At 42.1% G+C, this 72,089-nt stretch overlaps 1 long non-coding RNA gene across 1 annotated transcript; it reads right to left on the bottom strand.

The window, feature by feature from the left end:
• Window positions 1–29,442: 29,442 nt before the first annotated feature.
• LOC120511226 lies at window positions 29,443–48,711 on the bottom strand. Its single transcript, XR_005629686.1, has 3 exons — window positions 48,575–48,711; window positions 31,496–31,828; window positions 29,443–29,559 (listed from the first exon to the last, which is right to left on the bottom strand). It is a non-coding gene; the product is annotated as an uncharacterized LOC120511226 (long non-coding RNA).
• Window positions 48,712–72,089: the final 23,378 nt, after the last annotated feature.

Genomic DNA, 72,089 nt, shown 5'->3' with positions numbered 1-72,089 from the left:
GGCAGTCTAGCTGGAAATGAGAAATAGAGGAGAAAAAGTAGCTGGAACATGTAGGGAACACTACCCTTCTCATCTTATCATGTTAAACAAATAATTTTTACCTTTTATTTCTTGCCAATTTCCATTTACAAGCACAAAACCTAAATTAACCACCCTAACTACTCAATGGCCTCCTTCACAGCAGCTGTGCCAGTTCTGTGTCACCATTCTCTGCACATCTGATTTGCCTGCTGCAGCCAGAAATGTTACATTTTTCTGCTGCTACTGGTCTCTAAGACATTGAGCCCTGCCACACTTTGCCTTAATGATTTCCCAGGACTGAACATGCTCCACTCCACTTATCTGTCATGAAACTGCTTCCCAAACTCTCTTTGAGCATGTTCCTTCTCATAAGTGAGCATTTCTTTATTCTCGTGCTGTAAGACAAGTTGAATAGGAGAACTGGATTTTTTATCTGTTACGATTTCTTCTGCTCAGGTGTGTACAAAAGACAGGCAAAGCATTCACAGAAAATGCAAATCCAGGGGATGCTTGTAAAAGTAGCCAATTTAAGACTTTGTTGCAACCCTGGTGTTTTAAGAATTGGTTTAGCAGCATTCAAAACAGCAGTTTGGTTAATAAATCATTAAAGGTTCATAAAATAATGATAAAAAATGTTAGTGTTAGAAGATCAGAAAGTCATCCCACCGTTTACACGTGGATGTAGCCACAGTCTGGAGGAAAATTTGGGCAGGAAGTCCATTCTCTTGGGGCAGTGGCTGAGGTCAGAATTGTGGGTGGCTGAGTGAACATGGACTTTAATTGTAAAAAACCCCAAAAGCAGTTTGTTCTGCCTCAGACAGGGTCCAAAACAAAGCAGTGGGCATGAGGTACATTAGGGAATAAAAATGGAAATGAGCACAGGTGTACAGCACATGATCCAACAACACTGCAGTGATCCACCAGCTTACACCCCTAAATACAGCAGCAAAATACACAAAATTGGCCTCTCTGCCCCAAACCCCCAGGCCCACTGACCAGCAGAACTCCTGGCCACACTGAGATCACAAGCACAAGTTTAGGTACAGCAAAAGTACCTAAAGCACCTTCAGTCAAAAGTAATCTCTTAAACCCAGAGCTCTGTCAGTGTCTTTTAGCACTGACCAAGAACAAAGTTGCTGTGCTGTTTCTGCCCAGGTCCAAGTGCCTTCAGCACAAGCACACAGTTCAGCAAGTGTTGGGAATTACAGAGACAGCTTTACTCTCTCCAGCTCCACTATCACCCATATTTAGAGTATGGAAGGTAAATTCCTTTATTTGTAAATTCATTAAATTCCCCAGCAAAGGTTCAACATACTCTGCAGACTAAGTTTATAAAGGTATAAAGTAGAATTTCATCTCTATCCAGACAGTAACTTGAACAAAAACTGCAGGAAGCTAATTATCTTTTAAGACCTCTACCTCTGTCACATTTGATTTATGTCATCCAACAGCTGAAAATTACTAGGGAGATGGACAGACAGCAGAGAAGCACAGAACTGTTTCCATAGTGAAGTGCATTAAAATAGAAAGAACGTGACACTGATGTTTCTTTCCAGATATTGCCAGAGGGATTCTTCAGGACACTGCATCCTGAAGCTCTAGCCCCTAGTGAAATCTATTTAAAAAGCAGTGGTAGGATCCTTCATAATTCTTATGCTGGAAAAATTAATTGGACCAAACTCCTCTGCATATTGGGGAGAGAGAAGATGGGAAAAATCTCCCACTGGATGCCTGAAGAATTAATGTAGTTTAATTTACAGCTACAATACCATCTGTGAATGGTCCACATGCATGTATTGTTACAACACAGCTTAACTGTCAAACTGAAGTATTGGGCTGGCTGCATTTGCTTCTTACATATTTGATATCCTGGTGAAGGTAATACCTTCATATTCTGCTTTACTGCTACTTCACAAGACTTTATTAAAAGTTGGACAATAAAATATTGCCTAGAGAAAGACTATTCAGGAAAAGAAGTGTTAGAAGTGCTCGTTTCTGGGTTGCCAAGAGACTTCTGTATACATTCATACCAATCTAATCCATCACTGTCTGTGAGAACAGCGGGCTGCATTTCCAGCTTCCACTTCTGCAAACAAGCAGAAAATGCCATTCACTGCAGCAGCTGTTTGTCCCCAGGGACAACAGCCCAAAAAAAGCCTCCTCAGGGACCCCCCCACATCTACAATAAACACTGGGTCTGCAGTGAGAGCAGCAAACAGCCACAGCCAGGTCTGGGACAGGCAAGCTCACACAGCAGCCACTGGCCATTGGGACAGTGACTGTGCAGCTGAATGGAGCAGGGAGCAGCACCCAAAAATGGCCACAGACCACTCTCGAGGGCCTGCACAGCTGTTTTCCAAACCATTTGGTCCACCACACAGCAACAAAGGTGAGGCTGCTCTTTGCAATGCACTTTACAGAACCGGTAGCAAACGCTTCTCAGTTTTGCAGTCTGTAAACCAGCCTGGAAAAAAACATAAAAATTTAAAATCTTTTCCTTTTCCTACAAAGGCAGTAATTTTGTCTGTAAAAGTAAGACTGTTTGGCCCATGTCTGTTACTTAAAAGTACAAATTCTACTGCTTCTTTATTTGTGTGTAGGAGTTCAGCAAAAGATGAAAAACCTTCATTAAAGGGTCCAGGCAGAAGAGCAGAGCCTCAGAAGACCCCTTTCACAGCAATCAACAGAAAAGCTCTTGGAATGATGAGCTCAGTGGGTGTAATAAGCAGAAACATGTCTATAAAAGGTCACCCTCTGCTTAAGTTTTAATCTTCTAATGTGAAGAATTTTGGTAAATGTGGGAGACATGATGGCCAACGCTAAGGCAGAGACAATCTTTTTAAGCTGCACTTTATCTGAAGTGGGCTTTTTCTACTTTCAATAAAGCAGCACTTTGGCTGGTTCATGAAGCATTGAATATACAAAATATTAGAACTGAAAGCAACAACACTTATTTTTAGCTTTAGTGAATATAGATAATGGGAGAAAGATGGCAGTCTGCCTGCAACACCTCTGTTCTTTCAATCTCAGCCTCTTACAGCAAATAGCCTGCACTCATCCACTGACAAACAGGCACAGACAGACAAGCTGTTGACTTCATTCAGATCCTGAAGCACCACCTGAGTCACCAGGTATTGCTAGCTGAAATTGTTTTATAAATAAAGAGCTTATTGTAAGGAAATGCAGTGCAGAGAGCATACATTCCAGTTCTTTTTTTAACTGTAACCCAGACTTTGTACTGAGAACCAACCTAGTTACCTAGGTAGTTGTCACTGAAGAGCTTGTGTGTTTTTCAGATGTTTTTCAGGTGTAGCCATAGCAGCACTTGCATCTTGGCCAGACTTTCTGCCTCTTGCATCTTCCTGTCCCCAGGACTAGTGCCCACACTGTTGGCTTGGAATCAATCCTGGCCAAAAAGATGTACCAGCCAACATGCACTTGGGTTTTGGGAAACTTGGAGCTTATCACTTTCTCAATTACTAACATTGCTCACTAACACATCAAGGCTTTCTCCAGCTCTTTGAGGAATAGTCAATAAAGGGATGATGACACTGGCAACAACTCAGTGGAAACATCCCACTTGTGCTGAATGGATGCTGTTGCCACAGACACGAGTGCTTGCTGAATAATTAATTTATTGGTATGGCTTGTGTTGGGTAATGCTTCTTTAGAGACTGAAACCTCTTGAACAGGATGGTCAGCTGCTGTTCAGTACTGATGGGTGTCTCTACTGCAAGTATCCTTGCAAAGATGCCTTCAGGCAGATGAGATGAGGCTCCCTGAACCATTCTGGAGAGCTCTTACATCCCACTAGCACACCTACACCTCTACTCCAGCACAGGCACAATCCTCATCACCCCAAATTATGTACAAACCACCTCATAACTCTCTTGACCATGAACAAAGACTGTTCTGCAAGACCACTCCTACAGAGCAGTTTTGTCTGAATATTTAAAGTTACCTCTGTACAGTTTGGTCAACACCTCTGTCTACAGTAGATGCCAAAAGGGAGAAGAGCCTTGAAGAGCTCCTGGATTTTCTGCCCAGGATGTTATCCCAGCATACAAGCAGCAGCTACCAGTTTATGCACAGCAGGAATCCACTGGAAGAGTCCCCAGGGTTGTCCAAAAGCCCTGTCTGCAGAGCTCCTGTGACTGCTTTGCTGAAGACTGCCTGGGAGGTTGGTCAATCACCCTGCCTGTGGGCAGTCCAGCACATCCTTTCTGCACAGATTAGTTCCAGAATTCCCAGGGCACCCACCATCATTAAGCATGCTGGGTATGCAAACAGGCACAACCCTGATATTCAGCTACATCAAAACTGCAGCAGGGTAAACTTCAGTTTCATCCTTATCCCCCAGTTATAATCCACACATAACTCTCCAGAGGTTGCCACCACAGCATCCACTCAGCTCCTTTAACAGCAGCTACTTGGTAATCATTTTGATAGAAGCCAAGTGCCATTCCTAAGGCACTCACACTGACCTCGTGAGGCATCCTCCTGATCCCTGCCACATGTGCATATGGAAATGGGAACACAAGGGACAGGAGCAGATATAAATGGGTTTGAATTTTGCAGCACTCAGGCTGAATGGCTAGAGCAAGGTCAGGTACTCAGCTCCTCCTCACTCTGGCTCATCTTGCCCAAAAATCTTTATAAATCCCTTTGTCACTGCCCAAACCATCTAAGTGCTATACCAGAAACTTAATGGGTTTTCTGAAAAAAAAAAAAAAGTGGGGTTTCTGAACCTCCTGTGGGAGTAATGAGGCTCTCCTTTTATGAAGGGACAAGTCAGTTGAAAGAAGCAATAAGAGAACTAATGCCATTTGCTAAGATGGATTGCTATTATTTGAGCTGTCCATCCACATGTATTTGTCCTGAGTGTATTTTCAGTACTAGAAGCAATGTAGTTACAGATCACAGAACAGCCAAACTGTCAGAAAACATGGACTGACTTATCTTCATCAAAATAAATCACAACAGGTTTTGGGACTCCCATAACTCAGAAGCCAAGGGTGACCTTGAGGGAGAAGTTGATTAAAACTGTCACACCAAGCCCAGTGTTATACTTTATGGTTAATGATGCCAAGTTGCCAGCTGAGACATGCTGTTGTGTCTGCAGTGGACTTTCAGAGCTGAGGTGTTCCTCCTAAATAACAGCTGAGATTGGGAAATTCTGCAGTCTGACCTGCTCCCAGAGTTATAACCACTCAGATGAGGCTGTTAAACCAGTGCTGTTTTACACTTGGACAGGAATGGGAAGAAACCCAATGGGCAAAATTTAAAAAAGGAAACCAAACCCCACAAAAGTCACCACACCCCAATCCAGTTTGCTTTCTCCTCCAACAATTTACTTGACCATGAATACCAGAAAACATATTGAACTGTAGGTACTAAAGAACCAAATCCTCACCAGGGGCAGACATCCACATAACTTTCCCTTCAGCAGAGCACCTCTACATGTGCCCAAGCTTCAGCTCACAGGGGTTTTGTTTCCCCAGGGCTACTGCTGTTTGTGAGGCTTTTGCTATGGGAATACTGATAATTCGTCCATTAAAAAAAAGAAAAAAAAAAAAAGGACATAACAGAGTTTCTATTAGCATGCTCTAAAAATTTTGTAGCAAGTGCTGCTATACGAGGTGTGGGGATCCTGGTCAGACTCCAAAAACTCAAATGGGAAGATCCAACACAGCAGTGCTGGGGACACTCAGACCAGCAACCAGGATTGTGGCAGCCCTGAGGGCTCCAGCCAGGAGCTGCCCTGTGCAGCAGGGCCAGCCAGGACAGGCAGTGTGCCAGCAGGCCAACCCTGTTGGTTTTCCTAGCTTTTACAGAGACAGGGCAACTGAGAGGAATTTAAAAATACTTTGTTCTATTATCAGTCTCAATATCAAGTTTTAAGAATTCTTTACAAATCCATTTCTCACACCCCCTCTGTGCCAGCTGTCCTGGCTTCTCCACAGTCCCAGTGCCCAAGGTCCTCCTCCCTCTGGGGCAGCTTTGCAGCAGGGACTGAAGCTCCAGCCCTTCACTTAGGAGGAGGAGAGACATGTCTATCCCTATACAAGTCAGGGATATCTATGTAAAGGACTTCAACTTGAGCAGTTTCACATTTTTGAAGCACAAGCCTGCTAAAGCAGTGCATCCCCCTGATGAGTTAGGCTGAGTTACTCTCATGAGTTTTCCCTGTGAACACCAAATTCCACCAGACTTTATACCACACAGAAAATACAAGAGATTTGCCTTCTCAAAGGAAAGTACTTTTGCTGAAAGATTTTATCTAAAACAGCTCAGTCATGCTTATGAAAGCCCAGCCTTGAGCCTTGACAGAAGAAGGAACTTTCTTTTCATCACAGAGGAGGCATTAAAAAAAAAAAACCTGGGACAATGGTTTAATATATATATATATACCAGCAGATTCTTACTGAGGAGACATACTGAAGAATGCATGACTGAAAACTGTGTGTGATCCAGAAACTGGAGATGGAAAAATATATTCAACATTTTGGACAGTTTTGTTCTTAATGATTTAGTGGCCATAAGAACAGTCCTTTCTTATGTCCAAAGAGAGTGCACAAAATACAGGACCTTTAGAGGCAAATGGTGAATGAGTCCTTGTCTCAGAAATGCAAGGATGACTAGATTCATCCCACCCAGGTAAGACATCCAATTTCAATCACAATTGCCTGCACTTCCAAAGCAGCCATTCAAATTTTTGGTGATCATTCTTTTCTTCAAAGGCAAATACACTATTTTTAGGCATTTCAGCTTATCATGGGGGAGAATGAATTAAGACTACAACCTCTAACTACCCCGCTGTGATATTACCCTGCTTCTGAAATGTCTAAAATGTTCAGGGAGAAAGAAAAAAGTTAAGAAAAGAGAAAACAAAGAGACACTGGTTAGAGGGAGAGTGACAGACACAACTCCCAGACCACTCTTTCTTTCAATTCAAACAGCAACAACAAGATCAAAACACTGCAATTAGCAATTCCAAATTGTAAGCAATTTTGCTTACAAGCACTGAAGAAATATTCTTATGTCACTACCTCAAGAAAGACATAGGCCAACTTTTGATGAGAGAGCACAGAAATTGTCAAATCCTCAATATATTTTAATGTTCCTTTTCATAATTCATATAGGCAGGGACCCCAGAGCAGAGATTACCTACAGATAATTGAGTTTGTGCAGCCACTTTTGACCTCCTATAATGCTGAAACCTGACATTTACTCAGTGTTTGAGTAGGATGCCAGTGACTGCCACCAGTGACCCATATTTCCTGCCCTTATTGGTGGCAGCAAGTTACCTGACCTTGGCTCCAGAGAAAGACAAAAAACGCTTCAGGGTTCTTCAACTTCCCTTCTCAGATAATTCTGCACAGATGATTCTGGTGCACCTATCATTAGGAGAGCACCCTACATGGATAGAAAAACCCCATTGTATATTAAATAGATTACTAGATATTCTGGTTTTGCACTAGTGTGGAAGTTCCACTCAGTGTTGCATTTCCATGCACATCTTTGAGTTTAGCTGACAGCCCAGTGAAGGTAAATGCTTTCAGAACTGCACTTGGCACTGCCATCCTCTCTGTTATGGGAGCAGAGCAGCAGCAGCCACCTTGCAGTTCCACATTACAGTGTTACTGCCTGGCTGCTGGACAAAACACATTCAAAGTCTGATTTAAAGACTTAACCTCCATTCTCCTGACTAACACCACCAGGTTTCATTCTGTACTTGTTGGCCAACACAAATAACAAGGCTCTGCCTTCCTCACAGAGCCCCACCCATACCTGACCCTCCTGAGCTCCTGGTCCCTAATGATTAGCCTCCCAGTCCAATCCCACATCACTCTTTCATTGCTTTGAATTAGATGACATCTCCTTCAGAAACAGCCCCTGCCACCTCCCATTTCTGATGTACTCAGAAGAGACAATCATCTCAAACATTTTCCCTAATCCAGATTCTTGGGCCTGGTTTAAGCAGCCCTTTCACACTCTCACCTTGAGGCTGAGCTAAGAAGGGAAATGAAGTAACTCAGTGAAGCAGACAAATCAAACTGGGAATCCAAATTTGAGCTTTTTTTGCTCTCAGTATCCACATTATAGAAATTATGAAACATCAAAAGGTATTAGGAAGAGCATTTGTGTTTAGAAAGCTGTCATATATTGGAGTTTCAAGCATTACAGAGACCATAGGCTGCCTTCTTATCTTCAAAGCAGTAATGATGGTAGGTTTGGGGAGCAGAACAAAATTAATAGCTGCTCATTAACTATTCACCTGACATGGTATACAAATACATAATTCTTAACTGCCACCACATTTCCTCCCAAATTTATCTCTCTGCTTCACTGAGCTTTCTACTGCATTTCCTTCAAAGCAGGACAAGCTCTCTGGGAAGATGGGTTTTTATTCTCTGATAAATGTCCTAGGATTTCTTCCATGGTTTTCTACCATGTCTAAAGCATTGCAATGCAAGTAAGTGTGCAATGCTGCAGCACTGCACACCTCTGGTGATGTGTCAGAGTGGGACACTAAGAAACCTGGGCACTCATGATGATTTCAGAGGCTTCAGCCCCACCTGGCCATGTCAGCCATGGCAACCACAGCTCACTCAGGACTGCTGTCTATGGAGGGGCCCTCTCCAATAAAATCTGCATTAGGAAAGGCACAAAATCCTTTAACAGACAGCAACCCTTTCTGTAAAAAACTTCTTCCTAATATCCTACCTCACAGAACCAGAGGACACAGACTCAAGCTGTGCCAAGGGAAATATAGGTTGGATATTAGGAAATAGTTTTTCACTGAAAGAGTGATAAAGTTCTGGAATGTTCTGCCCAGGGAGGTGGTGCAGTCCCCATCCCTGGGTGTGTTTAACAAAGCCTGGATGTGGCACTGGGTGCCAGAGGTTAGTTGAGGTGTTGGGGCTGGGTTGGACTCAATGATCTTGAAGGTCTCTTCCAACCCAGTGATTCTGTGAATTCTGTGAACCCCAAACTCCAATTTGAGCCTCTTCAACCAGGCTGACCATTTTGGAGCTCTCTTCAAAAAGGTACTATTGCAGATGAATTTAAATTCCCTGCTGGGGCTTGTCATCATGCCCTTGATTTCCCCAGCAGAATTCCGAGCTGCAGATCCATTGCAGCTGGAAGTAACCCTGGCCAGAATGATCCATCCAAGAACCAGATGGTTTTGAGCATGTCAGGCTGACACTCAGTTTGTCAAAGCTATTGGATGTCAGCAGTTTCCAACCTCATTGTTTTAAGTTTTAAGAGGTGGGGGGGGGAAGCCCACAGGAAAACAATTTAGAAGTAAGAAGAGGACAGTTAAAGGTAAATTATTTCCTGTACAGGGTAATTTCCATGTAGAATAAGTTTCTGAAGAGGAATATTCAGCAAAGAATGCAACTATGTTTTGGAGATAAGTAGGCAATTTTCTAAAGATGAAGGTGGTAGGTGCATGGAGAAAAGGAAATAAAGCAAAGGGAAAGGACAAACTTCACTCAATAGACTCTTTTCTTTTTATGGGTGTTTTACAGTTCTGGGAACACAGTAACAATAAATGCAGCAGGGCTTTGCCAACAGACACAGCCTGTCCTGGTGCCAGGGGGCAAACCTGCTACAAATGAGCATGTCAGGAAAGTCTACAAATACCAGAGCTTAATGTCCAAAAAGGAGACAGTGGAGTCCTTTATTCAAATAAAAGGAAAAAGTCCACTGGGGCACACGCCCAGGGATTTTCTCTCTTGGGGTTTTGGAGGGCACAACCTCCTTCCATCCCAAACTCCCAGCCACGGTTGCCCCCTCCTTTCCCCACTGCTGAGGCACTAGGAAGGCACAGCCTTCCCAAACTGCCTGCCACATACCCCCCTTGAACCTGCTGTTTTACCTCAAAGTGCAGCCTTGTGCATTCCCCTGTCTCTCTCAGGATCTGAACTGTCTGGGCTCTGCAACAAACCCACTGCCCAAGGTCAGTGGAGACACTGAGATCCATTTCAAACGATGTTAACACCCATCCCTTCACCCTTGAAGTTGTTTGTAAAGACATTAACACACATCTTCCCTCTCAATCCTCAGCTGTGGACACAGCAAGCTGTGAACCAGGTCTGGGATCCATCCAGAGTGTCCAGGAGCAAAAGAAGCAGAGCTGGCTCCAGCACAGGCCTAATGTCCACCTGTGAGGCTGGGGGACTGGCAGTCAGCACCCCAGAGCAGAGGTGCTGGGCTGAGGAGTCCCTGGGGAGGCTCTGTGGGTGCCCTGGGACAGAGAGGGGCTGCTCCTCCCAGTGAGGTGTCCCTGAGCCCCACACCCAGCCGGGCTGCTTGGGGCAGGCAGAGCCTCAGAGCTCAGTTACAGCCCTGACAGCTCATGTCTGTGCACATTCCACGAGGAAAATGGAAAAAGCAAAAGCCAGGAAGGCAGCCAGTGCAGGGAGCAGATGCTGGTGGATCAGGTTGTTCTCAGGATCACCCTGTCTACCACCCTGGATGGAAAGGTGGTGCCAGAGGAGGAACTTCCATGTGGTCCCTGTGAGAAATGCTATTCACTTCCAAAAAATTTAAAACGTTTATTAAAACCTTATCAAAAATACAACAGGAGACTGAATAGAGAAAATATTACAGCACTGGGAGCAGAGGATTTTTTCCCTCCATGTGTTGACCCACACAATGGAGGTTTCACCTTTTAACCCTTTAGCTCCCCTAAAGTTCTGTCCATCAACTCCTTCTTCACTTTCCAGTGGTGGAGATCACTTCCTTAAATCTTTATTGGAGGTCAGGTGCTGCCATAGTAACAATCCTACCCTCCCAAATTCCCCAACTACTCAGGTCACCCCCTGAGAGCAATGCAAGGGGTGGGGAGTAAAATATAACTATAAATCTATACAACTTCTCTTAACATATCTATAATATTTGCCTTTTAATTGTGAGAGTCAACTCATCTCTCATCCCCAGTCCAAGTTGTGTTCAAGGGATAAACAGGTAAAAAGCTTAATCCCAGCAGCTGAGCAACCATCAGTGTGAGATCCAGATCCAGTCCCATTCACTCAGGGAGAAAACTGGAAAATGCAGAACCTGGATCATGTAAGGCAGTATGCTTGCAGAGACAGGTGCTTCAGTTCAGAGAGTTTAAGCATCCTCCTTGTGTCTGCTTGAGAAAACAAGGAATTCTGCAGCAGGAATTCACACACCATGGCACAGCAGCTGGTGTAAACAGCAGGCAGCACCTTGGGGCACCATCCCCATCACCAACAGCACAAGAGTCTGCAAATCTGCAGCATCCTTCCCAAATCTGAGAAAGAATGAAGGTAAGCTCACACTTCTGTGGTTAGAAAGTCCCTCTTGTCTATTTGAAAGATGTCTTCACACCTAACTAGTTGGCTGTCTATGACTCCAGCACCTGAAACTTCCCTGGTCAGACTGAAAATGAAATTTGGATTTCAAACTGCTCTGCTAAACACACGAGAATTATCTGTCATTAGCTACAGATAATTCAACACTCAGAGCCAGAACATCTAGTGCTGAAGGAACAAGTTAATAGGAATCTTCATCTTACAGGGAAGTGAACAATGTTCAGGGTCTGCCAGCCCATGGAAGGGAAAGTTCCCTGTCTGTGCAAGAGAGGGAAAAAGATCATGCTTGAGTACAAGTCCAGCAGGGAAAATGCCAGGAATTACCTGCAGGGCTCAGTCCAATGCAGCACACTCCTGTGGCAGGATTGCTACCCAGGCAAGAAAGGCACCAGCTGGCAGGATAACTGCTCTTCTCAAAGGTTCATAAAAGGAAAAAAAAAAATAAATCTTGTTAAATCATTAAGCAGAGATAAAAGAAAGTCAGAGGTAACTTTAGTAGAGATGAATTTAACTCAACTCCAGCAATTTGCATCAGTTAAATACGCAATTGATCCTGTTTACAGACTGCCATGTATCTGGCATTATTAATGAATCATTTTCTGTTCCTTCCACTTAATTGCCCTAACTGTGTTAACAAAATTAGGAGAAGAGCCTAACAAAACATAAATGAATTATTCTGAAAGCAAAACTAGCAGCCCCAGGTACTGTGGCATATTGCTGAGAGAAGGCAGGTGGCCACAGGTGGCTGTGAGCCTCCAGAGGCAAGGACCAGCCATATGCTGAGCTACAGGCCTTGCTTGCACTTTGATGGAATGCTCTGTCTACAAGCTGGCACACCACATTTGTTTTCAGAGCAATTAAAATCTATATAGATCAGAAAACTCCATTTTTATGACAACCCCCGGCAAGATAAGGCTTTACAGGCCTATTGTAAGAGCAGAAGGATTTTGTCCTTTGGGCTAAATCCTTGTTGGTTTTCATTTCATCTTTTGGACTTGTTTTTTCCCCTAGGAAAAAGAGGTGTAAAAATTTAAGTACCACTGCTCAGTGGCATCTAAGGATCTGCACATGGCAGGGACAGGGCTCTGAAAGTGTTATCATTTATTAGTGAAGAAATTAATATCTGATTTTCAAGGCACAGATTGTCCTGTGAGCTGTGCTTGTGCAGCTAACCAGTTTCTAGTGAGCCACTGCCACAGAGTGAACAATTCATTATTTGAAGATGAAATTATTCAGAACTGAATATTGTAGATGAAATTGAATTAATTAATTAAGATGGAGTTAAGCCTCATCTAGGGCACAAAGATACACTGAGATACATTAAAATATCATGTCTGTAAAGTTTACTGATCAACAATAAAATTCTTCATTTGGGAAAGAGCTCAACTTCCAAATTAATCTGCATGACTTGTCAAATACTCCATGGCTCATTTTCTAGGCATTTTAGACATTTTTCTAGAATCCAGGGAAATGGTGTTTCAGTCTCCCCATAGACCTTGTTGTCATTTTTCTGCAGCAGAACAATTTTTTGTTGTACTGCAGTATCTCATCCATACTTACCACTGCAATGTTTTAAAAAACCCATGCCTTCCTGCTTGCAGGTTTATAGTTTACATTGATTCAACAGCCTATTCCCTCTGGGATTTCCCTGCTGCAGGAAAAAACTTTCCTTTTACCCTTTGAAAACTCCAAAAGAACCCACTGAGGCAAAGCCAGGCAGCTCTATTTTATCAGATTCCTCAAAACACACTTATTTACAAACCTCCTGGGTGCTATACCCTGGTGTTAAACACCTCATCCCTTTTCTTTCCAAAGATACACACTGTAAAAGTTAAAGTTGGGCCACAACTCTCAAGAGCCTTGGCAGCTTCCTGCCTTCCTCCCTGCATGGCTGCCCCTCTTTTTTCCTGTTTTTCTACACCTGCCACCCCTGGATTTTTGTTATGCTCACCAATACTTTTAGGGAAAATTATCATTTTAGCTACCCATTGTAAATTGCTCTGCTGAGAAGCAGAGGTGTAACAAGAGCATTTTCCACTGTAACAGAAGGCATGGTCAAGCTGTAGAAATAGCTACAAGGGGGAAAAAAATACAATTAATTTCTTTAAGGTCAGTCTGCACCTCCCCTAAACCAGAAATATTTAGATATAACTGTTTACATAAAGAGCACAAAAGTGTTATGCAAAATCAAAAATGAAATGTGTTGACAATTGGGAAAAGCAACTTGGTTGTTTTTGGAGGAGCCTAGCAAGGAGCAACTGAGGCAGGTTCTGTATCTTTACCAAGTCCCTCTGGCAAACAGGAAAAGAAACATCTCTAACCCTATTCCACTAGAATATTAAGCATTTTCTCATGGTGCGCCTCTAAAAGAAAAGTGCTGTGCCAATTAATTTTTGTCAGAAGTCCCCTTGCTTTTGCATCCAAGGGACATTAAAACACACCAGCCTTCTTTCACACAGCTCAGCCTTCTCCCTTTTCCTTACAGCATCTGAAGCAGAGCTCAGTTCTGTTCCCCAGCAGGGTCTCCCCCTCCTCCCTGCCCTCCACAGCCCTGAATTCCACTTTTGCTCTGCCTACAAACTCCTGCCCTTATCTTGCTTCAGCCCTGGCCTGTCTCCCACTGTGCAAAAACTTTAATCCTAATGCCTCAGCAAGCAGTCCTTGCAGTTACAGCTCACACCCCAGGGCATGTTATGGGCAGGAAAAACCCCCTCTCCCTCTGGCCAGCATTTCCAGGGTACCTCTGGCCTCCTGGCCAGTCCTCAGGGGCACACATTGCCCATTTGACCCCTAATTCTGAGCCCCCTAATTTTTACTGTAGTCACCTAATGACTGACGTCACAGTGTCACTGAGCATTCCCTGCACAGCTTTGGAGGATTGATAAGACAAATATTCCTCTGGCTCACTGAAATGCTGGTGTTAATGCCATGGTCCCTGCAGAGCGCGTCAAGGCCTCACACAGCAGGAGGCAGGGAGGCATTGCCCCTCCTAGGCCTGGCAGTGCACACACACAGAGTGCTAAGCATTTCTGTTTAAAATGCGTCCATCCCCTCCCACTGCCTCTGAAATCAGTTTGGCCTCTAGCAGAAAGCTGGGGCTAAGGGTATTTTCATTTTTTCTATTACAAGGAGTCTTTGAGAAGTACTAGGAGCATTCGCAAAACAGGCAGAGAAAAATCAGAGTAGAGGTCCTGCATTTCATAGAATCACAGAATGAATTAGGTTGGAAAAGACCTCTGAGATCATTGAATCCAACCTATGACCTGTGTCCTGGTTTGGAAAGACAGGTGTCTGCTAAGCAAGGCAGAAGCCTCCCCTGAAATGGAAAAATGTGAACCCCCTCCCTCTGAATTGCTATAAATTTTAAATTAAGGGGCTCTCAGGCAAAAATAAGGGAGCAAGAATAACAGGTCTTTAATAGGGAAGAAAATAAAAGGATAAAATAAACAATGCAGTAAACTAAAACAACACTGAGAGAACCAGAACACAACCTGACACCCTGTTGGTCAGGGTGCTGGCAGCAGTCCCATTGGAATTGTGGCTGCAGTCCTGGAGTGTCAGGTGTGGTTCTGCTGGAGCAGGGATCCTGTAGAAAGGTGTAGTCTTCCTCTGAAGATCAAGTGGAAGAAGAGGCAACTGTTCCTCTGGGAAATCCAGTGGAGAAGCCGTGCTGGTGCTCTAGAATCTCAGATTCTATCCAGGCAGGAATGCTTGGCTCCTCCCTCTGGGCTCATATCTCCCAATGGGATGCTGTAGATCTTATCAGCCATGCAGTGACACTCAATAGACTGTTATCAGCAGCTGTCTCCCCAGTTGTGGAAGAGACCAGGAAAACTGCCCACTGAACAGAAGAGAACTGCCATACAGATGGCAAATAGAATACAATTTGTTTGGCAATCCAGGACAACCTGACACCACACTAGCTAGGCCAGTGCCACATCCAGGCTTTTCCTAAACACCTGCAGGGACAGTGACTCCACCACCTCACTGTGGTCTTCCTGCACCACATGAAGGCACAAAGAGAACAAAGATTCCCCCCTGTATTTCTGACTTTTCAGGAGGACATGGAACTTATGAACAGAATGTTTGGCCCCAGTCTGAACCTTCTATATTCCGTGTTATATGTGAAGTGTATTCTTTCCTACTGGAGCTTCAGTAGCATCACAGATGGAGACAGTGCTCCTCAATTCTGTGCACACAGGAACAGCAAGAACAGACTTCCCCACTTGGGTAAAAAGAGGTGAAATCAGAGCAGTTGAAAAGAATAAGCTCAAAGAATACAGTTGGCAAAGTCAAAGATCAGCAGTATTACTAGCATTTTCTCTTAATTGTGTATTAAAGAGCATTCACATTTATAATATTTTTCTCTTATATGTATTTATTCTAATTCTATGGATCCAGAGCACATAGCCATGTACTATCATTTTACCTGCTCTGAAGATGGATTTGCAACTGCCTTTAAAAAGCAACTTAATCCTACTAAAACACCCTTTAAACCTCTGCTTAAATTTAATTGTAGTGTTTTACAAAAGTTTCTTCCAAGAAGTTTCACTCTACCATAACTGCACACTACTTTTTTAACACTGGTAACCAAATTTGCTTCTTACCTCAATCCTGACAAAAAGACACCTGAACAGGTGGCCAGATTTCAAGAAGCACAGGAAACAAAGTTCCCAGCACTCACTGCTTCTCCAATGCATGCTGTTCCATGCCATCAGCCTCTTGGTAAAGGAGTCTGTACCAATTGAGTAGATGCAGTGACATCAGCTTACAGAACTGACAAAAACTCACTTGTTTCAAGCAAGAAAATTCAGTAAGACATAAAGCAAGTCCAGCTTCTCCATTGCTCTAGTTCTTTTAGCACCTTACTTTTGTAAAACTGAGACTGGAGGCCCTATTTCAGCAAAGCATTTTGGCATGCATTGAAGTTCCTCTAGAACTTCATTATATTAAAATACTTCATTAAATCAGGGCCTCTGATGTTAATGATTACTGCACCACTGAAAGACAGAAAAAATGGTTATTTTTCAGAGTCAGGAAGATATTTGAACACAGATCAACAGAAAAGCAGCCATAGAGAGCAAGATCTCACATTAAAAAGCATTATCACTAGCCTGAAATCAATCTGACAACCTTTAAATCAGACTTCCACTGATCTGCAGACCATAAAGAAATACGCTTTCCTCCATTCAATTCATGTACAGCAATAAAAGACCAGCAGCACAGAGATTTCACTTGGCCTGGTAGTCAACAACACAGCTGAGGTCAAGCACTGACACCAGTGTGTCTGCATTGCCTTTGACTCAAGTTCCATAAACTCATGTAGACACAGCTGCCAAAGGCAGGGATGCTGCTCCCAATTTGGTGAAGGCAGAGCAGTCGGGGAGATGAAAGAAAGCATCACTGCAAACAATGAGCAGAGGAAGAGCCATGGATCAGTGCTGCCATCCTGCTGGGCTGCCTGAGCCCAGCACAGCTCAGGAACTGCACCCAGCAGGATGCAGCAAGAGGCAACCTTCTCCTCTCCTGCCCTGCTCCATCCAGCTTACAGTTAAATTTAACTGAATGCTCAGAGGAACCTTTTTGTATTTGCAGGGAAAGTCCCAACGAAGGCAGGAATGATGCATCTGACTGTTTTCAGAAGGCTAATTTATTACTTTATTATACTATACTATATTAAAGAATACTGTACTCTACTAAAGAATACAGAAAGGATACTTAATGAATGCTAAAAAGATAACAATGAAAACTCATGACTCTCTCCAGAGTCCTGACACAGCCTGGCCCTGATTGGCCAAAGAGTGAAAACAACTCACAGCAGAATCCAATGGAACAATCACCTGTGGGTAAACAATCTCCAAACTCATTCCACACATGAGCACAACACAGGAGAAGCAAATGAGATAAGAATTGTTTTCCTTTTTCTCTGAGGCTTCTCAGCTTCCCAGGAGAAAAATCCTGGGCAAAGGGATTTTTTTCAGAGGATGTGAATGCTACAGAAGCTTAGGAATCTCAGAAGCAATTTTCTATCATTTAACTACATGAAATGTGTGCCATTTGATCCATGCTGTTCATTGTGAGAGTCAGCTTGCATGAAATAACTTGCTTGGGGATGAAACCTGGTCCTGTCCTTCAGCAGTGCTGTCCCTGTCCACAGCTATGGACACTTTCTTAGTCATGTACAGAGCTGCTTTAAATAACAGAATAACATCCACCAGGAAATCATTAAAGCCCTAGTACAGCAAAAATGGATTTGCCTATGGCAGGTCCTCTGCAATATATCATTGCCAGACTAGCTTCCTTGCAAAGGTAGGTAAAACTGGAATTCAGAACAAGGTCTTGCTGGTTAAAATATTCAAAAGCTGTTCTTGACTCGTCCAGATGCAACCCTTCCCCCTGCAGCAAGGCCAGCCATCAGCAATTCCAGCATTAGCCAGCTTCATGTGTCCTGCATAAAAGTCACAGTTCTGTGAGCAATTCACCACCACTGTAAGTGGATTTATCCCAGGAAAGAGGAAAGGCAGTTCAATAGCATGATACAGACATGTCTGGATAATTAATAATAACCAGTTAGTGGGGGAAAATAACTGTAAGCTATGGAGAACATTGTACTTGGGATTCATTTTTACTCTGCTAAAAGTAATGCTGGGGCAATAGATTTTATTTTATATCCAGTAGGAAATACCACTATGATTATTTACTGTAATTTCAAACACAAGCAAACAACTGCCACAGTGATATGTACCATCATCTGAGCAAAATCTCATCATGTTTAATCAGCTGTTTGCTATAAAAGGACATTTGCCTGTTGGATTGCTTTTAATGGGTACTAACAGAATTAAAAAGAAACATATTCTGAAATGGAGAGGACATTAGATGTGCCATTAAACTGGTTCTCTCTCGTGCCTGAGATTTTTGTGAATGCAGTCACATCTGATGTCCTCAAGGGCCCATCCCAGTTTTCTTCCCTGTCAGTGGGAGACTTTGTTTCAAGGACACTGGATCACATTGGAACTGGAGAAGGCTTTGATGATTTTTTCTTTCCTTTGAACATTCAGCACATGGTCACAGTTGGCCCTGCTGTAGGTGGCACCACACACTATTCCATCATTAATTCTCTGCATTTCTTTTATCCTTCACTTTTGGAGCTTTGCAATTTAGGAGCAACGCCAAAAATGTAAAGGGATATTTGCTCTCCCCAGCATAAAATTTATGTACTTTTCATTTTTAAAAAGTCAGATTTAAATTAGACAAAAGTAAAATACCTAAAAATATTTTCAAGGGTTGACTTTGAATATTATCAAACTTGTTAAAAACATTGTGGGAAAGTTGACAGATTTCTCTATGTCAAAAAACGTGTGAGAGATGAAAGAACACTAACATTTAAGGGAAGAACCAACAAGGAAATGTTCAGACATTAAGTAGATGATCCCCCTTTATTTGTTCTGATAGCTCATGCTCTGATTCTCCTGACAAGCCAAATTTATGCATTGACACACAAGTGGTCTAATGACATTTAAAAAAACTTACAGTCTTCCATTATTTTCTGTCCCCATTAAAAAAAAAATAAAATCTCAGTGCTAAAAGTTAAACCAAAGTGAGTGATGAATAGGCACACAAGCCTAATGGTGTGGGGTTTTATTCAGTCATAACCTTCTACACTATTCACAAAATGTGTCTTGCTGGGTTTATTATTAAAATAAAAAGCCCTAAACCCACAACCTAATTTAAACACACCAGAATTTGTGTGAACTAGACAGCACAAGGGCTCTGCAGCCCCTGGCCAAGACTCTGCCCTGCAGCTGCTCTCCCATCCTGGTTCAGGTGATGTTCTTTGCCTCCCTGCCTCAGCACAGTGGAAAAATGAGCATTCACTTCCTTTGAAAAGTGCTGTTCAGAAATCCTGTTAGTTCAGAAATCACCTATTAGTGCTTGCTACAACAGAACTACATGTGTCCCAAAACCACAATGAAAATTGGACTTTCTATACGATTCACTGTCTTCTATGTCTTATTCCCAAAGCTGTGTGTTTTACCCATAAAAAATATCACATGGGTTTTCCCAGAGAATTCTTGCAAAAGAATTTTTTGAAGCACTATAGCATTATATATTCAGCTCCTTTATGTACAGTCCCTACATATGTCTATAGGTATTTAATCCAACTGAAAAGTTGTCAATGCTCCTGTGCTTGTAAGAGTCTCTGCACTGGATCTTTGTTTCACAGGCCACATTTTATTAAAAAACAAGAATTCTTGAGAAAAGTTCACCTGGGACTATCTTCACATGATGAGAACTCTATGAGACGAAACAGCATTTCTTCCATTTATTGCCATGAGAGACTTCCTGTACTGTAGATTTTAGAATGTGTGGGTTTATGTATTTCACATATGCAACCTCACATTCTCATTGCACTCACCCTCACATTACTCCAAGTTATATAAAGAAAGATCCAAGTAATACCAGAGCCCAATGTAGAAAATAATTTCCTTATCTACAGTAATATATAGCCTAACTGACTTTGTATAGCCTTTTGGCAGCAGCACATCTACTGAATTTGTATTTCAGTTCACATGCCACTTTCAAGGCTCCAATATTTCAGCACAATTACAAATTAATGAGATAGGTAGTCTCCATTGCAGAGATAGCAGCAATCTGTAAAAGGGTATTAAGAGAAGGAGTAATTTACTGGCTCATGAAGGTTCCAAGTGTGCAGTCACATTAGCATGACAGTGGGAGGTCAAGAGACTCATTAGCCAGCAGTTACAAGATATGCAACTCAGTATTTCATAGTGGCGGGATGTACAGGCAACACAAACCTCAGGAAGCAATTTTGGGGTGCTCACTTTGGCATCAACTTTGCCCCTGGCCCCCAGCACACCCAGGGGCTGTGGGTACCCACTGTGGGGGGGTCATTGCTGTGTGCCCACAACAGGAAATCCCACCCAGATTTGTTTCTGCTATGTTACCAAAAATCTTGTCCAGTAAGGCTGGAGCAGCAGAGAGCAGGAAACCGGCTGTGCTCCACTCCTGGGGAAGAGATCCACACCCCTGCTCCAGCATCCACCTCACCCTGCTGCTGAGATGCCTTGAGAAGGCTGACCTAGAACAGAGACTAGACAGAGCTAAGGAATAAAGTAGGGATTTATTAAAAGGATCTCCTCAATGGATCCACCTTGGGCAGCACAAGAGCCCAGCCAGGGCTGCACCCAAGATGAACCAAAATGGTCACAAAATGCATGAGTGCTCACAGGGTCTCTCACTGTGATCAGCTCTGCTCCATTTGCAGATTGCAGTTCATTGTCCAATTCCAGCTTTAGCCCATGCAGTGCCACCCTGCTTGTTCTTCTCTCTTCAGTCCACATTGTTTGTGTTGTTGGGCCTGAGATTTGGATCATTTGTCCTTGGTCCCCAGCTAGAGCAGGAATTGTTTTGTCTCCCTGCTCTGTGCACAGAGCTCACCATCCCCTGATGTGAACCCAGACCCACACACTAAAGCAGCACAGAATCTGAAAAATAGAAAAGCTAAACCTGAGGCATCATTTCCCCCCTGGCATAGATGGGTCTTGTTAATACCCAAGCTCACATTTGCAGCTTGAACAACAGAGGAAGCACAGCCTGGGTTTAAAATTTGGGAGTGGGGACAAAGGCAAGGGGAGACAGATGATGGATGGAAAGAGGAAGAAATGTGTGTGGGGCTTGAGGTGAGATAGGGCAGCAAGGAAAATGGGGCAGCAAGCTATCAAATGCTTGTTCTCAATCTGAGGAGAAAGAGGGTGGAAAGCCTTCACCTTGGATAAAACACCAAATGTGTGACAAGGTGTAAAACTGAATAAATTACCAAAAAATGAAGGTGTTACATCCTGACAAAATGAAGTGCGCCTCTCCATTGACTGCAGTGGTACTCTGATGTTTGATACCCACTGAGAGGGTTTTAGCTCAGTTTGAAGACCCTTACTTTAAGGCAATAAAATCTGCAAACAATCTGAAGCTTCTCACTGCAATTCATTCATCTGGGGGAACAAAGACTAAAATAACCTTGCAGAAGACAGTTGTTTTATGAAAGCCCGGGACCAACGATGCCTTTTGGGGCTACCTAAAAACAGAGGCCAGACAAAATTAAGGCAATAAAAAGCAGTTCTATTTATTGAAGGACCTTCAGGTACATTTCAGGCAGATGAAGTCCCCCAGGAGCTACACCCAAAAATGGACCACAGGTCTTGGGTTTTCACACTTTTATAAGTTTGGGCCATTTGTGTATTGGGGGTTAATCTTCCAATTACAGCTTCAGGTAATGAAGGCATTTACCCCAAGTCTGCTCCCCCCAACTCACTTTTATTTTACATTTCTTGGGGCCTGAGGCAGTGAGGTGTCCTTGATTGCCAGGCCTGGAGAGGAATTGTTGTGTCTGCCCACAATGGGAAAGCAGCAGCTCACACTGTGTATGGAGATTAGAGTTATACACTAAAGAACTGCAGGATTACAAATACATGAAAAATATAAAAGCTGAACTCCTAAGGCATCACCAACAGAGCAACCAGGTACCATGTGTTTAAATTAGCATAAGGTTGGGTAGGCATTTCTTGTCTCCCACCCCTCCCTCCTGGTCAGACACCCCACATCCTTTGTCTCTGGAACAAGGGATAAAAGCAAAGACATACACTTGTTTTTGTCTAAATCAAATACGTAGAATGCAATAATTGCCTCTGAATGTGCTGCATGACTGATATCAGCAAACACCTTAATTATTAATTGAATTTCTTTAAACTAACAGTATCAAAGCCTATTAGAGCAATTCTTATCACAACTGCAGCACTCCAAGGCTTCAATGTTATTCCTAATTAAACACATGGGTACCTATATGAGAGGGAAATAACACAAGCTTGACTGTTTTCATAGATTTTAGATGTTCCTTAAATTTTACAAGAAGTCATCTCTCTTAAGCATTGGGTTATTTCTCATTAAAAGCAGATTTGGGGTTTTTTTTAATTGGAAACATCAGATATTGCCTTCCCTTAGAAGCATTTTGGCCTAATTTTGATCTCGCCTTAAAATGGTGACCAGCATAAAAATCAGAGTGAGAGCAGAATTGTGATCAAATCTGGAGTCAAATAAGCAGATCTTCAAAGGTTTCATACAGCTGATACCTGCATTATTCAGGCCTTTTATCAATTCCAGCTTCTGATGCTCCTTCCCCTTGGTCATGCTTTTTGCACATAACACATCATTATGCTGTGGAGTTAATTGCCACAGGATGTTTGGAGGCCAGGAGCAAACACGGGTCAACAGAGAGATTACTAAATAGATTAACATAAACCAGATTCTTTGGGGAATTCGGCCAGGAGTTCAATGCCATCTCTAAGTCAAGGTCCTTTAACTGCAGGTCACTGGAAAAACCTGCATTTCCTTGTAGTCTGGCTCCTTCCACAGACAAATCCCAGCTCCTTCCTCATGTGCAAGGACACTGCTTGAGCAGGGACTGTGCTGCACAGCCCTCTGGTGTGACCCCTCACAGCTGCACCACATTCTTCACCTTTGTGAGGGATCCTAGTGCTGCTTCCTTTCACCAGTGTATGGGGCTGGAGGGACAGATGTTCAACAGCTGCACTCTAGAGGGATGATGTGTACATGGTGGGGTGGGAAAACTAACCAGAGGAAGCTATATTAAAAAAAAAAAAAAGAAGGAAAAAAGGTCTACACAGTAAGAGTGAAAACAAGTAGTTCAGCTCTTTACTGAAGTCCTAGTGAAAAATAGCTAAATAAAATGGAATAAAGGTCAATTTAAAATAGCCATTCACATGTTGGTGGAAGGCAACATCCAGGCCTAGGGCAATTATTTCCTCTGAGCAAAACCCCCAAGTGTACACAGCTCAAATGCAGACCTTCCATGATGTGAGGTATTGCACCAGAGTGGAATTTTTAAAAATATCTTTACACCACTGTTTCCAATCCCCTTTGTTTTGAAAAGAGAGCAAGTCTGTTGTCCATTTGGCTGAAAGGCAAAGACAGCTGGGATTTTGTTCTGCTCCAGATCTCAGCACCATGGCACACAGGACTCTGCCCTGGGGATAGGAGGTTTTGACAACCAACAAAAATGCCATATATTGGCTTCTACTCCATAGTGCCCACTGGGTCTGGAGTAGCTGCTTCATCTGCTCCTCAAAGTTTCATTCATTCTGGCAGCACTGCACAACCTATGGTGTTTGAAAAGGCAAGAAAAGAAAAAATATCTCTTATCAAGGCAGATGCTGCCCAAAAGGTTGGGAGCCTCAACCAGAACAGCTGGCTTAGCATCCTGAATTGGAAAACAACCTCTGCATAAAGAACCTTTAATGAACTAATCAGGCTCTAAAAGCATTCATGGCACATTCCTCTCTCTTCTCATTCCATTATAAAAGAGAAATACTCATCAATTCACATCTATAAACATAGCTTACAAATGTGACAAGTTTTAGTAAATTCAGCCTATAAGGATAAGGAGCATTTCATGCTTCTTTTGCAATGCACAGCCCTTTGTCACCATGATATTTTCCGAAAAATCCTCTTGGCCTAGGATTTTTCTCCTGAGAAGCTGAGAAGCCTCAGAGTGCATTTTGCTGCTTTGGAATGTGGTTGGACATTGTTTCTCTCTCATGTGAATTGTTTTTACTTAATGACCAATCACAGTCCAGTTGTGTTGGACTCTGTGTTGGACTCAGTATGAGTCTTCATTATCATTCTTGTTAAGCCTTCTGATGTACCCATTCTGTATTCTTTAGTATAGTTTTAGTATAGCATTATTTTAATATAATCTAATAATATAATATAATAATATTAACCATAATAAATCAGCCTTCTGAGAACATGGAGTCAGATTCATCTCTTCCCTCATCCTGGGGACCCTCACAAAGACCTCAGCCCTTCACCTTCACCCCCTCTTGCTTCTCTTTTAGGCCAGCACTGGATTCAGTGTTTGAGGAGCCCTTTTACTGGTGTTCTTCACCAGTCCAGTGAATCCTCAAATCACCAGTTACTTGAAGCCAGCAGAACTGTGTCTAATTATTCCAAAGTAGTTGTATGTATTAACCTACATATTAGGATATTCATAAAACAAAAAGGAAACATGGGCTCACCATCATTTCACAAATACTCAGGTGACCACTTGTGAATATCAACAGGAAACACTTCTACTGTTTTCTGGTTTGCATTTTCTTAACTTCATTCTTCATTAGCAGTACACGTTATGTTTTTTAATGACTGCAGTGCTAACAATTAATAAATTCCTCTTTTTAAAAACCATCCTAGGTGACCTATGGATGTCCTCAGCTTTGTATCTAGCCAGCTCAATTGCTGCTCCCAGGTGAGATCCTGCCCCTAGTGTGAAAACAGCCAACACTAGAAATGAGCTTCCCCTAGCCTTTGAACAGAGACATGATGTAAACTTGGGGGGAAAAAATCTGTAAGTGATGTATACACTGCCATGGGTGGATTTCTTATGTTGGTTTCCATTTGTTTCCAGCATTGCACCATTAAAACTGCATTTCCATTTTCAGCTTTCCCATGCAGCTGGACTAGAAAGGGCTCTTTGCTGTCATCCTTACAGGTACAGACCTCAGCCTATGCCAGAATTTACTGAAGCATCTTAAGGGAGTGTTCACAGCTCTACACAGTTACTTTGGATCCCTGCAACCTTTTGTTTAAAACAAGAAGTGGCAAAATAGATCAACCAAAATGGTCTTAATATGTGCACACATGACATATACATACATATGCAGCCACACAAACACAAGTCCATCATAATCCAAACACATCCACCATGCCAGGCATGCCAACACACAGAATAAGCAAATTTTAAGGTTGTGTCTTAATAATCACCCAAATTAAGACAGTGATATAATAATGCAGATCAAGTTTAACTGCAATTCCTTCATTTATAAGCTAGTGATGGGTGGATTTCAAACACTCAGACATATAAAAATACAGTTCCTGGCCAATGCAGGAGTCTCTTCCCCAGCCCTCACATCCTCTCTTTTTTCTCCTCCTCCCATACTTACATACTCTCTCTGGCTTTGTCGTCACATCACCTAAACTTTCTTTCATCTTCTTTGTACTATGTTCCCCTTCTGCCACCTCTTGAGAGAGGGATAGCTCTCAGCTATATGGAAGGGATGCATATAAAACCCCCTTTCTTAAGGGGCTATGCCAAATTATCCCAAATTACACTACAAGGTTGTGCCTTTTACAATGTTAAAAGAAGCAGACCTAGAGGAACTGCACAGGAATTGAATATCCTTCTCCTGGAGAGAACAGTACTACTGGAAGACTCCACTAGGTCCCTCTGTACTTATCCTGAATCAAAACAGACAGATTGATGCTGGCCTGGGCTCCCCACCAAAATAAAACCAAAGGTGACCTGCAGAAGAGCTCAGGCTTTGCCTCCACACACTTGGCTCAGTGGTTCTTTTGAAAGCCAGTGGAATATAAGTGGGCATAAAATCCCAGAGTGCTTCTGGCAACCTCAGTCACACAGGGTGTTAAGCACTGACCCTAAGGCTGGCCAAATACCTCTGAGGTACAAATTGCTTTCTCCCTCAGCTGCTGTCATCTGAAGGCTGAAAAAAGGACGGTGATCTGAAGGACTCCCCTGTGATAAACCCCCTTTCTTCCTCGTATTTATTCATCACTGCACCTGAAATGAGTAAGTCAAACCTCAAACTGAGGCTGCACACACATGAACATTTTAGCAGACTAAAAAGAACCTTTTGCATGCCTTAATATTTTGTGCTATTTAGAGATGCCAGGTAAACCAGGATTCTCTGTCCTACAAACCATCCAAGCCCACACAGACGCTGCCCCAGTCCTGGAAGGCAGCTGTGTCCTGGCTGCTCTCCTGCTCCACACAAAGCCTACACATGCTGCAGCTCCCTCCACTCACAGACCTTGTACAGGCTCGGGGTTTATCGCACTTTTATGGAAATTCCATTCAGTGCTCAATTTACCCTTATTTAAATGCTAATTTTAGTGAAGTGGTTTAACAAAGCAATTATGAAAAAAGGCTCTAATCTTCCACCGACTGAGCAGGGAGAAACTCAGAATGTGGTAGACAGATTAACCATGTAAATGCAACATAAGTGATCTGTTTCCTACTTAATGCACTGGGTGATAAGCTATTTGGTTACAAAGGTGACAGTTCAGCCTCTTTTTCTAAATATATAACACCAAAGAATCAACAAAACACTAACACCTCATGCAGGGTGTTGCATATAATAATTATCCTTAGCAATCTCTCTTGTTTTCTGTGCTTAACACTCACTCTTGTTTTGCTTCTTAATGTATGTTTATCCATTTTATTTGGAACTTCTGACTGTAAGATATAATCAGACACTTTAGAAGGCATTTTACTATAATTGTAGTTAGTCGAGTTAAGTGCCACAATTTAAAATGGTTTCATGCTAATTCCACCTCCCCCCTCCCACCAGAGCTGCAACTGCATCTGACAATGCCAAGCAGTTCAAGAGGTCTCCACCTGCTAGAATCAAAATTCACCAGTTCTACCAGCTCTCCAAAGTCTCTTTGGGTAGAAACTAAACATGAATATCCTACCTGCAACAAGACATCTCTCAGAGAGAAGTGCAACATGGGAGTTTTTAGGCCCAATATCCACTTCCTGCCATTGAAATTTGCAGCATCTGTCTGCTCTGGAGAACAGGTAACATATGGCTGACAGAAATCTGTGAGATAGTGTCAAATACTCCATCTTTCGCTTCTGAATCTGTGAAATTTTATTTAAGTTGAATACACAAAGGATTCAATGTCACTGTCGATTTATGAGTTTCAAATACCAAATTACATTTTATAAAGTTTAGTCATTGCAGTTCTTTTCCTCCAGAAGCCTGTTACCTCTCTTTGAGAGCTTCCTCTCTGACTTTGTCATTGTTTCAATTTTTCCCAGTGCTTTCCTGGTTTTTGCCATCCCTTCCTGAGTGTGTAGCTTAAGGTTGTACAATCTGTAGGGACAGGGTTGGGAGGGAGGACGAAAAAAAGCAAAGGCAGCTGCTCACCACAGACAGGATCCAAGGGCTGAAGAAGAAGGGAAGAGTCCATGAGAAGAAGTAAGGAAAGACTTTTTGCTAGGAAGTTAAGGTATTCACCTTTTGGACTTATTTTTTAATCTGAAGAGGGTCCATTAGTAACAAAGAAAAAGTAAATTATAAGAGAGGATGAGTAATTTCCATGAAATAATCATCACAAGAGCAAATCAACTGATGGCAGTTTCCAAAGCTCAGTTTAGCCTTTCTTGTGTTTGTTGCTGCCCAGGGCACCACGAGATATCTGCACAGCTGAGTGCTGCTGTAGCACAGAAAAGTGAAATTCTTGAGAAGCCAGGGGAATGACTCCTGGTTAAGCTGAAGCAAGCTCCATGTGTAACTGCAGGAACTCTTTAACACTGGAGGGGCAGTGGTATACAAGGAAAACAGCAGGAGTCAAGGAGATATAAGCTTTTATCCTTAGACAAAAAAATAATTCTAAACTGACTAGTGTAACCAGGTATCCTGTACTGATGTCAAGTGGCACAGTCAAGAGGGAATAAATAGATTTCCATCACCCAGCCAGTGCAAATAGTACAGCATTAAACTAGAATGCATCTTTCCACCTTCTCTAAAATGGTGGGACTTTGTGGGGCAGCCCTGTTGCAAAATAGACAAGTGAGTGCAGCTCACTGGACTGGGAGGGTAACCCCTAGGTAGGATAGGTGATGCACTGCCATTCCCAGAATACTGGGAAAAACTGAAACTCCATGATCCAGGACAGATCTCTTGCTACCTAGGGGTTTATCTTAATGGAAAAGATCTGTGATGTGAAGTTCAAAGTCAAAAATATACTCAGTAATGCAAAAATCCATTTTTCTGGTGTTGATTTTCATAGATTTTAAAGCAATAAAATTGAATTGAGAGCTCCAACTGTAACTTATTTTCACCAGGGTCTTTTTCCTACACAGTTTTCATTAAAACGAGGCTGATATTTTTTTGTTTAAAGAGAACATGACAGTTACAGCTATCCCTCTCTGGGTTTCCATGCATCAGAGATTTCATTCAATATCTTGACCTTTTATAATCCTGCCCTTGATTGCAATACTAATATCTAAGCATAAGAAGCAGGAAAAGAGCTGAATTAATACACAAGCCATCAAATCCTAGAATACAGATCTTACTGAAATGCACAAGGCTTTCAATGAATCAGAACAAAAGTTTGGCCAGAAATATAAGAAAAACCATGCTAAATTTTATCTGAGGGAAATACTGAATCACATGAAATTGGAATTCAATTTTCCATCAAAACATCTTTTTCAGAAAAAAGACTTAATTGTTGTTCAGTTTCTAATATAGTCAGTTTGCATTTGAGTTCTCAGTTCAGATCAGGTGACAGCAATTGTGCAAAACCAAAGCACATGAGCAGTTTTCTTGGGTTGAATGCTCAAGTCTCCCAGGTAAACAGCTCAGTTCCTGAAGTCCTGTAATAAACTGAACAAAATTTCACTGACATACCCTGAATGAGTACATACACTCCAATGTAATGAGGTTTAATGCTTTGGAGGGTAAATGAAAATAAAAGGTTGTTGAGGTGAGCTCTGGTGGCAGGGACCTGTATGAGGGGAGAGATCTCAGATAAGAAAAACTGAATTCTCAGCACTACAATATTCAGTGGTATTTGAATCAATGGTTACCCACAAAGAGATTGCACACAATACATGGAATAAATTTAAGTTAGAAATCCATAGCCATTTGATTTAAACTAAGTACTTTGGGAGAGTAAAGCAGCCTCCCCTGACAGAATTTGTTTCATTAAGGTTTTCCTAAACTTTACACAGCACAGTAGGCACAGTAATTTTATTTCCAAATGAGTTAAAACAGCTTCTGATCTGGTAGAGTCACTTAATTATGATCAGAAGGGCAAGAAACTAAAATATATGTAAGTTTGCTGGGCAATTCATGTCATTTCAGCATAATTATTCCACCTCAGGGTCAGCTCAAGTTGCTCCCACAAAATCTAACTTACTCTGAAGGGCTATTTGTCATGGATGCTTGATTTTTAATCACCTCATCAGATCAACTGCTGCTCTGCCTGTCCCTGTGATCATTGGGAAGGTTTCAGGCCCCTTCTGCTGAAGTTAGTTGTTAGCCAGCTCCATACCAGCTGTGAGGCTGAAAACTTCCTAAAAAGCAAAAACATTTAGCAGTGTTTCAGCTCATGCAGGAGAGTTCTTTCAAGTACTTGCAAAAAAACTCCCACCAAATAATATTAAAGAGCAAACACCCGTTTGATGTGCCACCTAAATCCTTTGACACTGAGAGATTTTGGCCTGAGCTCTGCAGCTGCCAGCTGAGGACAACAATTCTGTTGTATTTCCTACAGCACAATTCATGCATTCCCAGTAAGGCTCCAGGGCCAAGGAAATGCTGCAAGGTAAATTCTCATCCAGTCACACCTCTGGAGTAACCACAGACACCACACAAGGGGCAGACTGATAAAAAAAAGCCTTTGAACAAGACTCCTGAAAGTGATTTTGGACATACACCACTGGGCTACACAAGCTTCCAGTGGGAATTGGCTCACTGGGGACTGGACACTGGCACTCTTAGAGCAGTGCCTGCATTCTCAAATGCTTTAAATGGCCATATTTCCAACCCATTTTGAAACAGCAGGGCAGACAGCAACCTAAACCCCATGGTCCCCTTTAGCCATCCTGTCAAGACAACCCAAAGCCCAAGGTGAGGGTGCTGCTCATTCTTAGAATTGCCCTGGATGGGCTGGAGTGTCACTGCTGAAACACTGCACTGAGGTACCAAACCTCAGTAATAACATACAGCTCCATTTCAGCTTTCCAGGTAGATCACCAATTTTAATTACAGTATTTGTATTTAAGCTCTTCACACAACAAATAAATTTCAACCTCTTATTATGTGCTGGGCTACCTCTCAAGAGCTTTGGAAAAAGGAAAAAAAAAATAAAACAAAAAAAAAGGAAGAAAACATCAGCCAGTTGCCTATGTGTTCCCAGAAACAAGAAAACATCTATCAGGCCTTGGCACAAACAATTCTTATTTCTGTTTTATCTATTTATTTTCCTAAAAGCATCACTGAAACAATTTACAAGATTCATAATCCTCAGGAAAAGCAATTTAAGCCCACATCTGCCGAAAAATATTAATTTATAGAAAACAGTAATCTACCTAAAACCTCCCTAGGAAAACACTTCTGCAAATTCATGTCATAAGACTGTGCCTGAAAAGAACTGAAAAAAGTATTATTCAGTTGTTTGTGCTTTGTAGGTGTAAAATTGCATGTGTAAAAGTCGAACATGGGCAGAAAGCCAGCAGAAAACTTTACTGTAGGAACTGTCCCTCAGAGGCAAATCTCATATAGAAAATCATTCACAGGAAAGAGGAATAAAATACAGCCCCATCCCTCAGGTACAGCCTGTGCTTTCACACTGCCTTGCCCTTACAAGCAAAGCACAGCAGAGGAGCCAAACACCAGGATTGTTCAGCAAGCCCAAGAGTTTGGAGCATTGTCACTAATTCTGTTTGCTCCAGGGACAAAAGCTCCATTTGCTTTATTTCCTCTGCCCTGAGCCCCAGGGATAGAGTGCCCAAGGATCACCACAGCTCCACAGTGCTCATGTGTGGCATTCACATTCTCTGAACAGAGAGAGTTTCCTGGAGAAGCACAGAGAGAAGAGAAAACAATTCTTATCTCTACTTGCTGCTCCTGTTGTTTTTGCACATGTTGAATGTGCTATGGAGATTGTTTACCTGAAGTGATTTGTCAATTGGATTCTGCTGAGGATTGTTTTGTTTCCTTGGCCTGTTGGGTCAAAGCTGTGTCCTGGCTGTCTCAGACAGTCATGGGTTGTTCTTTAGTATTTTTTTGTATGGTATTCTTTGGTATCCCTTTAGTATGTATCTTTTGATTAGTACAGTATCTCTTTAATATAGTACAGTATAATGTCATATAATATAGTTTAATAAAGCAATTGTTCAGCATTCTGAATCAGTGGAGTCAGATGCCAATCACTCCCTACGTCAGGGGCACCCTGCATTCAATATTCATGCAATCCCACAGCAATCCCAGGGATCCCAAACAACATACCTTCCTTCCTTCCAAGCTCTTTAGCACAGAGAGAACTGCATCCAGCCTACAGGTTGACACATCAGGAACTCTGAAATATTTTCAAATGCCATTGTTGCACCTGGATGTCTGTGGCTCTGTTTCTGTTGTTCAGACACTCCCTGCTGAGCTGAAGGGGGTTTGCTGGTGTCAGCTCAGCTCCATGTGCCCTGTGAGCAGCAAAGTGAGGCAGCTCCCTCAGCTCCAGTGCTACATTGCTCTTGGACTCACTTCCATCCTCATACCTCCCCTCAGGAGTACTCCAACCCTCTTCACAAAGATTTTGTGGACTTGTGAAAAACGAGGTTTGCTCTCCTGTAAAAATTTAAGTATAATAAAGGACAATAACTAAAAAAGACAAAGCAAAGATGTACCAAGGTGCTTGGCATTCAGCATTCAGCCAAGAGCACACCTGCTATTTCAGACTCCCTTTAAATACCTGTCCTATTGCATATTCATAAACAATTATGCATATTTAAACTTTTCCCCATACTAGTCTACATGTTCCAAGAACTGTTTAGCATGGCTCCTCCTCTGTTCTACCTTTTTAGAGCATGCACATTTCCTGGCTGTGGTTTTAGTCCATTCTTACCACCTCCAGTTTGGGCTTTGGTCCATTTTTTTTACAGATGGTGGGTGCTGATAATTGGCATAGCAGTAGCAGGGGTCTCCCATCCTATGTTCATTGGATGTCATCCCAACCAAGCAGGCATTTTAATACAAGCATATTTATATCAGCTATTTCACTACTGTGTCTAAGTTCAATTAAACACAGAATATTTTAAAAAAACCAACCTATATCTTTATAACAAAGTAACTTTAACACTACACATATAGCATTTATTTTAATAGTTGCAAAAAGCCAATTGTATAATATGTATTTGTAACAGCCTGCACTTGGCTTGGAGAAAACCTGAAATTCTCCTTTGGATTTCCACTTTGTTCAGGTGAAAATACACCTGACCAGAGATGTTCCACCCCTGGAGCCCTCTTGTCCCCCTTGGTGCCAGGATCACTCAGTGACTCCTCCTGGGCAGCCAGGGCTCCAGAAGAACACACAACAAAAGCACACATGCATGGTCAAAGGCATCCCACACCCTTCCTCCTCCATCAGCTGTCATCAGCATCCTCCTCCTTTGTATGCTTTTGGATGTGATAAGAAAAAATCCACCCTTGGATAATCCTGACCTTAAAGACAGCTGTACTTCCAAAACTTACTTGAGATGGAGACTACTGCATGGCAATGATTTATCTCAGCCCCTCTGCAGAATATTTTCACATCCTTTTTCATTTCAGATGTTACAAAGGCCTTAGTCTGTCTCAGTGGTGGGGAGGAGAATAAATCTGCATGTGTTAAGGGCACAGGGAGCAGGAACAGGCATTTTCCAGGCTGTATTCACTGCTTTCACTCCAGATTCACACATGGAACTCACTTTCTTTAGCAGAACCCCTGGGTTCTTGACATTGCTCCAAAGACAATCACAGGAGCTATTTTAGCTGAATGGGTCTTGCAGGTGTGTGTGCTCTGGAATAATGAGTACAAAGTTATGGTGCAAAAGGGGGACAGGACAAGACCAGATTCTTCAGTTATACTTGCAGTCCTGTTGGGAACATCTAGAATTTTATGTTTTCATGAATAGGATGAAGGGACAGTACTTGCATGCCTGTGTTCTCTTGCCCATTTCTTTTTTCCTTCTACACTTTGCAACATAACATCAGCAGGGCTGCCAGATGTGCCCATCAGTGAAACAGCAAGACAAACATATGCAAAGAGCTCATGGAAATATTCATGCTAACTTGAGTGAACCACTGCCATGGAAATAAATCACTTCAGGCCAAAGAATCAAAGCAGCAGTCACTGGCCACAGCAGTTCTTGTCCTGGGGAAGGGCAGAGCCTCCCTCCAGCCTGATGTCACAGGCAAACAAACGGGCCTTACACAGAAAGGTAAAGAGGGCACAGAGGTGCCAGGGAAAAGCACAGTCACCATCCAACACAAAGTGTTCATTCTGTGCTGTATTTATCATTATTTCTTCCTATTTCAGATCAATGGGTTGTAATTTATCTTGCATGTTTCAGCTGGAACCTGCAGATAGTTTTCAAGTTTTAGCTCTGAAATCACTTTAAAGTGCCAATATGATACAAACATAAAAACAGTCTTTAAATAATCTGTTAATGCTGAATTAGACTTCCTTTGTGGTAAGAGGAAGTTAAATGACATGAATGAAACTACAGCAATTAGGCTATTTAAACCATGAACAGAAAGATGGAATCTGACAGGATATCAAGGAGCACCCAGGCTTCAATATGAAAGACTCCTGTCCTGCACCCATCACAAAGGCTACTCAGGCTTTTTAAAACCATTTTAATCAGGTCTTGTATAAAATTCCTCTTACAGAAGAAAGAGAAAAGCACTGCTTTGGGCTGCCTTCTCCCTTTGCAGGTTGTCGTCTGTATTTTCTTTACCAAGGATGCTCATGTCCTCCTCAGGTCTTTGTCTCTGGAAATCCCTTTAACTGCCAAAGCTTTGCTCAACTAAATTTTCATTCTAGGGGAAAAAAAAAAAAAAAACAAACAAAAAAAACACCAAAAAAAACCCCAACAACAAACATCACCAAAACAAAAAAACCCCAAGTTTTTCTCTGAAAATGTTCCTAGAAAACCTGTTCAACGATCTAGACCAGGATACCTTTTTGTCATTATAGGAATGATAGTTCACTGTTCCCTACTTGTACCTTTGAGCATTTCCTGAAATCCAGCATAAAGTCAATCTGCCCACATCTGAATAATTCTACCTAGAGTCTTTAGGGTTCAACAACATTTTTCTCACTGCTTCCTGAAGAGGATTCTCATACTTCCCATTGTTATAATTACCCATTCACTGGGCAGTAGCAGTGCTGCCCATATTTCCCTTTCTCTGTCCAAAAAGTGCATTGCAGCCACCTCTCTAATTAGATGCACATGCTCTGAGCCACCCACCTCCCTTATTAACTTCACTAGTTATGGGCAGCAAGACTCTGCCCATCTCTGCCATTCATAAAGTGGCAACACATGAAACACAGACACAAGCATGAACCATAGGAAATGCCTGCTTTCAGCCATCTTTCATAACACTCTGCTCTTTAATCTTTTATGTGATCATCTTTTCCATAATTACATCCATTATAATTATATCCATCCTCCTACCGTCAACCCCTTAAATTGCAGCCTACAACATCTGTGAGGAAAAATGACAAGTCTTTCAGGAAAAGGGAATAAGGGAGATTTTCAGGAAGGCTGGAATAGCATAAAGCATGCAGCCATAATCAGTGCACCAACATCCCACTCAGTATTACCAAGTCCCTTAAAGGTGAGGCTTCCTCCCCACCCTGTGTCTCTGGAAAGCTTCCTCTCACACTGTTGATTTTAGGGGCTTGTGTTTCCTCCTGCTTTCTCCCACTTCCCAGCACATTTAGACCTCATGGTCTCTGCCCTTCTCTCAATACCAGAAATCCTTTCAGGGACAGTTTCCTCACCTAAAAATCATTAGCAACCTCTCTGAAAATCAGACTAATCTCCAACTCGAATTAATTGAAACAGGTTCCTGTCCCAGCGCCACTCAAACCTAGATCAGTGTTCTGTGAGAAAGACTTCTCTCAAACCTGGCTTTATTCATCAGGATTTGGCTACAGGATGCTATTTACTCTCTGCCAATGTCTCAAACCCTGTTAAATCAGGGACAGTGGATGCAGCTGCTCTCTCACTGCTTCCACCAGGGAAGAGAAAAAATCATCCATGGAGTCACTGGGCTCCCACGTCCTCTGAAAGGCCTTTGAGTACCCCCTGCACCCTCCCAGTGACCCCCAACACTCCTCAAGCCCCTTCCCAGAGCACAGCCCTCAGCCTGTGACACTGCTGATTTGCAAAGTTCTGTGCTGCAGTTGAGCTCCCCTACCAGACTTCTCTCCTGCACAACTCTGCAGCCTGTGCCTTTGCTTGCTCTGCTCACACAAGTGCCATAAATCATCACCCACCACAGGCTGCTCAGATCACTCATAAAGCAGCTACATCACAAAGGCTAATTGGCCCAATTAGCTCTTCTCAGTTGAGACCATTAACTGGAAAATCTTTGCTTGTTCTTATCTGTTTATGATTTTGCAATGAACCAGCACATCTGTTGCACAAAATAGTTTTTTGTCCTTTCTGATTCTGTACTCCCAAAGCATCTAGAGCAACTTACATTAAGAGAATCTGCAGATTTTCCCATTTCTGCAGCTTTTCAGGAGCTGCCTCACAGTGAAATTTCACTGAATGGACCTTGTTTATCTTTAAACTAGAAACAGACACCAATTCCTAGCTTGTACTTTATACTAAAATAACTTATTCCATTAGAAAAGAAAAACTGTTCTTTTTTATCTCAGATCTGGGATGTATCATGTGCTCAGCAACATGCCTGAAACTAAACAGAAATGACAATAATTTAACTGTGCAACACAGAGTTTTCTTTTTATCTCCAGCCATAGAGATATTTCACTAGAGTCAATATGTGAAAACAACAATGCATGGCCAGAACCATCATTTGTGATCAGAGCTATGGATTATCAGAATAAAGAGCTCAAATGCTTGACTCCACTGATTGAATTCAGTCTCCTCAAATCACATCTGGGCTGCCACAGCACCCTGGTGCTCCTGTTGTGCCTCCCATCCCACCATTGCCATGTGGCTGCAAGGGATATTTGGGCCTTCTATCAGTAATTTCATCCCTGTTCCAACACTCTGGTGCTTCACAGGGGCAAGGCAATGGGAAATGGCACTGCTGTCTGTGGCAAAGTCAAGCACAATACAGAAGCCCCTTTTATTCTGGTGGGTATTTATGGGTGGTTCAAAGGATGTTCTTAATTTTCCACCCAAGTTTTGTGGGAGACCACCTGAGACAGAGCTGCCCCGAAGGTTTGATGGCCCCCCAGACCTGCACAAGTGCACTTCTGTGCCAGGAATCCAAAGAGACAACGAGAAAAGAGGTTTTACACATGCAGGGTGAAGACACCAAGACTACACCTTGTTTGATGGGTTTAATCCCATCTCTGATGCAAACTTTCTGGTATCTACTGCCAGCAGGCACCATGAGCTTCACTTGCTTTAGTGTCTGGTAGCTGCCCAGATCCATCTGAGTGCAAATACACACAGAGCAAGATCTTCAGAGGCATTCCATATTCAGGGATACTCAGGATTATGAGAAGATGACCAATGCTACAGAAGAAAAGCTGTGGGACCCAGACTGAAACAAAACTGCACCAACACACATCACAAATGAACTCAGGGTCACTAACTAGTCTCCCTCCCAAGCCAGCCTCATTTACACCCCTTCCTGAGGTGCCAGGGGCCAGTTGAAGCCCCACAACCAGAAACTTTTTCACCCACCAGGCAAAGTCTCCCTCACCATAAGGTTTGTGATCTGGGCACTGCAACTCCTTGACTTGGGTGGATGTACCTGCCAGACTGCGAGGCAAAGCCTTGACTCAGAACTGCCAGCTCTGCACATTCCACATTTTCAGATAAAACATTGCTAGCTTTCTGCCAGTTGCCACTGATATGGGCAAGGAGTTTTCCCCAAAAGCTAACCAATCTCCTATGTGCCCTCAGTGATCTGTGTGCCCTCTGCCCACACCAAAGAGCACAGGGAAGTCCCTGTTGCTCTGAATATAAATGCCAGGGGCACCACTGAGGCTCAGCCACCAGCACAGGGAAAACCCACCTCTCTTCTGGGTGGTACAAACCTGCTGATGAACACTACAGCTTGTGGCATTCACATTCCCTAAACATGATTCCCTCACCCAGGGTTTTTTTCCTGGGAAGCTGAAAGGCAGCGAGAGAGGCCTCAGAGAAAGAAAAACAATTCTTATCTCATTTGCTTCTCCTGTGTTGGGCTCACATGGAATGTGTTTGGAGATTGTTCACCCACAGGTGATTGTTCCATTGGATTCTGCTGGGAGTTGTTTTCACTCTTTGGCCAATCAGGGCCAAGCTGTGTCAGGACTCTGGAGAGAGTCACAAGTTTTCATTATTATCTTTTTAGCATTCTGTAAGTATCCTGTCTGTATTCTTTAATATAGTTTAGTATTCTTTAATATAATATAGTATAATAAATTAATAAATTAGTCTTCTGATAAGATGGAGTCCTCCTCATCATTCCTTCCTTTGTTGGTGGCCCTGCATTTACAATAATAGCCCAGAGACAAGAGAGGCAAAAATAAAGCAAGGAAACTGTTAGAATCCCCTAGCAAACAGAACTAATTATTCCATGGAGAGCTTCTCGAGGATGTCAGGATGTACACTCAGAGGACAAGGCATTGATCAGTGAAATGATCAAAAAGGAAGGAAAGCAAAGCTGTGCACTGGAAAGCCAGAAGGGATAAAGCCTTGGACAGCAAGCAAGCACTAACAACATGGCCTGAGGAAAAGCCAAAGAGGACAGCTTTTAAGTGAGCTTTCTTGAGTCCTGCTGTGTTCAGGGACACAGGCCTTTGTAAAGTCTTCATAAATACATAGGACTGCATCAAAGTCATACTTAACTCACCAATTTCTCATCTTAAGTGGAGCAACTGACAGAAAACGTCTCTCCCCAGACATTTTTTATTAGGTTCTGGGGTCAAGAGAGGCTACAGTAATTACAGCCTCATCAAGGAGATAATATCTACTGTTAGAAGACACATTATCTGAGTCAGGATTGAAGGGACAATGCCTTTCTAGCAGCAGCTAGACATAGGAGGAGCTGGTTTTTCTCTTATTAAATCTCAATATTATTAATAATTATTATTATTATTAATTAATATTAAAATATAGCAATTATTATAATAATTAAACTTTTTTTCTCTTACAAAATGTATTTCATCCTCTTTTGCTGTTAACAGAATAATACATGTTCTGGTCCTGCATTTGTAACATTCTATAGTCTGACAGAGTCATGGGTGGGAGGGAGCCCTCTAAACTCAACCTGACTGGCACATCTGGAAAAGGATATTAAACTGGGAACAGAACCTTCCTCACACTTTTTGTTAAAAATAAATGACATTATTTGAACATCCAGAGCCGAAAGTCTTTATTTTTGATATACACAGTTGAGATACCAACACTATAAAGAAGATGGGGGTGTAACTGTGAGCTCTGACCCTTTTCAGAGCTTTCCCACTTAAAAAAAAAATTCACTTGGAATTTTGTTTAACTTTGAAAGGAAGAATCTACACTATGCAAAACAGTTACACTGTTGAATTAGTTACTCTGATGAATGGGGCACACAGAGAGATGAGACAGCCCATTTAGCAAGAGAACAGAAACACTAATGAATGTTGCTGAGTTCGAGGAGAGAACTGAGGGCACATCACACACACAAAGAACCTTAAAAGAGCTGCAGATACAGGGCTGAACTTAACTGACCACAGGGAAAGCCACAGCACTATTAATACTGCCTTGGTTTGAAGCTCAGTGCCACCCTGGCAAAAGCCTCTCATAGTGGTGTTATGTTTAGAGTAAAGTTTTTGGTATTCCTGGTGGATTTGACCTCCCTCACCTAGCTGCTCTAGATAGCCTGGATTTTGTGATTTTTACTCAGGATGAATATTAATGAAGTACCCAAAAAGAAAAGTATTAGGCTCTTCCACTCCTTCTGACCCCAGAGAAGCATTTCACTCTGCAAAAGCCTTGCAGAGCAAAAAAAGAAAAGGCTGATTCATCTGCAATGCAGCTCACCCCAAATTGCTTATACTTGCACTGTCACGCTCTGTGCTGGCACTGCTGACTTGCTGTTTGCTATTTTGGCTCATTATATAACTTTCAAAGGAAAGACTACTCTTTACAAAGCACTGAAAGAAGAGTGGGAGGCATTATATCAGTCTCCTACACATCTCACACTGTGTATAATGAACCTCCAAACTCTGAGATGTCTGAGGAGATGATATCTTCTCATGGCAAGGCTGGATCTGCCCCAAAATGTGAGATTTGCAGGGGAGGCATCTTTGCTTTCTGCCCTCTGTTGTTAGTGTCCAATGAAACCTAACAAAGAAACACTATCTATTGGCAGGACTGAAAAGTCCATGTTTTCAAACTGTCCAACATTATTAAGCACATGAATAAAATCATTTGAGATAGAATCAAATTCCCTGCTGGCAGAAAGGCTATTCATAGGCAACTAGAGGGAAGTGCACTGTAACTCCAGATTCATGCAGCTTCAAATTGTCTCATTTGAGATGTTTAGATAACAGAGCCCCCTGAGCTTTTCTATTCAGCTCAGCGTGCAGCAGAATGATGGCCAAAGGAAAACTCAACACTCAGAGGATTGAGATGCAATTTCTTCACAATGCAGGGGAAGATGGAAAATGCTATAAGGTGGGAATGGCTTAGAATGGCTTGCCCTTGTCTTTACAGCTTGTGAGCAATCAGCAGGGCTGTTGGTATTCAACACTAAGTTTCATCAAAAGCACAAAGTATGATTAAGCCACTAAAAAAGCTGGAGAGTATCCAGGGTTTAATTACCATCATATCAGAGTTTTAAATGCTGATGAGAGCAAGTGTCAAGCAAGAAGAATGGCATGCAATACAGTACACCTTGGGGACTGCCTGTGCATGAGGCTGATGAGTGCCTGGCACACCAACTACAAGAGGGAATTACAGAGGTTTAATATACTGAAGAGAAATGGAGCCATTAACTTACATGGATCCCAAATAACAAAGCTAATAAAATAAGAATCTAAACCCAAAAAAAATCACTTGGATTAAGTATAACCAGGATACTTCCTTTCATTTGAAGGAAAAGATCTGTCAAACACCTTTTAGTACAATACACCAGCATTTAGATTCAGCTCTGCCTAATAGATCTAACCACATCCCAGTCCACACTGTTTTCACACTTACACATACAGAAAGAGAGTTTTTGATCTGAAAGGGACTGAGAAGGACAAGACACTGCAGGATGTGTAATCTTCCTTATTTTTTGTAGATGGCAACAGCTGGAGATACAGTGCATGTCTTTGTCCAGATCATAGCTGGGCCTTGCTGGGGACTCTGCCAAAAATGTGCCTTTGTCCCAGCCACAAAGCCTTAAATTTTGCCTATTCCTACACCTTGTAGGAACATCATACACAGGATACCAAAAACAAATACAAGAAATATATATAGGTTTTCCTAAGAGCAAACCCAATATCTTTAACTGCAGGAATTATCATAGACAATTCACAAGTTTAATGTTATACAACTCTTTATCTTTTAATTTTGCTTAAAATATAATTGCCAAACTTTCACTGTCCATTCAAAGGGACATAGCTCAACACAGCAGTCACATAGATAGAGCTTGGAAGATAATTTGGGCTAATTTTTGCAAGAACATCATTACTCCCAACCTTCAGTCTGATATTATCTTTTTTCCTCTCCACTGCCACAAACACTTAAGAATACTGCACACAACAGCCCAAAGTAAACAGACTTGATGGGGAAGAGGAATCAATTTCTTCAAGGTGTGCAGAATGCAGGATTGGCCATTCAAACAAGGGGCCCATAAATCTGTAGAACTAAAGGAGATTGTTCTTGGATATTTCAAAAGCTGTGCAGCAGTTGCAAACACCAGTTTTCTCCTGCGTGAATGAAATCATCCAAACCCCTGGAACACAGAAGCCATATGGGAATAACTGCACCAGAGTGATTCGGGTCAGGCACAGCTTCAAAATCTGATTTCTGCCTAACCAGCCTGAGTGTTTCCTGGAGGAAACATTGCAATACCTCTGCATACCCTTCTCTAGAGTGAGCCAGTGTCTGTCTAAAAGTGCCACTGTGACTGGTGGTTTTTAATAGCAAAGAGGCTGGTTTCTCACAGGAGGAACACCCCTGGAGCAGCATCTCTTCACTGGTACAACACAACAGACAAAAGGTGCCATGGGTCACCACAGCCTCCCTGCACAATTCCTGCTTTTTATCTTCCAGACTAGGTAGGGCCTCACCACACACAACCATCCACAGCAAGGGCCCTGAACTCCTCAAGAGGTCCTGAGCCCTGCTCCATGTCCCATCAAAGTCCCAAACTAAGGGAAAAATAAATCAATACATTTGACAATTTATGCAACATTGGATTCAAATTCTGTTTCCTCTAGACTGTTTTGAACAACCGAGGAATTCTTCTACTTGAAGTGGGTCAGGGAAGCCAACAGAGCTCCTGGCTCTCCCCATGGGCAGGGGGTTTAGTACAGCACCATTTGTCTCCTGTCAAGGTGATTTATTTTCATGCTGTGAAGTGCTGACATAAGTACTAATGGATGAAATGCAGGAAGGGATCCCATACTCCTCTTTAGCACCTTTGTAGAGGTATTTTTCATCTCCCATTCTCTATGCAGAGGAGCATAAGGACCATTTTGCCTCCTAATTCATGCTCTGCTGACACAGCACCTCCTGCCCTGCATGCACCTCAGCAAAGCTGCTCTTTGTACCTGGGGAAGCTAAATCACTTCCTATCACAGCAGTTAAAACCCCAAGAGTTAGGTAGTCAAAATCCCAATCTTGTGTTTTGATGGCACAAGTTTTGGTTATGTCCCTTCACACTTTAACCTGGTGTCGTCCTTGAACAACTGAGAGCAGGGGAATGACAAAAACCCTCATCTCAGTAGGTAGAGTTACTTCTCCCGTGTTAGGAAGTAAGTAGAAAGGATGAAGAGCTCTATGTTCAAAGAAAAATGCTTACCAAAAACTCTCTAAAAGATGCATGTTTTAGTGGGATAAGTTCAACACATCTCCTCCACATGTTTATTTAGTACTTTCCCTTCCACCCCTTTCATTAGATTACAGATAACTTCTCATCTTGCTTCTTCCTTTGGTACTGGTAACAGAACTTTCAGGATTCAGTTTGTCCTGTGCAATTTTTTTATGGGCATGGCATAATTGTGCCTCCCCACCTGCTTTTTTGGATAATTATAAAGGAGGAATATGTCATCCTTCTCTTTCGTGCACTGGTGATCCCTATCCAGGAATGTTCTCCTTGCCCATATGGCAGAGAGCCAGTAATTTGTCATGTCACAGCGTTTAGGGAATTCTTCCTCAGCTGCTAAGAAATGATCAGTCTGTTTTCATTTCCCTTGAGCCTTTAGGAAGAGATAACTTAAACTTTAAACTTCTGATTAATGTTTCTTCCTTCAATGGAAGATACAAAAACATGGAAAAAATAGTAAGTCTACAACAAAGGATAGGATTTATCAATTATTTAAACACTGTCCGCACATGAAAAATTCAATGAGACTCAATATCTTCTTGTCCCAATGGAATATCCTGTTATGAAAGCATCAGAGATGTAAATTAAGTCTCTACCTGCTCCGTGAAGTGATTTGATTTTGACGAGGTTTTCACTCACTTGAAATTATGGCTTCAAACATGATCTTGGCTGCCACAGGTTAAAACTAATGGATTATCAAAGGCTGAGCTGTTTATTCTGAGCATCTGCTCACATGAGGGGAGGTCCTACACCTGCCCCTCTCATACCTGCAGAGAGGGTGCACATATTTAATTTATTCAATGCAGCATTTGCTTGGAGCGGGTGTAGGTCAGAGGGGGGCAGCTCACTGGGATGACTGTCAGCTTCCAAGGCCAGGACTAGGTTTTAGGCTCAGGATTGTTCCAAGATTGAATTGTGAGTAACAGATATTATAAAGGCAGATGAAGGCAAAGCCAAAAAATTACTGGAGAAGATGATTCAAGGCAAGAGTTCTGAAAGAACTAAGAATGAAAGGTTTCTGACTCTCAGTTGTGATATGCAGCCTCTTAACCAAAATCACCCTGGTGCTGGAAGTGGAGATATGATTCCTGGAAAAATCAAGGAAACTAGGGACTAGTAAACCCAATGACTTCCCAAGGCAAATAGATACAGAATAAAGAAATAATTCTGAGACATACAAACAAGTGTAGCATTTGGGGAAAAAACAAACAGGCTTCATATAGGGCAGTCAAGCTTCACAGTCCTATTGTAATTCCCTGAAGAGACCAAGAAGAAAAGTGAAATCAAGTTTCTAGAGTACACTTGGAATTTCCAAAAGCACTCAGCAAGGTCCACCTAGCAGCAGCTTTTAAGGAAATTAAGCCATATAATCAGAATCAAGGGTCTCACATGGGTAATAATTGCCAAAGAGACAGAAAACTGAGCAGACCCAGTTATTTTCTGCAGAAGGAACATCATCAGGAGTTCTCCAAAAGGACTGAGACTGACATGTCCAGGTCCTTCAGAACTTTTATAAAGTTCTACAAAGGAATGTGAACAACACAGTTTGCTCATACTAAGCTGCACCAGGTGGTAAATAAAACATCATCTTGCACAACTGTGGAATAACATTAACATTTCAGAACAGACTTGAGAGGGCTAAAAATTGACAGATGAAATTCAATGAAATAAATGTGAAATTAATGGTAACAAAAAAAAAATCACTGAGTGCAGGTTATAACCTTCCTCCCAGCAAGTAGGATAAGACGACTTTAACTTTGGCTTAAGCTTCCTGTGAAAAATCAGACTGGCAGAAAAACCCAGAGCTGGAGTTGTCACATTCCCCTAAAAGTCCTGTTCCAGAAAAACTGATACTGCTGGAAATACCACTTGGATAGCCATGTACTGCTAGAACTGGAGATCTACACTGCATGTTGGACAACAGGCACAGAAGGTCAGGAAAATGGACATGGCTCCTTCCTGCACTTTATTAGCAGTTTGGGAAGTGGGAAACATCCAGGGAACTGAACTTGGCTCAAGGGTTCAAAGTCCTGCTCATGCACATCAGGCAGGTCCAAAGAAAGAGTTATTTGACTCAAATCTCAAGCTGCCTCAAGGGAAACATAAGTTGGATGTTAGGAAAAAGTTTTTCATGGAAAAAGTGATAAAGTTCTGGAATGGCTGCCCAGGGGGGTGGTGGAGGCACCATCCCTGGATGTGGTTATCAAAGCCTGGATGTGGCACTGGGTGCCAGGGTTTAGTTGAGATGTTGGGGCTGGGTTGGACTCAATGATCTTGAAGGTCTCTTCCAAACCATTGATTCTGTGAATTCTGTGATGTTTGAGTCACAACACACCATCTCCTTCTTCTACTCAGGCGAGTAAAGAGCTGCAGGATTAAAACCTAGAGGGAAAATAGAACCTCAGAAATGGGCCTATAATTACCCCTGATTTTCCACATTAACTCTCAAGCCCCCAAATGGCAATCCCCTCTCTGATGCACAGTTGCTGCTTTCACACAGCCAAGCTCTGTATGACTGATCAGAGTTTGACCCTGAAATATTCTTCCCCATTTACATCCTCAATTGTAAACACATGGTGAGCATCTACTTTTGCTTTTAATTAGTTGGTTTCTCACTTCTTGGAGGCCATTTGTGTGTTATTAAATTGAAATACTGTGCATACCACTACTTCTGAGGGTGGCCTGGAATGAATTTTGGTGGTATATTAGATATAAGTCCTGCAACAGCATAAGAGAGTTCCACATGTAGCAGCGCTTTCAGAGACAGGAATCTGCTGAGCAGAGTGCACATATGCATCTAATGGTACCTTCTCATGAAAAACTGATTTTTTTCCTCCTTTTCATCACCTATGTAATTGCTATAAATAAAGCAAGAGAATTTCAAGATTTCAGGAGTGCAGCTATGGTTGTTTGTGTTAAATTGCATCTCCCTGCACTCAGAACAGCCTGTGCGTGCTCATGCCACTAAAGGGGAAGCAGGGAAGAGGGAAGCAGGTTCCCTTGTCATCTGTCTGGCTGCCAGCCAGGCATGAGATGGAGAAACCTTCCTCTGGAACTTGGTATGAGTTGAAGTGCAAGTTTCTACAGATAGTTCTACACTAATAAACTTCAGATGAAAGTTGCTGCATGAGAATTTCCAGTGGGCTGAAAATGCACTTTATAGGAGGAGCAGTTGCTAAGGTGAATTATCTCAGATTCCTACATCAGGATGTCAGGCAACCTAGATGAGATGCTGAGCTACCCTCAGGCCTTCCTCCTTCACCACAGAAGATGAACACTTTCAGGCGTTCAGAAGTCAGAGTTTGGTGCTGTGATACAGAAAGCCCCATGCCCCAGCTGGGCCAGACCTTTGAGGGGACAGGGTATGTGGGGAGATGGGGGTTCAGAAAGCCCAAGGTTGCATCTCACCAGATTTTTCTTTTTCTCCATATGTGCCTTTTCCATCCTCTGAGCAAGCATTGCTGATGATTGTTTTTACACTGGCCTTGTATCTTTGTTCCAGGGTGATGATGGATGGAATGAGCTGCCCAGAAATGGGTGTTCTATCTCAGGCTCCCCGTTGTGCTGCCACATGTGTAAGTCTGCCAGCTGAGCCAGAGAGGAAACAAAGCTCAGGGGCATTCCAACAGAAAGGTATTTCAGCAATCCTTAGAGAAGACCAAGACACAACAAGACTCCTCTATCCCTTTAGACTCATTACTAATACCAAACCCATTGGTAGAGTTGTTAGTGGAGTTGCTAATTGCCAAACGAGCCTGTGCTATAAGAAAAATTCCAACATAAAACCTCCACCCAAACCACTACACTTTATGTAAATATATAATGGTCTTGCAGGTAACTCTGTGAAGTGTCCCCCTTTTCCAGTATTAGAAAATAGTTCTCAGGACACCTTTGTCAAAGATTTTACCTTGAATTCCAAAGCCTTGGTTTTTTTTCCCTTCCCTAGGAAATTAGCCAGAGCTAATACATCAAATAAAGATATAAATACTTAAATTCAGATGTCTGTCACGTACAAAAAGGCTCAGCCTCCACAGTCTCTGCTCCAGTACACCTGGATACACTGCTCCTCTGTATTTAAGGTCCAGATCAGGTGTCCCCCCTCAGCCAACACCTCTGCTCAGCCCTGCCCTTACGTTTCACAGCCCTGGGCTCTCTTCTCACAACTCACTCATTTTGTAACCAACAACACTCCCACAAGTCCTGTGGTGTATTAGATCTAAGTCAGGCAATGGAATAAGACAGAGAAGGAAATGGACCTGGCATACCTAGGGAGAATATTTAAACTAAAAATAATTATACTTAAAGCATGTTGGCAGCCAAAGCCGCTGTAATTAAAATAAGGTTTATTTTGCCCATTAAGAAACCTGCTCTTTACTTTTATTGCAGGAAACCACCTACTCTGAACATTAATAAAGCCTTTCAGCTACTGGCCTGGCTGGAAACCAATATCCAGCCAATCTTCACAAGCACTGAGCACTTGGTTCAATATTTTTTTAAATCAGAATTGCTCAGAGTACTTCTGGTACCCTGCAGACAGAGAACCTGAAAACAGACTGGGCATTATCATAGAAAGCAGGACCTTGAAACAAGTGTATGATTCTGGAAACTTACAAGAAACTGTGGCTGTACAATCCTGAATGCATTCCTTGGACAGTGTTGCATACAGGAAATACCTAAAGAAAAAACACTCAATAATGCCAATAATCTTTTAAGACAGAAGCAGCTAGATAAAACAACAAATTTTGACTTCAAATGCTTGCAAGACATCCAGATTCTGTGTGGCTCAGACATGCAGATCTGCCTAGGCAGACAGAAAGAACAGGGCTGGTTATGCAGTTCTGTTCAGGTACCCACAACAAATGGCAAAATGAAACAAAAAAAACCAAACCCAAAATGTACAAGTGTTATGTCAGGTTAATTTTGAAGCATTCAAAAATAAGCACCCAAAAAGATGCTATGCCCTGATTTCAGACAAAGTTTGCCATATTTGTATCAGCACTGAGCAGCTACATCTCTAGAAAGAGCAGGTTTGCTTCCCAAGCCAGTGCATAGGATGTCATTTCAGCAGTTAAACCACTGTAGTACCTTCTATCCATTTCCCAAACAAGATCTGAGCAAGCCTGTGCACTGTCTGTGATGGGCTTTGGGAAGCCTGGCACCAAACAAAATCTGAGGCTGTAGCTCACTTTGAAGGGAGCAAAAAGAGCTCCACAGTCAGGAGCTTCCCTCCAGGGTGTGACTGCAGTGCCTTCTACTGCTCCTGTGTGTCCCTGAACAACCCTGGGACTCCTCACACCCACACCCCACCAGCTGCCTTCCTCTGGAGCTCTGTGCCCACAGCACCACCCAAATCTTCACCAAACCCTCTGATTCCCCCTTGGAAAAGCAGACACCCAGCCCTGCAGAAGAGAGGGGGGCACCCAGGGCTGCAGACCCCAGCAGCCACTGGCACCAACATCCAACTCCTCCAAAGGCAGAGCTGGAGGGCTTGCAGGCACTGGGCAGGCAGTTTGGAGTGCATGACTGTGCAGTAAGGTAGAAAAATTATAAAGAAATGTCTCCTAAAATCAGGCCTGCTCTGTTAAATGGATGGCTGGCCTTGTCAAGCTAGCAGTTTGCAAGTGCCCATGTGAGAACAGTCCTGGTGTGAGCAGTTCATTAACACAACAGTCTATTCCTGGGTGAAAAACAACTAGCATAAACATGAAATCTATCCCATGAGAACAGTGAAGAAAACATGTAAACAATTGAAGAGTAGAGAGATTTAGTGAACAAGTAAAACACCTTTTACTAAACAATAGAGTAATTGGAAAGAAAGCTACTGACCAATTGGAGTCACACATGAGGTCTGTAAAACCGTATAAACACAAGTTATGTGAATAAAGAATGGGCTTTTTCAACCATGAAGAAAATGGAGTCCTGTGTGATTTATTCCAATAGATGCTTCCCACCAGCCATAGAAATGCAACTGCAAGGCTGTGTATTATCCTGCTTGCAGAGATATTGCTCCCTGTGGTGTCAATGACCCAGACCTGACAGGTCAACACCCAAAAATTTCACCGTGTTTCCACATGTGAAAGGGTCAGCCCCAGACCTGCTCTGTTAGCCATGTAAACTCAGTGGAAATCTACAGAATTCAGGCTATGGAAGGTTTCTCTGAAGACAGAATGAATGGTACCAACAATCACCTCCCTCAGATTCCATCCCAAATAAATGGATTCATGGCATCGTGCTGGGGTTTCTCAGTTTGAGCTGGAAAAATTCCATAACATGTTAAGAAGTTAACTGTGAGGTCAAGGGAGAGTTTTACATGCAATTGTACTGAAACCCTAAGCTTACCTGCAGTGTTTTCCACCAATTCTGATACTCTTGGAATGTCACAGTTCAAACAATCACAACACAAAGGATGTCACCATACAATTCCAGAAGGCTTTAAGCATTTACCCACACAGAGCAACACCTCACCACTTCAGAGGGCTGCAAGGAGCTGCCCTTGTTTTACTTTATCCCAGGCTTTTATCCCCTCATGCTGATGCCCTGCCCCTGTGTGCCCCCTGCTCCCTTTGGAGGTTGCTCAGTGCCCCTGGGCACTCCATGGCTCATTGCTGTCAGTGCTGCTCACAGCTGTGCCCACTGGGGATGAGGCTCAGCCCCACCCCAATCACCACAACCTGCACCTTCCCAGCCCCACTGGAGAACTGCTGATCTGTGCTGGGGCTTGGCAGCACTGGGGCTCTCCATCCCTCCCTGCCTTCCCTGGGACCTGCCTCTCCCCTGCTGCCTTCCCCATCCAGGCAGTGCTAAACCCAGAAACCCTGAGGGGATCAAAATAACCTCACCATATCTGCCTAAGCCTAACAAACACCATTTTGATTCATTTCCATCAGATAAGCATTGTGCCCTATAAACAACTTTTCAACACAGAAAAAGCAGTTTCTCTGAACACTGTGCAGTGCTACAGATAACTAACATAAAAAATGTCCTGCAACGCAGGCACTGAATAACAAAATAATCAGTTTTTCCACTCAGATGCTTTCTAATAGTGCTTCTGCTTTTTTTTCTTTTTCTTTCTTTTTTTTGTGAGATGTGGTGTTCATAATAAATAATTTCAAGACTTAATGTTCACTGGCTCCTTTGTCACCAGCAACTCTCGAACTGCCAAATGAAAAATATCTCATTTTTTGGTATTCTGTAGAAGGACAGTATATTTGTCAACAGTTTTATAGCTCTTAGTAGTACTCCATGAATATCATCAGCATTGGATCCTCTCTCAAAGGCCTACTGTATAAAAAAAAAATAATTTAAGCAGCAAGTCTGATGATTCCCTTTTTCTCTTTATTACAGCAGCACTACTGTGCTGTTATCATTATGGGGCTGGCAGCATTTTTATTAGAAACTGCTACTCCAGGGGTTTATAACTCGGCAGTAAAAATTCACTTCAGAATGAAACTTGTCATGCAAGAGAGCTCTTATTTAAGCCCAAATGTCAGAAAATTATATTTATATTTTTTTTAAAGTTATTTTAAAGCACATTCAATTGTTCAGACAATTGGACTACAACAATGGCTGGTAATTTGAGCCCCAGCACTGCAAAAAGAGCTTGCTGAATGTGACATTCAGAAATCATTTCCTAAAGCTTGTGGGCACTAAACTAAAATCTATGCATGTCCCTTTACAAGGAGTGCCTTAAGACAGGCAGTGTATTATCAACAGCACTTAAATCTCTCACCAAGCCCAATTTCTGTCTGCTCAGAGGTAAAGCCAATCCTTCATATCACTCTGGCTGTATCAAAAACAACATTTAACACAGTTTCACACTGTTCAGGGTTCCAAAGCTTCTTAGGGACATCAGCACTCAGCTCTTTCTGCATTCCAGTGCAGGCTGCAGCAGATGCCCAACTTTTTAGCTCCTCTACAATCCCTAGCCAAAGAAATCCAAATAAGTATTTTCAGAGTGCTACAGAAAGCAGGGACAAATCCTCCATGACCTTGAATCATTCCAGGTTTTCTTTCTTCTTTACAAAACAGGGAAAGAAGGTAGCTAATTGCAAAAAATACAATGAGTTATACTTCTTTGAGTGCTCAAGTGGTCATATTAAAATGATACAAATGCTTAAGGTATGACCAGTAATAAAATCCCACTGCCAGAGACATCTGCAATACAGCAGGAGATGAGACAAGACCTAAGATGATTTTTGGCTGTGCTATACAAAGATGTATCCTGGAGATTCAGTACAAAACATCAAAAACATCAGTTCAACTCAGATTTTAGGGTTTGAAACAATACAGCAGGAGATGAGACAAGACCTAAGATGATTTTTGGCTGTGCTATACAGAGATATATCCTGGAGATTCAGTACAAAACATCAGTTCAACCCAGATTTTAGGGTTTGAAGGGTAATAGGAGAATTTCCTCCTAAAAGTTGTCTGGTTCTGAAATGTGGCTAATGAAATTAATTCCCATAGACACCCCTCCCCGCCCCCCCGAAAAGTTTTTTTGCTCTTTTCAAAAACATCTATTAATAGAGTAGCAACATTTGTGAATTCATTCTCTTTATTGCTCATTAGACTAAATTCTGGTCATTTTAAGTGGAAGAGAACTTTGAGCAAATGATCACTTTTTCAGAGCAATTCCTGATTTGCTTTTACAAGACTGTTTCCTATGCAGCTGTAACCTACAGTAACTGTTGTCTGACAAGAGCCTTTTAACTGAAATTGCCCCCATTACAGCTGTAATAAAATCAGATTAGAAGATTAAGAAGCTGACTTTATGGTTCATCCTTCACTCCCCCCTCTTTAGGTGAGATTTCTATCATTTATGGTACTTCATAACACATTAAAATACTGAAAAGCAGAGGTTTTCATGCTGGCTCCCACAGAATGAGGCAAAACCTCTGCAAGCAGACAAGGAGAGTGAAGGAGCAGCCTTGCTGCCACGGAACAAAAATGGCTCAGGGACGTAGTGCAGCACCCAGAACATGAAAGGCAAGAAGGCTGAAGGCAGCTTTTATCTGAGGGAACGCTGATAAAGTGAAACATTCATTTTTAAAATTCAGGACAGCAAATAATTCAGGAGAAGGCTGAATTTCGACAGCTTTTCAGTTGTTTTCCTGCTCTAACACAGACTAAAACACAGACTTGAAGGGCAGCACCACCATCTGAGAGCTGAGGGTTCCTTTGAGCCATGCTCAGGGGAAGAATCCAGAGTATTGCTGGGATGGTCAGCAGTTGCATTTCTGGCTGAATTTGTAAGTCACTACATATCAGTGAAGTTTTTGCCATTAATTTTATTGGCAAATGGATGGGCCTCCTGCCACTGGTTACAATTCTTGTGGCACCTCTGTTATTGCCTTCCAGTTCAGCATTTCAGTGACTGGAACAAGCCTGCTCATGGGATGCTCAAGAACATCATTAAAGCCCTCCCATTTCTTCTTAGGCCCAGCTTTGTGGCTTTCTTGTTTCAGCATCTATGCCAAACAAAGCACTGATGTGGTTTCCCGACTTCTGGAGCACTTTGATGCAGAACCAGATCATAACACCTCTGCTGGGAGGATGGACAGTATTCCTGAGAGGCTGGAACAGCATTTGGAGCAGACCAAACATGTCCAGATAAAAGAATGCAGGCCACAGCTCTGCTCTTGAATCACATGAAAACTTTAAAGAATGAAGCCCTTCTCTCATAAGGAAGGTAAGGGCATGTTTTAGCTTTAGGTGTGTGCTCAAAACTCACTGGCTATGAATTAATTGCTGGGTTTAACAGGATTGACTTCAGTATGTACTTCAATATTTTACTGAACTGGGAATTTTACAGATCTCATTTAACACAAAAAGGTTTTAGCAATGAGCCAGGTGCATAGTACTTATGATCTTCTGAAACTTTTACCTACTGATGGGGAATTAACAAAAATGAGCTTCAGATTACTACAAGCCTGAATCCCCTTTGACTTCCACTGAAAATTCAACTCTTAATGAACTCACAACTCCCCACTTTGATAATGATTTCCATAATTCAGAATTTGGCAACTGGAAACATATTCTGGAGATCTTCTACATCCCCACAGCTCTGAAAAAGCTTATTAATACATGGGTGGTATCCTAACAGATGTTACAAAGCAGCACTGTCTTAAAACACTTAAAAAATCCAAACTGATTTGCTGCAAATGCTATAGATTAGAAACAAGCCTCAGAGAAATGTTCAAACCCACAGTTGTCCTTACTGAAACAATTGTCTCCTCAAAATTACCCAGACTAGGTGGTCTGCAGACAAACTGTCAAGTGCCTAACTATTTCTGCATGTTTTGGGAGATTTGCCTTTTAATCCATGAAACAGCTCTCTGTGTTCTTAAGATGCTCAGATGTAATTGTTGTTCCTGTCCTGTAAGCTGGACAAACACTTCTCAGGCAACCACTGGAAGTTTCCCTTCAGTAAATGCTTTTGATGCCTCAGGTTTTAGCTTTTATATTTTTCACATTCTGTGCTGCTTTAGTGTGTGCGTCTGGGCTTCACATCAGGGGATGGTGAGCTCTCTGCACAGAGCAGGGAGACAAAACAATTCCTTCTCTAGCTGAGGACCAAGGACAAATGATGCAAGTCTCAGGCCCAAGAGCACAAACACCTTGGGCTGAAGAGAGAAAAAGAAGAATAATGGTAGTTCATGGGGTAAAGCTGGAGTTGGAGAATTAACTCCAATATGCAAATGGAGCAGAACTGATCAAAGTGAGAGACCCCATGAGCGCTCGTGCATTTTGTGACCATTTTGGTTCATCTTGGGTGCAGCCCTGGCTGGGCTCTTGTGCTGCCCAAGGTGGATCCATTGAGGCCTTTGAATAAATCCCTGCTTTATTCTTTATCTCTGTCCAGTCTCTGTTCTAGGTCAGCCTTCACAAGGCATCACTTTCACTGCACCACCTCAACCTTTGCTCATCCACAGCCGCTGCTGCTTTGCCATTTCAGGTACCTTAAAGCATTGCAATAAAACCATGCCAGCTTCCCCCCGTCCCAGGACAGGTGGGCACTAACATCTCTGTAACTCCTCAGCACCACAGACTGGTTTCCACTGACCCTTTTGCCCTGGAATGGGCTGTACCTGGCTGGGGCACTGCCAGCAGCCCCACAGCCTGTGGTTCAGGTATTTATTCTGTGGCTCTGCCTCAACAAAGGAGAGGTTACCTGCTTTCTTTGCTTTAAGGCAGTGGTAGGAAAAAGCAAGCTAAAAAGAAATTCCAAAGGCAGTGTCATTAAATATCAGTGGAGCTGGCAACGTGGTCCTAGACATTATATTCCTTCAGCCCTTCCTAACTCAGGATTTGTGTTTTGGAAGAAAATAAAATGTAAATCAGGCTGCCAATGCAGAGTGATTTCAACAGGCCCACAAAATGTTCTTGGCTGAAACAGAGAGAAATCCCCCAGTGCTCAGCAGTCCTAAACCAGAAAAAACTCCCTCTCACATCACTGGGAAGAGAGCCAGAGAGAAGGGTGAGCACTGAAATCCACTCCTGGGGTGGGTGATGTCCCAGAGGAGCTTGCCCAGCACTCTCTGTGATTTCCCTGGGCTCTGGATTAGACCCTGACTGTGGGCAAAGCTCTGGAGCTGTACGCACCCAGCACCAGCTCCTCTCACAGCAAACAGGGACAAGAAACCTGAGCTGACAACGAGCCAAAATCCCCTCAGCCACAGCCACAGCCCCTCCTGGGCTCCAGAGCTGTAGCCATTCACAAAACTCCATTTTCTTTACTCTGGCTACAGATTATTTCAGTTTTGGTAAAATGCTTCATGTTAATTTTTATATATGAAAACCATATATATATATATGAATTGTGTATATATATATAAAAATAATATATATACACATTATATATATATATATACACTGTATTATTGGATCCAATATTTTCTTTAACAGTTGATATATTATATGTATAAAAATGGTTAAAGAAAACCTCTGATCACACCTAATATACAGAGCTATCCAATGACAAGCTATTTTTTCCCCTCAAAAGATATTAAAAATTCCTTTTACTTCACTGGTCTAAAAATATATTTAAAATCAAATTTTGTCTACTTATTCATAGAGCTAACCACTCTATATGTTTTGGGTTTTTTTTAATGTTAGCAAGTAGCTCACAAAGTACTTTTATTTTAAATATATTTTTAAACACTCATAAAGGGCTTAGCAGATCGTTACCTACATAAATTCCTGGCACTTCCCTGTTATCAATTAGACACATTTTCCAAGTGCAGATGACAATTCTAAGTATTAGCATTTAAATAATATTACTATGTTGAAATTATTTTTAAAAGGGTGCAAACTGTCACTGACCAGTTATGTCACAGCTTCCCAAACCACTCCAAATGTGGGCAAAATGTGCAAATATTTGCACAACAAAGGTAGGGAATCATCTTTGCTTTTACCTGCCCTACAAACAACAGTGTTGGAATGCCTGCAGATGTGTTTTTCTGTTCCAACACAGTGTCACAGGCAGTGGCTCAAGGAGGACAATTCTTTGATCAGCTGTAAGATAGAAAGTCAGAATTCCTAAGCTCAGCTCAGGGGAAACAACAGCTTTTTCCCATGGCATTAGTGTAATGTCAATTATTGTAATGCCAATTATTGTAACATCAATTATTTGGTAAACCAGTAAATAAGTACCTGTGTTAGTTTGGCTTTGTCTGAGCAGGGTCTGACCCAAAGTGGATGGAGTTTGATGAAGTTGGGATTGTGCTCTTTGAGCAGACTGAGGCCACGCTGGGCAGCAAAAGTTTGAGAGGCTGAACTCCACTTTTCTGGTATGAAAGGAGGGGATTGTGACCCTCCTGCCAATCTGTCCTTGATTTCAGCCAGTCCTTGCCCACTAGATATGGTGACAAAGATAAGAGAATAAACAGAATCCTGGCAGGAATGTCAAGTAGAAAGGGCAAATTTTCATAGCAGGCCAGTTCCCACACTGAATACTTAATTTAATTGGATTTCCTCTGAGATTGGGACTTCCATGCATTTTATTACTACTTCTTATGGGATAACAGATACAAAATCTGTTACACCAGGTATTGGGATGCTTATTTAGAGTATATGATGCCATGACCAGTTTGAATGGACCACAGAAAGCCCCATATTAAACGCATTTTCCTGTAGTCAGGTGTACAGTCAGTCTGTCCATCCTCTTTCCTGCACATCTCTTGGAGTGATGTCTCTATGGACAGTGTGCCCAGCACCCAGCCATCCCCCACTCAGGCACAGGAGCGCCCCAAGATCCACACTTGGGATTTGGAGGGGAAGCAGGTTTGCTTTGTGTTTTATGTTTTTCAGTTATGATTTTTTTTCCTAACAGTGTCAAAAAAATGCACCATTCCCATAGTTCATGGTAGCAAGCAGATAGAACAGCAGTGGGCTAAAACCTCAACATTTAAAACTATGCAAAGATATACATCTGTTATTATTTCTTGCTCCTATAAAAGATGAGGGGAATGGGAAGAATTTGGGGGATGAGAATCAGAGTCATATGGGATGTATCAAAATGCATATGGTTTCTCTCTTATCTTTGTCTCTGCAGCACATAAATAAATGAAATTCAGCCCAGAACTGCTGCACATAAATAACTGTAGGATAACATTATTAGGCCAATTACTATGGCCAGCTGCAGACTAAAAGAAGATGACATTTTTCTTGTTCTGTCCCTCAGCTCTCCAGTGTCACAGTCATATTTTCTGGAAAAATCCCTTCACCCAGGATTTTGCTCCTGGGAAGCTGAGAGGCCTCAGAGGAAAAGGAAAAAAATAATTATCTGAGTTGCTTCTCCTGTGTTTTGCTCCTTTGGAATGTGTTTGGAGATTGTTCACCCACAGGTGATTGTTCCATTGGATTCTGCTGGGAGTTGTTTTCACTCTTTGGCCAATCAGGGCCAGGCTGTGTCAGGACTCTGGAGAGAGTCACCAGTTTTCATTATTATCTTTTTAGCACTCAGTAAGTATCCTAAAAGATAAGAATACTTTTTCCGTATTCTTTAGTATAGTTTAGTTTAGTATTCTTTAATATAATATAGTATCATAAAATAATAAATTAGCCTTCTGAGAACATGGAGTGGGATTCATCATTCCTTCCTTTGTCCAGGCACCCTGCAAATACAATGTTCCAGTAATAATCCTGGCTCACATCCACCCTTTTTCAGCACAGTTACAGCCCCATACAAAATGCTGGGTGGTTTGTGCTACCACATCATTCTTCTCACAACAGGTCCTTGATCTTACTGCTCCACACACTCAGCTTTGCTCCTGAGCCTGCTTTCCATCCAAATGTTTGGGTTCCTGCTCAGTCTCACTCTGCAGGGAGAGCTGGATACCTGGGAGTTTAAATGAGCCCAGCACTTACACTGGCAAGTGAATTGCCATTTTCATTCCTACTTTATAACAAGAGATGACAGATAAGTTGTGCTCAGAGGTACTCTGAGGCACACGGGGTGAGTGTCTGGGTTCCTACACCGAGCTTAATTTGGAAATGTTAGGAATTCTTCACCCTCCTTGTGCTTTACTTCACTCAGCTCTAGGAAATGTCACAATCAGAGGGATAACAAAATATTACATAATCTCAATACATCTCTCCCTTCTTTCCCCCAAAGTTGGAAATTAGTTGAATGTAAACTCAATTTTTTCCTCAAATGTAGTCCAATGTCATTAGATAGGAGTGCAGGATGGTACAAAGGATTTCTGCACACTTCTGGGCAATCCTTTACTGAACCAGGACTCACCACTTGGTTTGCTCTGCAATCCATGCCTTTGCTCTCCTCCTGCAATTGCTTCCATAGCCAAAATTTGGTTTAGTTTTCAGTTAGTTACTAAGAAAACTCAATTACCTAAGTTACAAAATTGAATCCTGATTTGTACCAAAAAGCCAATCAACCTGAAACCAAGTCTCTAAAAATATTTTCACTAAAAGAAAAATATCCAAATTCCAGAGTGTCAGGGAAGAGCTGCTAAGAAATGTCAATACACAGAAAGTGCCTGGAACTGGTAAGAAACCTCAGAGTCCATCACCCACTCATCATCACAATGACACACATTAATGACCACATCCCATGCCACTGCAGGTTTAAAAAAGCAGATTCCATTTCTGATCTTTGCTTTCCTGTACATGATCCTCTCATACTCCACCATGACTACACAGAACATTTTTCTTATACATATGAAGGCACTTTCCAGTGGCCTCCAAGGAATCCTCAACAGTGGAGCAAGCCTTCAGGGATAAAGGAAAAAGATTATTGAACTTTTAAGCCATATTCTTTCCCCTCATCCGACCTCAAATACAATAAGTTTAATTTATTCCAGAAGTTCCATCTTAATTTACTCCAGCATTTGCTTGTGGGAACACTAGTTGAGAACTGGCAAATCCAGCAAACAACTCAGTTTTGGATCAGAGCTCTCTGTCTCTATTCAGCCACCAGGGTCTAACAGATAAGCTGATAGAATCAGTGCTCCCTGGAACTGCCACCAGGGCAGAAATGGCAGGATTTTCATCCCAGAAACCTTGTGGCAGGGTGAGCACCTTGAAATTAGCACTCCATCTGAAAGATTCCAATAAATTCCTCTCTTGTTAAGCAGTTCGGAGACTGAGATAGAAAACCCCAGTGAAGGGAAAACTCCTAAGGGGAAGTTTTTATTCACAGAATATCTGACTTGAACCAGTTGCATCATCCTGCAACTTCAACCTCTTCACCCTTTTATTTTGATAAAAATAGTTTTGCTCATCACAGAAGGGGCCTTTTGCACATTAACCAGTAGAGTTGCGGTAGGGAAGAAGTTTGGACTCTTGTTTGTTCTTTCAATACTCTGCATCACATTTAAATCATATTTTGAAATCCTGCATTTTCAAAAAGCCCTATGTATCCTCCAAATTCACTCTTACTGCTAAAAGCAAGCAGTTATTTTGGGGTAAAAGAGGGGAGGTGCACAGGTTTTTTTATGTTTAATTATTCCAAAAGACTTGATTATTCCAAGACTCCAAGAAATTTCTTTTTTTCCCTTTATGCCCAAATAGGACTCCAGGTTCCATCTGTGATGAAGACTGCATGTGTTCAGTATTCTGACCCTGTCTCAGTACAATCACCACAGCAGATAATCTGACACCTGAACTTTCACAGCTCTCCACATATGAAAAAAATTTAATGTAGCACAATGCAGAAATTGAAGAATAAAATGTTCAATATATTCATACACACACTTTACATTTCTCTGTGAATCAACAGTAAAAACAGAGATCAGTACTTGGTCCTGGGCAGGACTGCATCAGTTATTGCCTTGTTAGCATTTACAAAAAAAGGATGAGGTCAAGATGAAAGAACATAAATAACAAGGAGGCAAATTGCAAAGCAGTAGAACTGCAGTGAGAGGCTCATATTGCACGAGGTGCTGAGCCAGCTCTTGAGCTGTACTCACAGCTTTGGTGAAGCCCATTAAGCTGCATCTTCCCAGGAAGGGGTGTGATAAATATATTTGTGCTTTGTTAAAGCTAAAATATAGTTTCTTAACACTTAGAGTACTTCATCCATCATTTGTGCATTGCAATTGTGACTCATGTGAACAGGCAGAAGTCCAATTAGCAAAGATGCAAAATGGCAGTACTTTTAGGCAGAAAAAACAGGGCAACCTGCTATATCAATAGTGAGGGGAATCACACTAAGAAAGTCCTCATGACTCTAGGGGTGTTCTGGGCTCTGCACTCTGATCTATCAGTATCCCTGTGTCTGTCACCACATTTATATTTGCAATATAAAACTAATGGCAGGGAATCCATAATTGATTTGCTTGGGCTCCTCCCAGAGAATTCTCTTCTGCTACTTTGATTATTCCATGCTAAATCTTTTGAAGTAATTTAAATTATCTTCAGGTTTTCTTAATGGCACAAATTAAGTACTTTCTTAGTCACACAGTCTTTTAGCTTTGTTTTAAGAAAAACAGTGATTTAAAGCAGTACTTTCAAAGCATGAAGCACAGTGCATGTGTTCCCACATGCTGTGGGACAGGCATTTAGACTCTGCCCTGGTTCAGCTCTGCTGTTCTTAATTCTTGCAGTTCAATCTGAACTCACTGCCTCAAATATGTAAAATAATTTTCTGAAGAGTTTCCTGTACAATTTATTGACACTCACTTTTGTATGTTATGAATATACCAGAGATCTTTCACACATTCAGCATCAAAATCTCTCCTAACCCACTGACAACAACTGTGCCCAGAGTACCACAGCAGCTTCTACCAAAAACCACTGAGAAGGCACAAGGTCTCAAAAGTGCTTTTACCACCCTGGGTGTGAGACAGCAATCAAGTGCTCTGCCATCAGGAGCATCATTCCAACACGACACCTGAGGTTTATTTAATCAGCACTACAGAATATGCAGACTGTTCTCTACAAGCAGGCACACAGAGCCATTATTTAATGCCACAAATTAAATGCAAAATCCAAAGAAGATTATTTAGACAATTTGATCAGCTGCACTTGAAGGATTTTGACCCTCTCCCCAGTCTTTTACCTGTTCTTAAGCCAAAGGCCTTAGTTTAAAATTAGCACTGAAAGTCCACTACAAGCAAGACCAGTTTGTCCTGGGCTGATCAAAAACAGCATGGCCAGCAGGGTGGAGGATCTAATTCTCCTCTGCTACCCCACCTTCAAGAGATCCCACCTGGAATACTGTCTCTGTGACTCCAGGGAATACATTTTACAGGCAGCCCATCTCCACTGAACGTGCCACATCCAAGCTGGATGGTCAGGGCTGCTCTCCCCTTGTCCTGATGGTCTCCAGAAATGGGCTCATGCCAGATCTGCAACCAAGCCACTGCCCAGGAGAACAGAGGTCTCTGCAGAGTGAGCTGTGAACCACTGACTGTGACCTCATTACCTCCTTTAGGGCAAATCTGGGAGGAAACAGGGCTAAACATATGAATGGGGATAGAATTCAGCATCATAAAGCCACCCCAGGACAGCCCATGAAAGAAATCCTTCAGTGGATGTCATTGGGATCAAGGGGCCTCAGGAAGAAAGCAACACCTAAGCCAGCATTACACAGCACTACAGCAGAACCAGTAAAAGTAGCTTTGCTCAAACAAAGGTTCTCAAGGAATTGGAAATATACTTATTTACAGGAAAAATAGAAAAGATCAAATTCAACAAAACCTTGCACTCAGGCTTAATCATGAGACTGCAGCAGGTTTTCACTGAGGCCCTGGTGTGAGTGGAACTCAGGCAGAAAAGAAGTGTTCATCCATACAGTTGGGATTATTAGGGTTTTGGAGGTAAAATGAGACCAGGATTTTGCAGGGAAAGCCACTAGTTTAGATCTCCTGATGAGAACTGCATTTTTTTTGTGTACAGTGCATCTTAGTTCAGATGCTCTTGTCAAGAAAATACTCAGTTTGTTTGCAGACAATCTGCAGGGTTACCAAAGAGTTCTTTGAAAAACAGATTTTTACTTATAAAGTAATATGGAAAATATACAAAAGTGAGTGAAAACAGGAAAAGTCTGGAATTCCATGATGACACTTTTACAGTAATTCAAACTACAGCTGCAGTGATTAATATTTATGATCAGGTTATCTTTTCCCTCCAAAACAGTCTATTTTGTAATAATTCTTGAAGACAATATGCAGATACCATATGGTCCCAGAACATCTGGAGCCCAAAGCCATCTCTGTCAGAAGCACAGAATGTCACTCTGAGATTGCCCAGGAGTTTCCATATGATCTGCTGCCTCAGGGATTGAAAGAGCAATAACAATAAAGGGAACTGTGAGTGTTGCTTAATGTTTTCCAATGGATTGTGCACATTAGAAACAGCAATTAATGATTTGGTTTATAATGCTTCAGGGAATTACTGTCCGGCAAAATAATGCAATTTAAATTTGCAATAAAGTTTAAATGTGCAGGCATTTCATGGCAGCACACAGCAGTGATTTGCCAGAGGAAAACAACACTGTTATTGCAGCCACATCCAGATAATCACAGAAAAAGCCATATCAACCCTTAAGTGATTTGATTATGCTCTCTCACTGTTCAGGAGTCCTCAAAAGCATATTCAAAAGCAAATATACCTCACTAAAAGACCACAGGAGCAAAAACCCAGCACAGAATTAAAGAACTCTTTTCGAGTTTTTAAAGGTACTGCTGCAGTCTTCTCCTCTAAATATACTCCCCAAAACTTGCAAGTATCATTATTATTTTATTTTTAAAAATGCCTGCATCACTTAGCATCTGGCACCACGAGAAATTAAAAATCAGACCCATGAAATAACCTATATAAGAAATAGCTGCATTTGGCCAAACTTCCCTTGGCCATTTCTTCTAAGAGTAAGAATACTTGGGAGCTGCAAGTAAAAAATTCAGATTAGTACCTCCCTGTCTGCAGCCCTAAATATCTGAACATTCCCTCCTAAAAGTGCTCATAAATATAATGTTGTACACCATGTCCTGCAGTCAATACAGCCAAAGCCAGAGAAGAAATTAATTCTGGAGGGAAAAAAAACCCCCTAAAACAGAGCTTCTCTACTAAGGCAGACCTAAGCTTTTCACCACCAAGGGGATGTTGTAAAGTTGGCTGTACACGTGAAATTACATTTAAAATACATTTCCAAACATAAAACACAGGCACTCGAACTGAACATGTCAAACTTAATCTCTCCCATTTCTACTCCACATTCATGCTATCCTTTTTTTCCAGTGTATTTCATTTGACCTGATCAGGAAAATCCTTTAATGAAGCTGTTTAGAAACTGGAAAGGATAACTGGAAATATTTTCAAGGAAGACTAAATATACTTTGTTAATGTGTAAGAATTGTATTGAAATGTGTTTATGCAAGCTTGGTCAAGTTATTGTAAATGAGTAAATATTAATTATTATTTTACAGAAAAATAATTTTAAAGAAGAGTTTTAATGAAAACTTTAAAAGTTCTGCAGAAAATTGTTGAGCACCTTGAATGGGGTGACATTTATCAACAACAGATGTGACATGCTCAGACTTGCTTTCTTCCAATAGTACACTGATATCTTCAACATATCTCTGAATAAAGTTACCCTAGTGTCTCCAAGAGCTGACAAAAATGCACTGATGGATTAAAAAATCCTAAATATTTCTCACAGAGTAATCACAGGGAAGTTAGTCTTCCCAGCATGCCTCACCTGCAGCAAAAAAGCTTTCATCATTTTTTTCAGAAGAGTCCTCATCATCCTGCAATGCAAAGTCATTCCCATATTTCATGTGCTGCTTCTCCTGTCTGCAGCAGTTTGCTCAGAGCAGATTCATCACACCACACTATTTCAGGGACAGGTCTCTTGGCAGCTGGACTTGCATTCCAAGAGGCACCACACACTCCTCTGGGGCCTCATCCTCCCAATGAGCATCATCCCTCTCTCCAACAGCTCCAGGCAGGACATGGCCACGCTCCCCTGACTGGACACATCTGCCCTGTGCCAGAGGTGACCTGATTCCACAGCCAAATGCAAAAGGATAGAGAACTGGGAAACCCTCCTGGCAAAAATTAAACTGCTTTGGCCTTGTCTGCTATGGCAAGCAGGATTGAAAGAGAATGACCATTTTTTCCACAGTCCATTCCCCTGGAGAAGGAATGCTTTCCATTGCCATATTTAATTACTAATCATGGGAGGTGAAGTGAAATCAAGCAAACAAGTCATTAACTCCTGGCATTTCTGAAAAATCAGTATGGAGTTTAATGAATAAATTCAAACCCAGATCCAGAGTAAAATTCACTTTGCCTAAGTCCTTCATTCCAATGGCAGTGGCTTACACCCTGCCCCAAAACAGAAGTTGAGCTCCATCAACACATCCAAGCTGTGCATGTACCTGTGGCCTTCTTCACTCAACTCTCCAGTTCCTTCTGGGATGGGCATCAAGGTATCCACTTGATCCCACACATTTTATAGCTCAGGTCCCACCAGGAGAGCAGAATCTACACCAACTTCAAATGTAGTGAAAGGCAGTTTTCTCAGCTCTGTAGGACAACAGCTCTGACAGCATTAACATGATGGGGGCTGTTGGTTTGTTTTATACCACAAAAACTCAGCCATGTGTGAGCGGGACATTACTATTGTATCCAACACACACTTGGAAACAGAAATAAAGGATATTTTAATGTTTAATGGCACAAAGATGTTTACTCAAAAAAACCCTCAAAGGGCAATATTAATACAGCAATATGCCAAAGGACCCTCAGTGGCCAAGTCCCTGTTATAAAATATTTGTGCTGCAGGAGCTGGGAGGGTAGGATGTGCCCCTCCTTGACTTTTGACAGAGACTGATTCATCACAAATCAAGAACTCCCTGGAGATCCCTATTTTAGTGCCCAGAGGAAGTGTCTCTCCATGTTATCCCTTATATTTAATATCTTCTTCCCACACTGGCTCAGCAAACCAGAGTGCAGCAGCTTGCCCTGAGTGCAGCCAAGGGCTGAACTTGGCTGCCTCATGTGAATCTTGCTGTGCCTGTAAATGTGATGTCACAGGAGATGTGTTTCTGGGCACTTCCTGCAAACTGCTGCAGAGGATCCTGTTTCATATTTGTGTCAATGAATACTCATGAACATTCATCAACAATTAAATAGTATGGAGCTAATCAAGCATTACTATCAGTAGATCATAGCAATTCCTATTTGTTTCAAAAATCTGTGCTTTATAAAAGAATGTATGCATTTGTGCTTTATGTCTGCAACCAATATGCACATGAATTATTAATGTGCTATAAAATTAGTATATTTTGGGGGGGTTGGGGGGGAACGAGTTACCTAAGGCATTTTCATATAAATGACTGCAATTTAACTTTCAAAAACATTTCATTTTTCAACACTCTGCTCACTTCAAATTGAAGTCTGTACATTAGATTTGGCCAAGCATGTCACAAGAAACCTCACACTTGTAAATGATTAACCCATGAAGACCCAGCATGGACAGAACACAGAAGCAGCAGCCGTGCAACACCAGGCAGACAGCAATCACCCTCTGCAGTTTCTTAACAAGTTTCTGCATGAGCAGCTCCGGAAAGCTGAAGCCAATTCCTATGATGCTTGGATGGTCTGTTTAGCAGGAGCACATCACTGCTCTTCCACACCACTGCTCTAAGCTGTGCAATAGGAAAACCTCCCAGACAGCCCTGCCCACGAGCTGTCACCACGGGGAGAGAGGATGGCTGAGCTGGGCTGGCCACTGCAGCTCCCTCTCCTCTGTCACACTCTGCTCCCAGCACCACACAGCTTAACTGGATGTGGAGGAAAGGATTTGATAGCCAAAGAATCCTTACACTGTGGCATTCACATTCTCTGAAAAATTCTTTCGCTCCGGGTTTTTCTCCTGGGAAGCTGAAAAGCAGCAAGAGAGGCTTCAGAGAAAAGGAAAACAATTTTTATTTCATTTACTTCTCTTGTGTTGTGCTCCTGTGGAATGTATTTAGAAATTGTTTACTCAAAGGTGATTGCTTGATTAGATTCTGGGGTGAATTGTTTTGACTCATTGGCCAATGAGTATAGTGTTCTTTAATATAATATAGTATAATAAAGTAATAAATTAGCATTCTGAGAACATAGGCAGATGCATCATTCCTGCCTTTGTCAGGGTTCTTTGATTACAATATTACATGCCTGAGATACTGTTGTAGGCAACAGTTTTTTCTCCCACTCCTCCTCATGTCCATCCGAGTTCAGCAATTCCATGATTCTCACAGAAATAGAAGCCTCATCTTCCCTCAAAAAAAGCCCTAAATCATCATCATTAAAGACCAGTGTATATGGAATAAGAAGGCTCCTAGACACCTGGCAAATTAATTCTCTTCCTCATCTTGTCTTGTTTCTTTCCATTGAAGGCTGAACTTGGTGTCTGATGCCTAAGTATCACAATCTGGTAGCATAAAGCAAGTGCAAGAAGAAAAAAAAATGGTCAAAATAAGGAATTGTGGATTTGTCTACAGAAAAGTAATGACAATGGATTAAAGTAGCTGAAGCAAAATTCAGACACTAACTTGCAGGTGAATGCTTTGATTCCAAATTGAATAAATCCAAAGTAAAATTCTGCCTGCAACAGGAGGAGCTGACTTGTTCAGCCTTGGAGGTTCTTCCAGCAAATGGTTTGAAACAGAATATACAGCAGTGGTCCAAACACCCCAGCCTCACCCAGGACTTCCTGCAGATGCTTCTGCTCAGTTCCCACAAGAGGCTTCCTCATTCAGTGGTCTGTAATTCCTGAGAATGCCATTTCCAAGATGTGAAATGTGATGTACATCTGGCCACAGCTGTGTGAGATGGAAACATCCTCTTTGGAATCTTTAAAATGCTCCTCTGGTCAAAGAAACATGCAAAAAAAATTGGCAAGATATTTTTTCAAGCAGGTTCCTGTCCCTAGAATAAGCATTCAAGACATAGGAAGCCCTTTGGCTTCCACAGAGCATGTGGGTGGGAGAATAAAGAGGAAAAAAAGGAAAGCTCATTTGGAAAGTCTTGTTGTTAGAAAGTTCATGGAAGGCAATTTAGTGATTAAAAAAAACTCACTAAATAAAACCTACACTTGATTCTGTAATAACAGCAACATAAAAGTTTCATAGCCAGCTTCAGCTGCAGAAGAGTTTCTATGTTATTAAATCAGTGTTCAGCAGACAAGGTAACACATCTATCTGTAGGGAAAGCTTTGTCCAGTTTAATTTTTATACCAGTTCAGTGCATGTCTCTCACTGCGTTTCTTCCCCATCCTCTTGTTTCCAACACAGAACTACTATGTACAGACAAATGATCTTGCCCTCAAAGCAGAATTATTGTTTCCAACAGGTAAACTCTCTGCATAGGCTTTTAAAGCATTACAGCTCCTGTTTCCTGAGAATAATGTATCATAAAGTCAAGCCATGAATTTGGAAGATTAAACAAAGGCAAAGAAACTGTGATTCTGTGATTTTAAAAATACACAAAGCTAACAATCTTCACGGTGTTGAATTTTACACATTCCACAAATCAGAGAACCATAAAATGTGAGCTGCTTCTGCCTGAAGTTCACTGCCAAATACAAAATTGCACCAATGTGAGCTGTGGTTAATTCCTCACTAGAAAAAGGAGCCCCCAATGCAGTTGGGAACGTGCTGGCCAGAACCCTCTTTGTCCAGAAAATGAAGTATTACCAAGTCAAAAGAACTAATTTCAGGGCATGAAGAAAACATTTTATCTATATTCATGTTCACTTTTCTCCATGTATTCAAAGAATATTTTTCTTTTGCTGTTTGACCTTCACAAGCTCAAGGCCAGGGATTGTTTTACAGGTATGCACAGACTCAGTACAACTGGCCTGGTTCAGTCGAAATTGTAGCAAAAAATGCAGCACAAGTTATCATAGGTGAACTATTTCAATTTTTTTTCCAGGGGAAAAAATATTAAAAGGCAAGCTAGAGGACAATTCGCTATTGCAATTCATCTTCTCAGGAAAAAGGAAAAAAGAAAAATCTGGCTTTGATGATTTTCCCTCCTGGGGCAACTGGGGACACCAGAGGAGTCATATTGGCATTTCCCCACAAAAGATAGTGGTGGTCTAATTTACTGCTGCACAGCACAGCCAAGCACAGAGCCAAAGCTGTCTGTGCTCCTGGCAAGAGGCTGGTGATCACTCATCTAATCCTCAAAGGGTGACAAATCTGTAGATTTCCACTTGAAAAGGCAACAAACTGTTCTGAGGAGTAGCTGCTAAGTGATAGGTATGGGAATACTTTGATTTCTGCAGGTGAGAAAAAGAGAAATCAAGCATTGTCGGAGTGAAATAACCTTGTGGCTCACCAGTAAACCAAGCACCTGGCTGTGGAGGGCTGAAAGAACTGCAACACCATCTGCTGAGGAGAGGCAAAGCCAGCCAGAAGGGGTGTGCTGAAAGCATCCAGATCTCCCAGGGTCACGGAGGAGCCAAACGCTCCCTGCTTTGTGTGTTAAGCCATTTTGAACGCTTTGATGCTTCTAAAGTCTGCTGTCTTATCAACAAAGCTTTCTCCTTTGAATTGTCAGACATGACCTTCTCAAGGGAACCTGCACTTCTGACTGCAAATCGACTCTTCAGCTGTGCTGAGGAGCCAGGGGATCTGTGCTGCTTTCCCACTCTGGGTGATCCAAAGGCCAGGGGCTCTTGCTGTCTGCAGCATGGGTCTGGAGAGACCCATGGTGGGTCAGCAATGCTCTTCCTTGTCACCTTTGAGTCAGGAACGGGTGATAAGTGACACATTCTAGGTCTCCAGAAGGCTAATAATCCAATTTATTAGAAACCCATTTCTTTTTACACATTATTCAGATACAGGTGGACCTGACTAGTCCTTTAATCAACACGCTGTGACCATTAGCTAATTAAGAAACCACCCTCTGGTAAACCACCATGAGAAACAACTGTTCAAAACATCAGCTGCAAGATTGTTTTCTTTCTTCTTCTCAGCTTTCCCAAACTGCCCAGAACAATTTCTGGGAAGGTTTATCTGGCTTTCTCTCTCTGACCAGGCCATCTCAACCATACTTCCTCAAAGAAGGAAGCACCTCTTCCTGTCACCCAGTGTCCCAGATTGCAAGGCAAGATGCATTCTATTTGCCATCTGGATGACAGTTGTCTTCTGTTCAGTGGGCAGTTTTCTTTATCTCTTCCACATCCACTCCTCCCTCTGGGGGGGACATCTGCTGATAACAGGCTATTGTTATCAGCAGATAACAATAACTGCATGGCTAAGAACTACAGCATCCCATGAGATGTGAGCCCAGAGGGAGGAGCCAAGCATTCCTATCTGGAGAGAATCTGGAGATTCTGGAATAACTATTTCTGTTCTGGAAATAGAAGCATAGCTTCTCCACTGGATTTCCCAGAGGAACAGCAGCTGCCTCTTCTTCCACTGGATGTTCAGACGAAGATTACACCTATCTACAGGATCCCTGCTCCAACAGAACCACACCTGACACTGCAGGAGCCACAATTCCAATTGGACTACTGCCAACACCCTGATCCACAGGGTGTCGGGTTGTGTTCTGACTCTGTCAGTGTTGTTTTGCTTTACTGCATTTTATTTTATTTTATCCTTTTATTTTCTTCCCTATTAAAGAACTGTTTTTTCCTGATCCCATACTTTTTTTTTTTTTTTTTTTCTGAGAGGCCCTTAATTTAAAATTTATTGCAATTTGAAGTGAGGGGGGAGGTTTACATTCTCCATTTCAGGGGAGGCTCCTGCCTTCCTTAGCAGACACCTGTCTTTCCAAACCAAGACACCATGGGCAGGTAAAATGAGGTGCACACCCAGCAGGTGATTGCCCTCCCCCAGCACTGAGCCAAGGCCGCAGGGATCAGCAATCTGTGTGTGCAGAGGCAGCAGAGGGCACTCAGCCAGCTCCTGCTGCGAGCAGGCGGATGGTTCAGTGGATGCATTACCAGTGGGAAGTTTTCCTTTGGGTGACATTCACAACGTGCATGGCATGCTTGGTCGCCCCCAGTGAGCTGGATTTAATTTCATTAAATTACTTCTCATTTTAATTGAATGCAGCAGTCTATGATCAATAAAGGGAAGCGTTATCCTAACCGTTGATCACTAACTCATAAAGATGCCAGGCTTCTCCCAATAACACTGATGGGCTGCTCTGCCTGATTGTTTTTAATGTATGCTAAAAAATGGAAATTGGAGAAAGCTCTTTCTCCATACCTTGCAATAGGCTGTTAGATGGCTTCCATTTGTATCACTGCACCACTCTACATACAGATCTATTTGAAGATTGTGCAGCTGTGTAAGGAGTTTCCACGAAGAGACACAGGAGGAAAGGTGTGATACAGCATTTCATAGCTCCATGTAAGATCTTCATCCAGCAGTCTCTGTGTTTAATTCAGAAACCGAAGTCTGATAGGATCTAGAGACCTCAATATCAAATTGTCATTCTAGGAGGGGGTGAATGCAGTTACAGATAATTGCTATGAAATCAAAAAGCACAGTAGGCAGAGAAGCAAAGCAGTGAATTGGTATGGTTCACTTCTGCCAACTCACATACAAAAATAAAATAAAGGGTGATTTTGTGCCAACTTTATATCCAGTCCAGGACAACATAATTTAACATAAACTTTGTCAGAAGAAACACTATAAACTGCTTTGAATAACCCCACAGAAATATGATAATACACCCTTTCCTTACCTAGACGCAACTGCCACCACACAAATACAGTAACAGCAGAATTGTAGGATCAGAAAAGCAAAACAAGGTGATACTGCTAACTCTGCTGTGCAGGGATTACCAGACACAAGGCACAGGAGACTCAGGTTGCTATGAAGGTGCAGAACAATAACCAAGATAGCTTCTGACCCGCTCCTTCTCCCTCCTCAGTGCAACAGCAGGGAGGCTGCTGTCACATGGAGCTCAGTCCTTCCCAGAGCTCCAACTGAGAGCAAACCTAGCAAGACAGACATCCACTGAATCTTGCATTGCTGGAGATTGGATTTCATGTGCACCACCTCAGAGATCAGCTAAGTGTGTTTTCTCTCAGCTGTCCACTGAGGCTCTTCAACTTGTTTGTGGTTCAGAGAAAGCTTTCTGATTAGCTTTTTTGATTAGAAGAGTATTTACAAATACAGGACAGAAGCCACCTCTAAACAAAGTCAAAAGTTTTCAGTAAGCACCAGATTTACCCTGGCAATAATATTTCCTATCTCTTTTTCCTCATTTGTTACAAATTTCAGTTCATGGCTGTATACTGTAAATTGAAAGATTTGGAATGAAGAAGATGGAATAAAATACCATCTTTTAAATATGCAATACTGAGTTTATAGCTCTTTTCCCTCTGGCATCTTGTCAGCATAAAATAAAAAGGCTCAGGAAATCTAAATGAGAAAAGCCTCACTCCCATACTTTATCAGTGAAGAATTTCCATGGCAATACTGCTTTGAAGCTAAATGGTTTTATTTATAGATGAAGCAGTTTTCATAGTTCATTTGCCTTTTCTCCAGATTACCATAACCATACATGATCAGTTGTTAAGATCTACAGATATTATCTGTGCAGTGCCAGCAATTCACTTAATTATTTGAAATATGAAGTGATAAATAAATCAAGTGCTCATGCAACTTGCCAGGCTCACATAGCAGACTGCAGAGGAATGCAGGGATCCAGAGTGGGGTGTGATAGTACAGAATGAAAACTCCTACGGCCATAAATAAATCAAGTGCTCATGCAACTTGCCAGGCTCACATAGCAGACTGCAGGGGAATGCAGGGATCCAGTGGGTTGTGATAGTACAGAATGAAAACTCCTATGGCTACTTTGTAGAAATATCTAATAACAATGTGGTGAGTGGCATGAATGGGGAGCAAATGGAAGGCTTGGGTGTGGGAGCACCAGAAGGAACAGCAGGGATGAAAAGGGTGTCAGGTGCTGACAACCCAGATAAGGACAATGCAGGATACTGAAATACAGACTAAACCCGTGGAGAGATAGGAGCAGGGGAAGACACAGAGTAGACCTAGATAAGAAAATAAGTAAATCCTACCAATGGAGAGAAGGCGGGTACAACAGACAAAAGGAACACAACTACTCAACTACACAACAACTCACAACTTCCTGAAGGGTAAAATCCAGGCACATTTAACACCAGCACATAATTAATTAACCTTAGGAAGGTTTTAGTGTGCATAATAAGAACCAGGCATCTAGCATATTTTGTCCTCTTTGTTTTGAGGAATCCACATGGGAAACCTGCCTTAGTACCTGGATGCTGCCCTGTCCACATGCACCTTGGTGCCTGTGAGAGCATGAGTGAAGTTTGTTTTAAAACAAAATAATCTTCTTTCCCCATTGATTATTATCATATTATTTCAACATAATTGTTCCTCCTTCCCTTGGAAAATTATAAAAAATAGTTCTACTTCTACCTTCAACTTTGACATGGGAGAAGGCAGAAAAGAAAGAACAGCCCACAAGTTCTCCAACACATTGAAAACAAAAGCAATAAAGATGAGGAAACCATCTTTATTAAAGATGGGGAAAGCAAGAAATAAGCTTTTGGTATTTGTTTCCTGGTAGAACCACTGTCAGTTGCTCTAGTAAAGGAAGAATACATATAGTGTTTAATTTGCAAAAACCTGTGATTTAGCTCAAATATTTGAGTGCTGCCTGCAGCTTTTCAGGAAATTTCTTTGCTCTTACTCCTAATAGACATTCCCACACATTTACTCTCTTTACAAGATAACTTTGTCACCAAAGCCCATGAAGTGGCTTTTTTTTTTCATTCAGGAACCCTATGCCCAAAGAAATGGAGAAGGCTCCAGGCTCCCAGCCTGAACTGAGCTGGACCCCAGGCTGGGCCAGGCAGGACAAGGAGAAGTGCAGCATACTCGGGCCTTGATTCCATCAAAGTCAGGACTTCAAACCATGCCAGCCAGCATGAAAAGGCAATTTTCACCAGGAATACATCCCCCAAACAGGAATAGCAGTAAGGACACAGCCCCACTGCCTGAGGTACAGGTGCTACAGAGCACACAGGTGGGGGAAAGGCCGCTGATGTTGGTTTGAATCAATTTCTCCTCCACTGGCATTACACATCAGGAGAGGGACCTTTAACTGACTCTTGATGGGCACAACAAACACAAGCACCTTTCCTACAGAGGGACTACTCAGGGCATTGACAGCTGCTTTGTTTACCATGGTGAAAAAAGTGTCCAAGAACTAAGAGATGCTATGTGCTTTCAGTTTTACCAAAGAGCCCAGCACATATACCTAAAGATTAAGTGAAAACCATCAACTGTGTCATTCTTGCAATAATTTAATGCACACTACAGGGCCATCCAAAAATCTCATGAAAACAACACATACTCTTTAGCTCCAGTAACCATATTACTGG

This window comes from Passer montanus, unplaced genomic scaffold (assembly GCF_014805655.1).
Source record: "Passer montanus isolate IOZ18808 unplaced genomic scaffold, ASM1480565v1 scaffold63, whole genome shotgun sequence".
NCBI lineage: Eukaryota > Metazoa > Chordata > Aves > Passeriformes > Passeridae > Passer > Passer montanus.
Note: the sequence above shows the minus strand (reverse complement) of the source record. Positions and strands in the feature narration are given on the sequence as shown.